Here is a 61941-nt window from a genome sequence, read left to right as displayed (position 1 = left end):
TAGCTCAGCCTCCCTCCTTCCCCTCTTTGTTTCCACTCTTGTTGCTTTCTCTTCTTTGGTCCTACCTGAGTTGGTGCTTTCTTGTATTCATCAGAACTCTTTGGTTGCAGGTGCCAGAAACCAAATTCACAAAGCTCAGGGAACATACCTGGATGTTACAGTTTGGAGCCGAGCCCAGCTGAGCCCACTGCAGACCAGCCAGCCCCCATCCAACAAACAGGAAATAAGTGCTTGTTGTTGCAAACATTACTACAGCAATAGGACTGATTAATCCTCTTCCCTGATCCCAAGAATTTACTAATCAGAATGGTAATAAACCAGTTACCCAACCACTGGGAAAGTAAACATGATTACGATGATGGATTTAAGTAGAATCACAGAATTTTCCTTTCCCACGTCCTCCACTGATGCCCCACTTTTTGGGGCCCCAACTTTTTCTTGGCCAGTGACCCAGTTTTTATACAAGAGACCTGAGGCTGTGCTATGATCGTGTGGAAGTCTGCATGGTTTTTGTGACTTGACTGAAAATGTGTTGTCATTGTCAAACTGTCCAGAGAAGTGGCTACTCCACTGAAGTCCTTGTTCATTGTTCTGCGGTTGAGACTTGGGTCTCTCCAAGCCTTTGATGGGAATGCCATTCCAGAAGGCTTTTCAATAAGAAAATGACCTGATTTACATTGATTGTCACAGCTGCCTGAGACTCATCCCCGAGCACTCATGAGATTTTCACTGCCCCCATCCCCAGTGAGGACCAATTCCAGATGCCATCCCCACTGATTTTCCTGGGTGTCTGTTGCCTACAACTCACTAATTCCTATGTCAAGCAAAGTACTTGGCACAGAGCAGAAATGGATTCTGCCCCCTTAAGCAGGAAGAAAGTTTACTGGAAGGATACGTAGCAGCACAGATTATCAGTGGGAAAGCTTGAGAAATGGGTTCAGAAGGAAGGCAGGAATGCAGGGAGTCTGGGCAGCAAGACCCAGGTCATGGTTCCCAGGAACAAGTGTTGGGATGTGGCCGCACACGGGGGTCAGTGGACTCTGTCACATCACATGAGTGACCCATGCAACCTTGGACTCTCCCTCCAGGTTCCAAGATTGGGGCAGTAGAATCAGACGCCCAGGCGTTGGTCACACGGCTCTGCTCTCCTGTCAGGGCACGGAGAGAGAAACGTCTGCCTCATTGGCCTTCTGCATGGACGTCTGAGGTCTGTGAGCAGCTTCCCTCTGCTGCCTCAGGAGAGAAGTGCTTACTTCTTGTTCAGAGCACTCTGAGTTACAGCTGCCCCCCACCTCTACACCCCCCCATCCATAGTCCTGAGCAGATGATCCTCCTGACGGGTCATCAGAAGACCAGTAGTATAACTTGATGCTGCATTGCAGGGCCGACATCATTCACCTTCCTTCACCTTGTCTTGTAGGCATTTTATCTTACAACTTCATCATCACCAGAAGGTAAGTACAGCACAAGAAGATATTTGGAGAGAGAGACCATGTTCACCTGACTTTTATTAGAGTATGTTGTTCTATTTATCATTATTGTTAATTCCTTACTGCAGCCTAATTTATAAATTGATCTTTATCATAGGTATGTATGTATAGGAGAAAATGTAGTAGAAAAATAGGGTTTGGTCCCCATATGCAGTTTTCTGCATCCACTGGGGGTCTTGGAACACATCTCCTATGGATGAAGGGGGACGATTGTAACAAATTTTGGGCAAATTTTTCTTGTCCAAATTTTGCAATGGGATATTCCATCATTTAAGAAATGAGCACAGCCCAATATATGTGTATGTATTCATAAATGATATGTGTGTATACAGCTGTTTATAAATAAAACATATCAGACCAGCATTTGAAAAGGATGAGATTAAAAAAAAATAGGAATACATATTTTACTTCTTTCCATAAGATATCAGGCTTGCCCTACACCCTTGACATGCATGTACCTGGGCTTGGTGACCTGCGTCTTTTTCCTCCCGGGTTCTCACTCACTGGCTCTGCCCCATCGTTAGCTGTGGCTGAAGGAATGTGCACCCGTTTGCCCAAGCATGGGCCATAGAACATCTCTGCTCTTCCGCAGCAATGAGAACACCCACAGACTCAGGGCAGAGGAGCCACTTAGAGCAACCCCTCAGCCCCTCAGCCCTCAGCCCATTGCCTATGGGCTGTGGGGCTCAGAAAGGACGGTTTTTCCCTGTGAGCCACTGAAAGGTGGGGCCTTACCTGCTACAGCAGCTAGGCACCTGACCTACACAACTGTCCTTTGTTACTGTAAACAACCAAGCTCCCAGGAAGAGTAAACCAGAGTCAGATGCTTCCCATCAAAGTGGTTTCATGCATTTCTTCTTCACGTACAAGCTAAAATAGTATGGCTCTAAGTCATTAAAATGTGATTTGCCATCTTCTGATGTTGAATACCACTGAATATTTTATTTTTATACTTTGGGTTTACATATTTGAAGTGCTGAAGTATAATAGTAATTTATCCCATAGAAATAAAGCAATTACTACAAAACAAATGTTAGGAATGGCAGAGGGCCCAAGACAACTTGAAGACTGTTTTTAGGTTACCAGCTTGTTGGTCAGACACCAGGTATATCTAGGTAAGCGTGTACACGGGGGAGCATGGGAACAGTGTGCTGCGACCGTCCTGGCAGGTCCCCCAGCTGCCAGTTAGGACCACGTGGAAATAGGCCAGTTAATCAGACGACCGTGAAAGAGAGTGATCCTGCTGTTTGGAGCAATCCCAACTGATCAGCTAGAAGCATAGCAAGTCACTAAATTATAGAACCTCTGAAACTCAAGTTTTTATCCATTCCTCACTTATTTCAACTGATTAAACTCATCAATTTAAAAATTTTTATAAACTAAAGACTAAAACTGGATAGGTTGTCAGCTTTTAAAATATATTTAGGGTTCCTATGTACAACTAAGAGTATATTTCATTGGAGAGCAGATTACACTGTAGCACTTAACCCCAAACTCATACAGCTGGTACAAGATTGAGGTAAATCCGCCCCCCACCACCGCCCGGGAATGATAGAATTTTTCCTGACTGTGAATTCAGCATTTAAGAATTTTCTTTTGATAGCCAGAGCGGCAGAGGGGACAAGCATGGAAAGGAGAGCTGTCCCCCAGTGAGAACTCCTCCAGAGCAAGGAGACACGTGTGGTGGAACACATGTGAGCAGGGCAGGAGGGCTCTTTCCCGGGAAGCCTGGCTGCAGCACGTCTCCGATGGGTCCTGGTGACCGTCACTGCTGGCCGGCAGCGGGGTGAGGCAGATGGGGCACTCAGAGGTCTCCGGGTGCAGAGCCTGCGGCACAGGAGAGGACGTGAGCTGTCGTGTGTAGGTAGCAGCTCTGTCATGATGGAAAGCTTCCTAAACTTAAGTGAGAACTGTATATACCAAGAGACATGGACCTTCTAGAAATGAGGTTTCATCCTGTGTTACAATAACACTAATTGTACATATACTGTTAGTCCTGTGGAAAATGGAAAGGGAGAGTAACCTGCCTGTGACAAGCAGTTTTAAAACAAAAATGCTTTATAAAATGCTGAACACTAATGATACAGATTTCCTTTTAGTTGAGCAATAGAGAGTGGTCTTTTTCAAAATCCTTGACCTTACATAGCTGCTAAACTTCTTTATAAATTTTCGTATTTTAATGATTTCTTAAGTAAGTTTTTCCTCTGTTGAATTCTGAGTCTCCCCTTTTCCCGAGGTACTACAGATGCCTTAGGAGGGCAGGCTAGGGCTTGAAAGAAGACCAGGCAGCTAACGCGTGGGGTGGTCTTTTCCCTTTGGTGTTTTCATTATTCACAAAAAGGCGTCATCAAAGCAGTGTCCATTGGAAGGGCCTTGGCCTCCCCCCAGCCTGGATGACAAAGGTTCAGGGTACACGCACAGCCAGGGCAGAAGGGTCTGTACCACAGGGTCCCCGAGTCTCCACTCTAATGTCACCCAGACTCCTGGGGGCTGCTGCTTCCAGTGAGTGACCCACGCCTACCTGGATCTGGATCTTCTCCCAGTCGTCTTCTGTGAGCTCACGGCCACACCTGTCCTCCAGCTGCTGAAGAACACTTCGGTTTGTGGCCAGGCAGTGGTCGATTTCCCAGAAGAGGTCCTCTATGTCTGTGTTGTAGGAGCACAGTATGCGGTGATTGATCTCTGTGAACTGGACAGGACACAGGAGGCAGTGCATTAACATGCCCCCGGGGGGGGGGGAGGGTTCTACCTGTAGGTGCAAGGGAAGCACCTTCTTGAGTCCTGACCACCTTTTTTACTAACTTTCCTCAGGTCTCTACCTTTGAAGAAGACTTTTTGGGGAAACAGACATATGCATATTTACGTAATAGCCATGTCCAGATAGTTGATGCAAAGAGATTCAAAAGGTCCACCTGGTTTAAGTCTTGGTGGTTGTTAACAAGGAATACATTGTAATTAAAAGTTGAGAGCTAATAAAAGGGAAAGGGAAGTGGAGAGGAGAAAGGGATTATCACCCCGCTGTGGCAGCATGGATTCTGATCTGTAGGCAGGGCGCTCACTGCGCGCGGCCACAGTGCCCCTGAGCTCTTGCCCGGCCAGGGAACCAGCACTCTTCCTGCCCCTTGCTTGCCAGCTGGCTTCCCAGTGTGGTTGCAGACTATGAACGACCATCTTAGCGTGACCATAAAAAAAAAAAAGGAAATCTAAGATTATCCCCTCTTTTAAACTAGTTATTCATTCTGCTTTTCTCAGCAAAGCCCTAAAATCATAACTTGAAAACTCCCATTGCCTAAGGACCTTAAAAATCCCTTTATGGGAGGTAATCAATTTATGGACACTTGTATGGCCCCTTGCTATAGAACACATCTTTAGGACTTATTTTAAAATTGTTTCCCTTGCCAGTCTACCATAATGGAGGCATTATGGTAGGCAAACTTTAAAAAGTTTGCTTCAAAAGTACTGTCCTTAAATAGAGTTCTCTAATGCCCTCCCCCCCGCCCCCGCTCAGTTCTTTTTATAAAGTACACTTTTTTTTATAAAGTACTTCATTTTTTTTTTATATAAAAGGATTTAGAGAAACACAGTGATCTCAGGCAAACGATTCAGCTGGTTGTGGGTTGGTGTGCTTTCCCTCCTGATGACACAAGCTGGAATTGCCAGAGTGAGGCAGAGTTACTACAGACTCTCGGCTACAGCGCAGGGGTTTGCAGTGAGAATTCGCTCATATCTGATTAGCAAAGTGGAACATGCCTACATCATGTAGAAGTCACAGTTGCTAACTGCAAAGTAGCTTCATATGGCACCCTTCACTCTCTTTTCGTCCCCCAGACTCTGTTTGGTCTGTGCTCTGATTTGGAAATACTTACTGTGTGATTCTCCCTGGTTTCTCCAAAGATGCTATCGCTTCTTTTCAAAAAGGAAAAGGTCCTACAATTGTTGGTTTATTAGAAATTTAACACATCTAAATCTTTAGTAGGGGTTTTATTAAGACAGTTATTGTTTTGTTAGTGTCTTGGTTACAGTTCTACAGGTTTTAGATGGTTTGCCCATCTTGCCATAAGTCCTGCACGAACAGGAACAAACACGTTAGAAGCAATGCCTAGATAGAAAAGTGATTTTGTGATTACAAAGGGCTTCAAGAGTCCAGAAGTCAGTCTCCTTAGATGGGCTTGGAAGGAAGAATAGTTTCATGGTTTTCAATTAGTTTGTAAAGATCTGGATTATCAGAGAAAAGGCGATCATAGTTGAGGAATTCTTTTGAGAAGACTGGAAACAGCTAGGGCATTGGGTGGGGGCAGAGCGAATGGCTTTTATGAAAGAGTTTTTGGGAAGAACCCTCAGCACTGTTGGTGGGAATGTAGATTGGGACAGCAGTTGTGGAAAACAGTATAGAGATTTCTCAAAAAATTGGAACTACTATATGATCTAATAGTTGAGTACTGGGTATTTGCCCAGAAAACACTAATTTGAAAAGATACATGCATTGTTTATGTTTACTATGGCATTGTTTATAGTAGCCAAGATATGGAAGCAGCCCAAGTGTCCGTCCATAGATAAATGGATAAGGAAGATGTGGTACACACACGCACACACACACACACACAGGAGTATTACACAGCCATAAAAAGGATGAGATTGTGCCATTTGAGACCACACGGATGGACCCGGAGGCTATTATGCTAAGTGAGATAAGTCAGACAGACAGACGGATTTCACATGATTCTACTTACATGAGGAATCTAAAACCAATCAGACACACAAGCACAGAGCAGAAACAGACCCATAAATACAGAGAACAAACTGGTGGCCGCCCGAGGGAAGGAGGGTGGGGAGATGGGCAAAGTGGGTGAAGGGCTGGGGGAGAGACAGGCTTCCAGTTACGGACGGACGAGTCCCGGGGATGAAAGGCGCAGCAGAGGGAATCTGGGCCCTGGTGGGGTAACAGTGTCGCGTGCTGACGGATGGGGGCGCACTTGTGGTGAGCACAGCGTGCTGTATAGACCTGTGAGTCACTCGGTTGCACACCTGAAACTAATGGAACATTGTGTGTCAACTATATTCAAATTAAAAAAAGTTTTGGGATGGACTGTATTACTTTTCTTTATCTTCTCAAAATAGTGTGATACACTTAGAAAAACTCCTTTAAATATCATTGTTTTTAGAACTTTCTAAATGTAAGAGCTAGTTACTCTAGATCATCCCTGTCCAAAAGAAATGTAATATGAGCCACATCTGTAATCCTAAAACCTGTAGAAGCCACATTAAAAAAAATTTTAAAGGTGAAATTAATTTTAATATTTTACTTTACCCAACATATCCAAAATATTATCATTTCAAAATACGTCAACTGAATAAACTATGAATGAGATATTTTGTTCTTTTTTTCCTGTCAAGTCTTTGAGATCCTGTGTGTCTCTAGCCTGTTTCGATTTGGACTGGCCTCACTTCAAGGACTCGACAGGCACCTGCGGCTTGTGGCTGGTGGCTCATGCGAACATTACTGCATAGATGCGGATCGTCGGAGAATGCCCATAGCGCCCGAGGCACGGAGACCTCGCTCAGCCGGGGCCGCACCAGGGGCTCCTTTGCTGAACGTCTGAAGACTGATGTAAAGCTACGGAACCATCCGTTCCGAGGGCTGTCGTGGCTGTCACCTTCTTACTCTCGCTGGTCCTTTCCCAGCACGGAGCTCTCTACAGAAGTCGGCATCGCGTCCAGAAACACCACAGTCCCATTCCTCCCCTGCTAGGTGGGGCCACGTGACATAGCCGTTCCAAACGGAGGTGGGGTCTCCGGCCTGGGCACACAGTCTCTGCCCCCCCAGGGACGGCACAGCAAAAGGCTGCAGGGGACAGTGCCCGCATCCTACAGGGTGGCATGCTGCCCTCGTGGGTGGGACCAAAGCTGCTACTTTGAGTCACTGGAATTGGGGGGTCGTTTGCTCCAGCAGTTAGAAGTGTCCTGACTGAGTGATCACACCTGTCTCATGTTGCTGGGCTTGGTGATGTGAACGAAACCTCTCAGAACTCAGAGACAATTAGATGAGTGATGATGATGTAGGACTTCCCAGCTCTCAAGCGTTCTAGTCTATGGGACAGCTCTCATGTGTGTGTTTTGTTTGTTTGTTTTTATGTGGACCCAGCTGGCAGAATAGAGTATGTAAGTCCCCTCCAGAGCTCCTGCTCCAAGGCCAGACCCCAGAAGGTGCCTTCAGGGATGAAGTGTACCCTTCCGCTTCTTACTCCCCTAAGAAGACGTGGACACACACAGGAAGGGAGGGCAGCTGTGGTGAGTGTGCCCTTGCTGGCCTTTGTCCCCGGCTGCTGCAGGTTGACTGCTGGGTTTCAGGGAAAGGCGATGCTGGGACATGACAGGCGCCCACGTGGCTGGTGGTTGGGGTTTTAATGGTGTGTGTGGGGATCTTCCAGGCACCTGTGTTTTGGGGGTTTGTTTGCAATTGTTTTTTAGCCATACAGATGCCCCCCAACTTAGAGTAGTTTGACTCGCAGTTTTTCGACCTCACGATGGTGCGAAAGCGATACACACTCAGCAGAAACCGTGCTCCAAGTTCTGAATGTGGCTCTCTTCCCGGGCTAGCGATACGCGGTTTCGTGGTCTGATCCACCCCCCGTGATGCCGGGCGGGGGCCGCAGCTCCCAGCCGCCACGCGATCACGAGGGGCCACGGCCGATACACCGACAGCCGTCTGCACCCACACAGCCGGCCCGGCCCTCACTCTCAGGACAGCGTGCCGTGCATTCCAGGAGATATTCGACACTTTACTGTCAAATAGGCTTCGTGTTACAGGACTTTGCCCAACTGTGGGCTAGTGTGAGCGCTCTGAGCACACTTAAAGTGGGCTGGGCTACACTGTGATGTTTGCTAGGTTAGGTGTGTGAAATGCATTTTTGACTTAATGATATTTTTGATTTATGATGGGCTTTATCAGGACCTAGTGCCATCCTAAGTCAAGGAACATTTGTATTTAGAGGCTTGGAGGAAGATGCTCTTCTGTTATGAATCAAATTCTATTTCACGCTGACCCTAATTGTAATTGCCAGGCAGCTGGAGCTTAATTTAAGTTCTTCAACTGACAGTGTATCCTAGGGCTTTGATTTTAATTTTCTTTGTTCTTTGGCTCTTCGACTATTTGATAATCTCTAAACAAATGATTGAGAGAAGAGTTCCCTACTGCGTAAAAGGGAGAGTTCCTTGGAAATCTGTATGATGGCCTTCTGATTCACGTTTCATGATCCATGTGCTCTGTGAGTTTTCTTGACATGAGAGCGATTTCCTGTATATACATGGAATAGAATGTAAGATCTTTTCTTTCTTCAAAATTATGCCTCAGAAAAAAGGGGTCACATTCTATTCCAGACCTTACAAAGGATTTCAGGTTATGAGGCATATTCTGAAATGTTTTCTGGACACAGAAGTGCTGTCTGGAGAACATGCAAGAGTGTGAACGACTGACTTGGGAGCTCATTCTCAACAGTCGTGCTGGGACCAGCGGCCTTGGCATCCCCTGCGAGCTTGTTAGAAATGCTGATTCCCAGCCATGCCTCAGACCTGCTGGGTCAGAACCTGGGGACTCTGATGCTTGCTCAAGTTTGAGAACTGCTATTGCAGAATTCACCTGCTTGATTATAAGAGTCAAAGTTACGTACCACAGCTTTCATCACCCTTCCTGGGGGTGTGACCTCCAAACTCCAGGTGTTAGGTATCACTGTGAGCTTTCAGAGGTCCCTTAGAGAGCGACAGAGTAACTGTGGAGGCTGTGCGCGCGTGCGCACACACATTTATGTTATATTAACGGATACGTTATGCGTGATAATAGATCTATGTTTGCCCGGATGACTGCAGGAACCCCGACTGTTCTGACATGTGGATGAGTTCTTGCAGCTTGCGATAAAGCACCTTAGATGGAAACATAGCTGATATGCTCTGAATAGCTGTGTTTGGTGACTCCCAAGGGGCCCTGGTGAGACCCTAAGTGTCACCGCACCCAGGTGCGTCTCCTCCTGCCTTCACCAGGGCTGTTGGCACATGCCTCGTTGCCTTTATTACTACAGACTTGGTGGCTGGGAGTGCTGGGCCTCAGGCTGTTACACCCTATGGTGTTTTTCAAGGGTTCCCACTCCATCTTAGCATTTTTCAAGGTCTTAGGATGTGCATGACCATGGCAGGCGCTTTGGTGCTTGTGGAAAACATGGGCTTGCCAGTTTTTGCAGATGCAGCCAGTAAATCGGGGGAGGATGGGTCTTAATGCTCAGTGTGCCAATATGAATGCTAATTGGTGTCATACAGCAAAACAAATACATGCTCAGGATATGTTATAATATGTGAGAATTATAAACTAATTCTAGACTCAAATATTTGATTCTGCAAAAGATACCTAGTATAGAAGAAACAAATATTGCTTTAGTCATATTCCACAAGTTTTGATATGTATTTTGCTGTTAATTCAATTCAAAATATTTCCTAGTTTCTGTTACCATGTTTTCTTTACCAACAGGTTATTTAGAACTGTTTCTGAATTTCCAAATGTGTGAGATACTTCTAGTTATTTAAAAATTATTTTAAACTTCTAGCTTAAGTACACTGTGGTCAGAGACCATGCTCTACACATTTTAATTCTTTACAGTGTGATGAGAATATTTACGGGCTGTTTTATAGATGGTCTATTTGTATTTTGAAAGAGCATGTGGCTACAGTTGCTGGTGGGTGTTCCGTGTGTCCTGCTCCCGGTGCCTTGGCTTCACGTCTGTTTGCTCTGATGTCAGTACCTCATCTTTTTCTGTGTCGAGTTTTCTGTGTGCTTGTGTATCTGTGCATATATCACACACATGTTGTTCTTCTTTTCATGCATCAGAGTCTCTTCTGAGTGACCCACAGCTGGGCTTGTTCTCACTGGCACATTCAGTCTGGAGATTGCTCGTTCTGTGTTTTCTAGTTGTCCTGCCGTCGGTTTGTTTTGATCTCTGCTCTTTTCTTCAGTGGAAATTTCTATCTCTAGTTTTCTCTCTACTAATTTGAAGGTTAAAACTCCATTTCAGTTCTTTTAGCGGTTACCTTGGGAATGCATATTGAAATTATTAACGTCAAAAGTCCATCAGAATTTCCTCTTCTCACATAAGCAAGGATCTTGGAGCACCTGACCGGGATAGTCTCCTGGAGGTATGTCACTCTGGTGTGGTCAGGCTCTCTCTTCCTCTCCTTTAATCCTAGAAGACATTAGTAGTCTTGCTTTACAGAGTCAGTGCCGATTCGATTTATTCACATTTTTACCACTTTCTTTGCACTTCACCCCTTCTTGCTTCTTGGAATCTGGGATCATTTTCTTTCTTCATGAAGGGCATCTTTCAGAATTTCCTTTAGTGGAGACATTTTAGTGACACTCTCCCCATTTTTCTCTGAAATTGTCTTTTGCCTTTTTTTTTTTTTTTTTTAAGTAGTCTCAGTGCCCAGTGTGGGCCTTGAACTCATGACCCTGAGATCAGGAGTGGCGCGCTCCTCTGACTGAGCGAGCCACGCACCCCTTGCCTCTGTTCCTGACTGGAATTTTCATTTGGTACATGTAGAATCCCAGGCCAGCTGAGATGTCATGCTCAGTCCTCTGGCTTCTGCTGTTACTTCCAGCGAATCTGCAGCTTCACTAGACATGTCTTTCTTTCTTTCTTTCTCTTTTTCTTTCTTTCTTTCTTTCTTTCTTTCTTTCTTTCTTTCTTTCTTTCTTTCTTTCTTTCTTTCTTTCTTTCTTTCTTTCTTTCTCTCTCTCTCTCTCTCTCTCTCTCTCTCTCTCCCTCCCTCCCTCCCTCCCTCCCTCCCTTCCTTTCCCTTTCCCTTTCCCTTTCCTTTTCCTTTTAAAACATACTGAGGTTCTTTGGGCTTTTTAAGTCTGTGTATCTCCTTCCCATGTGAAAAATTCATAGCCTTTCTGCCTCAGGCTGTCCCCATGCTCCCTTTCCCTCCTAAATTCTGGTTCCCGGATGGAGCCCTTCATGTCCTTTCCTCAGCGTGCCACTCCCACCGGAGGTGATGGTGCAGAAGGAAAGGGAGGCATGAGGAGCTGAGGGCTCAGACTCAGTTTTGTTTAGCATTTTATCTCTCTGCATATGAGTTAAATACACATGTATGAGGTAGGAGATGCAGACTGTAATTTTGGAGATTCCACATATGAACTAAATGCTCTTATATTTGCGCTTAAAATCGGCATTGTACAGCATACAATTTATGCTGATAATTCAAAATTTTTTCTTTGCTTGGAACAACATTAAATAGCAGATAAAAACCACCAGGGCAGACTGAGACGGGGGTGGGGGGCAGGCAGACTGAGAATGGCCAGAGAAGAAAGTTTTGGTTTTGAACAAGGGTCCGAGTGTTCACTGGGCAGTGTTCCCGTGTCCCAGATTTTTCTCAGGCCAACCGTTTGCTGAGTGCCTAGGTAGAGCTCCTACTGCTCTCACCTCTACAGGAGTGCAGGCAGCTGCCGGCCACTGCTGCACCCGCACTCCCTACATGGGAACCTCCCCCGGTGCAGGCGTAGGGCCACTCACCCTGTCTGTGCAGAGTCCCTCCAGTGTGGGGTCGCGCCTCCCCACCCCGGCCCCTGTCATCTCAGCAGCCCCCCTGCCCTAAAACCCCTTGCTCCCTCCTTGGCTCCCTGTCCCCTGCATCTCTTTGTACTTTTGACTCTCACTACTTTTTGAAATTTACATTCTTAACGACACATGTTGTTTGTTGTGTGTCCCGCAGGAAGGCGGGTGCAGCAGATGGGGACCCCCTCCCCAGGAGGTGGCCCTAGGGATTTGGGGGGGGAGGGAGGGAGGTGGACAAGTTTTGCAAAGCGCAGAACCACAGGCATCAGTCACTGGAAGGGGCTTGGAACAGTTTAATTTGTATTTTCGTATCTACTCAGCCTGCCTAACAAACGTAGTATCATTTTCACACTTGTCCACAAATCATACTTTCTTTCTTAGCTGCAATTAAAAGCATTTCATAAATGAGAAAAGTAACAATTCCTTTTATATGTATTGGTGGTTAAGGACTATTAAAATGTAGGTTATTCAATCTAAACTAAATAACTTTACCATTCAGTGTTTGCGCGGTGAATGATTAACGGGATTGGTACAACAGGGTGGGAATGGCTGAGTGAGCCGGGGACCCAGGTGACCTTTAACAAGGGGGCCCCCAGCTTGCAGGAAGGCCGGGTGGGAACCAGGAGGGCTGAGCGGAGGGCTCAGAGACCCAACGGGAGCAGGGTGGGGTGGGGAGGGGGCCTGTCCTCTGATGCCAGCGTTGCCTTCTTGGAGCACTGGCCTCACCACCTCGTTGTGGGTCCCGAAGTCCTCATCCTGGGCCTCAGTCTGGAGGGTGAGATCCCTTGGGGCCTTGCGCCAAGCTTTCTTCTCATTACTTTCCTGTAGGAATTTCCCAGCCGGCCAGTCATTTACAGAGTCCCATGAGTAACTGTCCTGCTTTCTGGTTTTTCCATGCCTTCCCCACACAAGTGGCCCCTGAAGGCTGCGTGTATGCCCAGCGTGCGTGGGCTCCTCTCACGAGCGCGCTCTTCAGCTCTCACTGCCCTGGGCACTTAGCACTGGCTGGATGCTGTTATCTTTTTCCTGTGTGTATTTCTTATCTCCTCGAATGAGTTCCTTAGATTCAGAGAAGCCCCTGATTCTTGCTAAGGCCCTTAGCATTCATTTAAAAATCTTGATTTTAAGTTTACAGTAGATTAGAAATGAGGACACATATATGCCCCAACGTACATATTCTAAAGGAGTGCAGTACAGTTTCCTTTTTGGGATTAAAAAAAAAGAACAGTGCCTATGAGGACCTATGAAGTTATCTCCAACTATCAAGATTCAACAAAGCATTGGCGTTTAGCTTTTAATCATAACATGGACATTAGCTTATTAATACATATACTGAAAATCCTTCAGTATATATTTATAGCAGATTTCTAAAAGTGAACTGGTGTGACCTTATTCTTGTAGCTTCACATATTCAAAAGTTAGCAAGGGTGATATTTATAACGTTAAATCAACATATACTTATCAACCACCTATTGCGGCCAATTCAAAGCCATGTCCTAAGTGTAGCTATTATTAACTATTTCTTAAATCTCAAGTTCTTATGTGTTCAGCCCCTTCTTGCTTTCTTTATTTCCTTATTGTTATTTGGGTCAGATGTCCTTAGTAATTGAAAGGGCAAAAACTGGCAAAAAAAAAAAGACAGTTGAGTTCTAGTTTTTAAACCAATGATTATTAATTCTACAGAAACAAAGTGTGTAAAATATTCAGTTTCAAAAAGAATGAACGTCTTCATATATTTTTCCTTTTAAGTCTCATATTTCAGATATTTGATAAGTAAGAGTTTAGCTTATTGATATGTAAAGCAATTACTGGTCATTTACAAGTAACATACTGGCTAAACATTAAAAAAAAATATACTAACAAAAGTACCCAGGTGAACTTTGTCTGCCCGGGAGGCCTCTCTAAGTGATCCGTCTGGATGTCAGCAAATTGCTTACTAATGTGTTGACTTATGACCACCCTCAAAAGCAAAATGAAAAGCCTGGAATTTACAGCATATCAATGAATCAGTTGATAAGCTTTTACTGGTTTAATATCCCCCCAGTCTTGCTGCTTGGAGCCACTTCAAGTTAGCAACAGAATGTTTGCCATCTCTATGTGATAAAGGAAGTCAAAGGACTAAACAAACTTTAAGACCATTATGCTGTTTGGTGAGATGTCAATGAAAAAAGTAAGAGAAATCTCATGTAGGTGGGTGTGGGAGCAGGCAGCCCCTCAAGTCAACCACGGCATCTGACAAATCACTAACCTTACTTTTTAAACAATGCTCAGGACTTTTAGCTTGGGTGGAGATAGTATAATGCATTTGAAAAGTTTTAATTGCAGCAATAAAAGACCATACCTCAGTTATATGACATATGCTAGCAGAATTTCTAGATAAGGATCAAAGGCATTCAAGAACCAAGCACTGCATTGTGGGCAACACTCGGGCTTTCTGTACACTCTGGTGACAGGTAGGAGCACAGCGGCTTTCCTGACCTCCCCAGGCAGCAGTGGTCGGAGCTCACTGACACGTGTTGCGAGAGTGCCCCAGGACTGCTGTGCCCTCCCTCACAGCCCCAGTGCCCGCTCAGACAAAGGCACTGCTGACTCTGACCCTCTCGGGGACAAAATCCAACACTTGATCTGTTCAGTTCTTTACACAGGACTACAATCTATTTAAAAGAACCCACATCATAACATGATCACTTAGTTCTCGTTTAGTTTGTTAGGAATGTGCCAATGATATTTTAAAGCAAGGCAAATCTGCAAAAAGAAATTCTCCGTGTAAGGAAGCATTACTATTTGTAGAAAGACGACCTCAGTATTTTATTAATTAGTTAACATCAAACAGGTGCGTGGAAACCAAAGTAAGAAGAGACTTCATTAATCCCCTGTAACAGAGGAAGGAAAAGGCAAGGCCAGAGTTCTGTTACAAGAAAGAGGTCAATATATAAAAACAGAAGGACCGGAGCTAATCTAATCGACAGTATTAAAAACATGTCCATCTTGGCGAGATCTTGAAGCTCTAAACAAAACAAGCACCTCCTAATTTATTATGCCTAAAAATGTCACACTATTCTCCCTCTTTGCCTTTCTTTCCTAGTAATTATAGACTTTTTTCCCTGAAGGTAGCATATTGTTACTGCACATTTTGCTTTGTAAACTTGCCAGTTTCTCAAATTCAAACATTAGATGTCTAACAGTTCACTGATCTGCAGTTCCATGCACATGTAGGTGGTGGGGAGGGTGGCGGGTGGACAGGCATATGAAAAGGCACAGGCGTCAGAAGGCAGAACCACGAGGCAAACTTCTGGAGGAAAACCTGGCATTTCTGGAATGTCACTGACTATGTTACAAAGCTAGGCTCCCACCCAGAGGAGCCTTGAGAAAGTCATTGTTCATTCTGGCTTTGGAATTTATTTATTTATTTTTTTAAAGGTGGATTACTAGGGAAGTTACACACACTGCTTCTCCTGAAGTGGGACTTGAGTGCACACGTTCAGTTCTGACACTAGCAAGATGGCTGTAATGAGAACCCAAGACCGAGAGTTGTATTTTTATTTCAAATATCTTAGTATGTGCTTTCTAGATTTTCAAGCTTCTTGTTACTGGTGAGCTTATGTTCTTTTTTTTTTTTAATTGTTTATTTGAGAGAGTGTGTACGAGCAAGTGCAAGCTGGGGGAGGGGCAGAGGGAGAGAGTCTCAAGCAGACTCCCCACTGAGCGCGGAGCCTGATGTGGGGCTCGATCTCATGACCCTGAGATCAAGACCTGAGCCGAAATCAAGAGCTGGACACCCAGCCGACTGATCTACCCAGATGCCCCACCATTATCCTTTTTTATTGTATGTCCATTAACAAATTGGTGTAGCTCTAGGTATTTTTAGTACTTTTGTCCTTTAATCTACATACAGAGTAAAGAGTTTACCACCCCATCATATTATATTATTAGAGGAATCTGAATTTGCCTACATACTTACTTTTACTCGTGTGTTGTATATAGTCATATATTTTCACGTTACTAATTAGCACCCTTTCATCTCAGCTTGAGGAAGACCTTTTTATATTCTTGTAAGGCAGACCTCGGGGTGATGACCTCCCTCAGTTTTGTTTGTCTGGGAACATCTTTATATGTCCTTCATTTCTTTCTTTTTTTAAATTTTTTATTTTATTATGTTAGTCACCATACAGTACATCATTAGTTTTTGATGTAGTGATCACGATCCATTGTTTTCGTGTAACACCCAGTGCTCCATGCAGAACGTGCCCTCCTTAATACCCATCACCAGGCTAACCCATCCCCCCACCCCCTCCCCTCTAGAACCCTCAGTTTGTTTCCCGGAGTCCATCGTCTCTCATGGTTCGTCTCTCCCTCCGATTCCCCCCTTCATTTTTCCCTTCCTTCTCCTAATGTCCTCCACGCTGTTCCTTATGTTCCACAAATAAGTGAAACCATATGATAATTGACTTTCTCTGCTTGACTTATTTCACTTAGCATCATCTCCTCCAGTCCCATCCATGTGGATGTACAAGTTGGGTATTCATCCTTTCTGATGGCTGAGTGATATTCCATTGTATATACGGACCACATCTTCTTTACCCATTCATCTGTTGAAGGGCATCTCAGCTCCTTCCATAGTTTGGCTATTGCGGACATTGCTGCTATGAACATTGGGGTGCATATGGCCCTTCTTTTCACTACATCTGTGTCTTTGGGGTAAATACCCAGGAGTGCAATTGCTGGGTCATAGGGTAGCTCTATTTTTAAATTTTTGAGGCACCTCCACACTGTTTTCCAAAGTGGCTGTACCAACTTGCATTCCCACCAACAGTGTAAGAGGGTTCCCCTTTCTCCACAACCTCTCCAATATTTGTTCTTTCTTGCCTTGTCAATTTTTGCCATTCTAACTGGTGTAAGGTGGTATCTCAATGTGGTTTTGATTTGAATTGCCCTGATGGCTAATGATGATGAACATTTTTTCATGTGTCTGTTAGCCATTTGTATGTCTTCTTCAGAGAAGTGTCTGTTCATATCTTCTGCCCATTTTTTGACTTGATTATTTGTTTTCTTGGGTGTTGAGTTTGAGAAGTTCTTTTTTTTTATTTCTTTTTTTTTAATTTTATTTATTAGAGAGAGAGAGAATGAGAGACAGAGAGCATGAGAGGGAAGAGGGTCAGAGGGAGAAGCAGACTCCCTGCTGAGTAGGGAGTCCGATGTGGGACTCGATCCCGGGACTCCAGGATCATGACCTGAGCCGAAGGCAGTCGCTTAACCAACTGAGCCACCCAGGCACCCGAGTTTGAGAAGTTCTTTATAGATCTTGGATACCAGCCCTTTATCTATGATGTCATTTGCACATATCTTCTCCTATTCTGTGTGTTGCCTCTGTTTTGTTGACTGTTTCCTTTGCTGTGCAGAAGCTTTTTATCTTGATGAAGTTCCAAAAGCTCATTTTTGCTTTTGTTTCACTAGCCTTTGGAGATGTATCTTGAAAGAAGTTGCTGTGGCTGATGTCAAAAGGGTTGCTGCCTGTGTTCTCTGGGATTTTGATGGATACCTGTCTCACATTGAGGTCCTTCATCCATTTTGAGTTTATCTTTGTATATGGTGTTACAGAATGGTCAAGTTTCATTCTTCTGCATGTGGCTGTCCAATTTTCTGAGCACCATTTATTGAAGAGACTGTCTTTTTGCCAGTGCATATTTTTTCCTGCTTTGTTGAAGATTATTTGACCATAGAGTTGAGGGTTCATATCTGGGCTCTCTATTCTGTTCCATTGGCCTATAGGTCTGTTTTTATGCCAGTACCATGCTATCTTGGTGATCACTGCTTTGTAATATAGCTTGAAATCGGGCAACGTGATGCTCCCAGCTTTGTTTTTCTTTTTCAACATTTCCTTGTTGATTCGGGGTCTTTTCTGATTCCATACAAATTTTAGGATTGCTTGTTCCAGCACTTTGAAAAATGTCATTGGGATTTTGGTCGGGATGGCATTGAAGGTATACATTGCTCTGGGTAGCATAGACATTTTAACAATGTTTATTCTTCCAATCCATGAGCATGGAATGTTTTTCCATCTTTTTGTGTCTTCTTCAATTTCTTTGATGAGTGGTCTGTAGTTCCTAGAGTTTAGATCCTTTACCTCTTTGGTTAGGTTTATTCCGAGGTATCTTATGGTTTTGGTGCTATAGTAAATGGAATTGTTTCTCTAATTTCTCTTTCTATAGTTGCATTGTTAGTGTATAAGAAAGCAACTGATTTCTGTGCATTGATTTTGTATCCTGCCACATTACTGAATTGCTGTATGAGTTCTAGTAATTTGGGGGTGGAGTCTTTTGGGTTTTCCACATAAAGTATCATGTCGTCTGTGAAAAGAGAGCGTTTGACTTCTTCTTTGCCAATCTGAATACCTTTTATTTCTTTTTGTTGTCTGATTGCTGTTGCTAGGACTTCTAGTACTATGTTGAACAATAGTGGCGAGAGTGGGCACCCTTGTTGTGTTCCTGATCTTAAAGGAAAAGTCTCAGCTTTTCCCCATTGAGGATGATATTCGCTGTGCGTTTTTCATAGATGGATTTTATGAACTTGAGGAATGTTCCCTCTATCCCTATACTCTGAAGAGTTTTAATAAGGAAAGGATGCTGTATTTTGTCAAATGCTTTTTCTGCATCAATTGAGAGGACCATATGGTTCTTCTCTCTTCTCTTATTAATGTGTTCTATCACATTGATTGATTTGCGAATGTTGAACCACCCTGGCATCCCAGGGATAAATCCCACTCGGTCGTGGTGGATGATCCTTTTAATGTATTGTTGGATCCTACTAGCTAGGATTTTGTTGAGGATTTTGGAATCCATATTCATCAAGGATATCGGTCTGAAATTCTCCTTTTTGATGGGGTCTTTGCCAGGTTTGGGGACTAAGGTAATGCTGGCCTCATAGAATGAGTCTGGAAGCTTTCCTTCTGTTTCTATTTTTTGAAACAGCTTCAGGAGAATAGGTATTATTTCTCCTTTGAATGTTTGGTAGAATTCTCCATGGAATCCAACAGGCCCTGGACTCTTTGTTTTTTGGGAGGTTTTTCATCACTGCTTCAATCTCGTTACTGGTTATTGGCCTATTCAGGTTGTCAGTTTCTTCCTGTTTCAGTCTCAGCGTTTATATGTTTCCAGGAAGGCCTCCATTTCATCCAGATTGCTCAGTTTATTGGCATATAGTTGTTGATAATAATTTCTAATAATTGTTTCTATTTCCTTGGTGTTAGTTGTGATCTCTCCCCTTTCATTCATTATTTTATTCATTTGGGTCCTTTCTCTTTTCTTTTGGATAAGTCAGGCCAGTGGTTTATCAGATCTTATTAATTCTTTGAAAGAACCAGCTTCTAGTTTCGTTGATCTGATCTACTGTGTTTCTGGTTTCTAATTCGTTGATCTCTGCCCTAATCTTAATTATTTCTCTTCTAATGCGTGGCTTAGGCATCATTTGTTGCTTTTTCTCTAGTTCTTTAAGGTGTAGAGTTAGTTGGTGAATTCGGGATTTTTCTATTTTTTGAGTGAGGCTTGAATGGCTATGTATTTCCTCCTTAGGACCGTCTTTGCAGTATCCCATAGGTTTTGGATCAATGTGTTTTCGTTCTCATTGGTTTCCATGAATTGTTTAAGTTCTTCTTTGATTTCCTGGTTGACCCAGACATTCTTGAGCAGAGTAGTCTTTAGCTTCCAAGTGTTTGAATTTCTTCCAAATTTTTTCTTGTGATTGAGTTCCAGTTTTAAAGCATTATGGTCTGAGAATATGCAGGGAATAATCTCTGTCTTTTAGTATTGGTTGAGACCTGATTCGTGACCCAGTGTGTGGTCTATTCTGCAGAAAGTTCCATGTGCATTTGAGAAGAATGAGTATTCTGTTGTTTTAGGGTGGAATGTTCTGTATATATCTATGAGGTCCATCTGGTCCAGTGTGTCTTTCAAAGCTCTTGTTTCTTTGTTGATTTTCTGCTTAGATGATCTGTCTATTGCTGAGAGTGGAGTATTGAGGTCTCCTACAATTACCGTATTATCATCAATATGACTCTTTATTTTGGTTAACAGTTGGCTTATGTAGATGGCTGCTCCCATGTTGGGGGTATAGATATTTATAATTGTTAGATCTTCTTGTTGGATAGACCTTTTAAGAATGATATACTGTCCTTCTGTGTCTCTAACTACAGTCTTTAGTTTAAAATCCAATTTGTCTGATATAAGAATTGCTACCCCAGCTTTCTTTTGAGGTCCGTTGGCATGGAAGTTGCATCTCCATCCCTTCACTTTCAGTCTGGATGTATCTTTAGGTTCAAAATGAGTCTTTTGTAGACAGCATATGGATGGGTCCTGTCTTTTTATCCAGTCTGCGACCCTGTGCTGTTTTATGGGAACATTTAGGCCGTTCATGTTGAGAGTGATTATTGAAAGATATGAATTTATTGTCATCATGTTGCCTGTGAAGACCTTGTTTTTATAGATTGTCCCTGTAAATTTCTTTTCTATATCACTTCTTGGGGTCTTTCTCCTTTTGTAGAATCCTCCTTAATATTTCTTGCAGGGCCGGCTTAGTGGTCACATATTCTTTCAGTTTTTACCAGTCTTGGAAGCTCTGCATCTCTCCATCCATCCTAAATGACAGCCTTGCCAGATAAAGTATTCTTGGCTGCATGTTCTTCTTGTTTAGTACCCTGAATATGTCTTGCTGGACCTTTCTGGCTTGCCAGGTCTCTGTGGATAGGTCTGATGTTATTCTGATATTCTTCCCTCTGTACGTAAGGAATCTCTTCCCCCTAACTGCCCTTAAGATGGTTTCCTTGGTTCTAAGATTTGCGAGTTTTACTATTACATGCCGGGGTGTTGGCCTGTTTTCCTTGATCTTGGGAGGGGTCCTCTCTGCCTCTAGGACATGAATGTTTGTTTCATTCCCCAGATTAGGGAAGTTCTCAGCTACGATTTGCTCAAATATATCTTCTTGTATTTTCTCTCTCTCCACCCCCTCCAGTATTCCAATAATTCTGACATTGGAACGCTTCATGTTGTCACTTATTTCTCTGGTTCTATTTTCATGGATTCTGAGTTGTTTTTCCCTGGCCTCCTCTTTTCCCTTTTTATCTATTAAATGGTCTTCCAGGTCACTAATTCATTCTTCTGCCTCACTTACCCTAGCTGTTAGATTATCTAGATTAGATTGGATCTCACTGATAGCATTTGTAAATTCTGCCAATTCAGCTTTCATTTCTGCCCTTAAAGACTCAATGTTGCCATTAATTGATTTCTCCATTCTAGCTATTGTCTTCATAATTGCTAGCCTGAATTCCATCTCCGACATCTTGGTTATATCTTAATCCATTTGTAAATCTGTGGCATAAATCATAATCTCTGAGACTTTCCTATTTTGGGGGTTCCTCCTCCTAGTCATTCTGTTGAAGGGTGTTTGAGGGAATGTATAGAGTCCAAATTATTGACCACAACCCAAGCAAGATGCACTTGTTTTCTAGGGACCTTAGGGTTGCTGGCCTCTTGTTTTCCCAGCCTGTCTTCTGGGGGAGGGGCCTGCCACGCTGTTACTCAGGCAACCCTGTTTAGGCAGAGTTGCCCTGCCCCCTGTGGTGGGGGATGGGCTCAGTGAAAACCGGTTTTTTGGGGCTTTTGTTCTCTGGCAGCTTTCCCTGGCGGCTTTCCGAGTCTCTTCCGAGAGTCAGAGCAGAAGAGACCGTTTCCAACCCTCTGCCTCAGAGCAGAGAGATTGCAGTCTGTTCTTCAGTGGGCTCTCCAGGTCACACTCTCTCCGTTTCTGTCTGTGCTGCTATAAACTGCAGTGTCCTGGGTTGTGCACCCCTCCGCAGCGCTCCCTCCCAGTCCTCGCCTCCAGGTTGGGGCTCGTCTCTGCCCTTTGTGTTTCTAGAACTGCCAGCTGCCCCCAGTTCGCACGTGCAGCCCCGCCACTTGGGATTTCAGTCCCCGGGGGCTTCCTAAAGTCCTTATCCCGCCGCTACTGGTCTGCCAGTCTGTGCCCTGTCCCCAGCGCCGGAGGCTATTGCTCACCGGCGGTGTAGGATCCGGACAGCCAGTGTTCCTCCCCCTTCTCTTTATCTTCTGATATCTGCCCGCGGAATCACGGCTCCCCACTTTGTACCTCGAAACCAACCGCCTGCGATATTCTGTTTGCAGAGATCCAGATATGTCTTCTTACATCTCAGGCTGATTTCGTGGGTGTTCAGAGTGGTCTGGTAGATATCCGGCTCAATTCCAGGACCAGTTGGAATAGGGTCCCCTCCTCCTCTGCCATCTTTTCCCCCCTCTCTCCTTCATTTCTGAAGCACACCTTTGCCAGAGAGAGTGTTGTTGGTTGAAGTTTTTCCTTTCAGCACTCTGAAAATTTTGTGCCACTCTCTCCTGGCCTGCAAGGTCTCTGCTTAGAAATCTGCTGACAGCCTTATGGGTGTTTCCCTGTGAGTTTGGAATTTTTTTTCTCTTGCTGCTTTTAAGATTCTTTGGTTTTTGAGTTTTATTGTGATATATTTTGGGGAAGATCTCTCTCTCTATTTTTTAAAGATTTTATTGATTTATTTGAGAGAGAGAGCACACAAGTATGGGGGAGGGGCAGAGGGAGAAGCAGACTCCCCGCTGAGCAGGGAGCCCGACCCAAGGCTCAATCCCAGGACCCCAGGATCATGACCTGAGCAGAAGGCAGATGCTTAACTAACAGAGCCACTCAGGTGTCCCAGGGAAGATCTCTTTAAATTGAGTTTGTTTGGTGATTCTGAGCTTCATGAACTTGACTATCCAAATCTCTCACCGATTTGGGAAGTCCTCAGCCATTATTTCTTTTGACAAGTGTTCTGCCCCTTCCTCTCTCCTCTGAGACTCTCATAATTCACAGATTGTTTCCTTGGATGGTATCACAAAGGTCACATATGCTTTCTTCACTCTTTTTCATTCTTTTTTCTTTGTTTTCCTCTGATTGGATAATTTCAAAATTCCTTTCTTCTAATTCACAGACTCTTCCTTCTGCTTGATCCATTCTGATGGTGGTACTATCTCTGTTCTTCAGCTCCAGAACTTATTTGGTTTTTTGTTGTTATTTCTCTCTATTGAGCTTGTCATTTTGTTCATGTATTATTTTCCTGATTCCATCAAATGCTCCTCTTGTATTTTTTTGCACCTCACTGAGCTTCCTTCCAACACCTGTTTCAAATTCTTTACCAGGTAAGCTCTAGCTCTCCATGTCTTTGGTTGGTTACTGGAAGGTTGCTGAGATCCTTTGGTGGTGTCATGTCTCCCTGATTTTCATGTTTCTTCCAGTCCTGCATTGCTGTCATCAAACCCAAGTAGCAGTTGCCTCCTATGTCTTTACTGACTGGCGTCAGGAGAGAAGTACTTTCTGTCAGCCCTGTATGGGTTCTGAGGCTTTCTCAGACCTTCTGTGGATACACATAAGATGCTCCACATCTTGCTCCCTCTTGTGGAAGAATTCTTATGAGTGTATGCCTTCTCTGGATTCTGCATCACGCCAGGCCAGGGGCTAATGGCCTCCCTTTGGCTTTCCCAAGGGTGATGCTAAAGCTCAAGTGTGTGGCCTCTCCCTGGCCCACAGATTCGGGCTGGTTTTCCACATGTGCTTACTAGCTGTCTGCCAGAGATTGCTCTCACCATCAGCAGTGTACACAGGGAGCCAGCCACAGGGTGTGGGTGAGGCACGTGCAGCACTGGGGGCCATGTGGGGGGATCTGCAGGTGAGGCACCCCCAGTGGGGCTTCTTGATGGAGGCCGCAACAGTCAGTAGGATCCTTGTCTTTTTCATGCCCTCAGGGAGTCCCGTCTACTGCTCTTTCAGCCTCTTCCCACCCCCAGTCACGCAGCTCATGACTCAGTACCCTGGATGGAAGGATGAGTCCCTTTGGCAATGTCCCACACAGCCGAAGAAGCTGGGTGCTCACTCACATGCTCTCACATTCCCCTGCAGGAGAAATCATGGGCAAGAAGATCTCTCTTGGCCCTGAGCTGTGTGTCCTTGGGGGAGCGGTGACATGGGTAAGGCGTAACTCCTCCTCTGACCCTCTCCATAGCATTCCCTTGAGTGTTGTGGAACTTTTCCTTTGGAAACCTGGACTTTACAAAGGCTCTCTTATATAGTGGGTAATTGTCTGAGGCAATGCTCTCCAGGGGCTCACAGACTGTGGCCAAGAGGGGCTAGAGCAGGTTCATGGGACACTTCAGGGTCCACAGGAACTGAAGTGTGTATCCCTTGTTACTGGACACGTGGGTGGGTGAGACTCCTGGGTCTCTTGGTCTGTGAGGCTGGATCCCACAGTTCCTACAGAGGCACTCTTACTTGTGGTTGGATGCCAGACTGTTGTTGCTGGTGGTGGGGGGGGGGGCGTGGATATGAGTGAGGAATATTTTATTGGCCATGTTGCTGATGTCACCCCCAGAAAATATTTTTTTCCTGATCAGTATTTATACATTCCTTGTTAAATTTATTTTTAGGTGTTAACTATTATGAAAGGGATCCTTTTCCATTGCAATTTGTATGTGATTCTTGTTGCTCTATAGGAAACAATTATGGCATATTTATCTTGAATTTGGACATCTAATAGTTCTAATAATTTTTCAAATGATTTTATTATTTTAAATCCATGTGTATAGATAATATATGTACTGTGTATCATATAATACATCCAAACACACACACACACACACATTGTATTTTGTTTTCTTGTATTATTCCATTGGCAAGGATTGGCCAAAGTGTGATGATAGTGGGTAACCTATTTTGCGTCTTTAGGGTGTCACTATCTAAAAAATATGTTTTTAGGGGCGCCTGGGTGGCTCAGTTGGTTAAGCGACTGCCTTTGGCTCAGGTCATGATCCTGGAGTCCCGGGATCGAGTCCCACATCGGGCTCCCTGCTCAGCAGGGAGTCTGCTTCTCCCTCTGACCCTCTTCCCTCTCGTGCTCTCTATCTCTCATTCTCTCTCTCTCTCTCTCAAATAAATAAATAAAATCTTTTAAAAAAAATATGTTTTTAGTTTCTGATGTATGGTCTTTACTGTGATAAGGAAATATCACTTAGCTTTAGATTGCTGTCATTATTAGGAATGGCTATTTAGTATATTTTCAGTAAGGATTGAGATGATTTCATATAATTTTTCTCAGTCATTTTTATATATTTCTTTCCATGTTTCCTATTTTGATAGGAGGTAATTTTAATTATAATTTCAGATTTAAGAGCATGAATTTGCATATAAGTCTTTTATTTTAAAATGATTTCCACATATATGGTTATACCTCCCATTCTGTGTGTCTGCATTCTGTTTTATCTGTTTTAACCCTGGTGAGACTTTACCTTGTACTTGTTATTTTTTAAACACTGATGAGATATTCACTTCTAGTTTCTTTTTCCCCAAATACCAGCTATTGGCTTGACTTACTGTTTTTACTTTTATCCTAATAAATTACTTCTTTCATCTTTATACTTTCTACTTCCTACATTTAAAAATTCTTTAGTGTTTAAATAGTTTTCTGATTTGAGTGGTTAGTTCATTATTTTTCATCTCTCTTGTTTTATAATAAATATGCTTAACACTAATTGCCCTCTAAGTATAGCGTTAGCTGGATACCACAGAATGCTAGTGTGGTCACTGTCATGAGCATCAGGACAGTGTGTAATTTAGACTCTGATTTTCCAGATGCACTTTAATACTCATTTATTTTATTGTGATTTTCTATTTTTTATGGCTTTTGCCTTTTTTTAAAAAAAGATTTTACTTATTTATTTGAGAGAGAGAGTACGAGCAGGGGGGAGGGTCAGAGGGTGATGAAGAAGCAGACTACCCAATAAGCAGGGAGCCTGGACTCAGAGCTCGATTCCAGGACCCTGAGATCCTGACTTGAGCCAAAGGCAGATGTTTAACTGACTGAGTCACCCAGGTGCCCTGTGATTTTCTATTTTATTTCTTTTTTTTGCATTTGCCTCATTTATTTTTGAGCATGCCTTTATATAGGGCATTTTTATTTCATTTGATTTAAATGTATCTCTTATAAGCAGATAGTAGTGGATTTTTTTCAGTGTAATTCAAGTTTGTTATTTAATAGGGAAATTCATCTCAATCATGTTTGCTATATTTACTGGTATATCTTAACCCTATCATTCTACCTTTTCTACTTATTATTCTTTCTTGTTGCCTTTTCTTAGAAATCTTTTACTACCCCCATGTATATATCTACCTTGGTCTTTACAGTGGCTGTGTAATAATCACCGTGTGGATGTTCCTTGGTGGCGGACTCTTTGGCTGTTTATGGTTCTTTCTCTTTTATAATTATTGCTATAGGGAACATAGTCATGGATACATCTCAGCAAACATGTATATCTGTAGGGTGACTTCTAGATGAGGCCTCAAAGAACTGTCAGCCAGAAGGATGGACATTCTTCATCCTACCAATGGCTTATAAGAATGTCCATTTCCCCCTGTTCTCATCAATACTAGATAATTATTATCATATTTTCCAATTCTTGTGAATCTAAGAGGTGAAACATGTTCTTATTTTTGTTTAGTTTTTTTTTTTTAATTAGGAGTCAGTTTGAACATCTTTTTATATAGTAACCATACATCTGTAGTCCTTCTTCTGTAAACTGGTTGTCACATACTAAGGAAATTTGCTCCTGGTCCTTTGAATTACAAATATGTTTGCTTGATTTGTCATTGGTCTTAATTTTTTCTCCCTATACATAGGTGTGCTTATTAGCAGTCAGTTCCTTCATGGTGTGTGTGTGTGTGTGTGTGGTTTTAAAATCCTACTAGAAAGGTCTTTCCCACTCCCAGATCATAAATTTATAATGCTTTCTTCTAAAAGCATTATGTTCCATTTTCCTGTTTAATTGTTTCATACAGAGTATATTTTGGTATAAGTTGTGAAACCTATTTCTGTTTATACCCTCTTTCTTCTCCCATTCTCCCTTTCCTTCTGATTCCCAGTCCACTGCCTTGGATTTAGAAACTGTGCACCCTACTCCAACACTGCTAGAGTTTATCCTTACATTTTAGTTGTTAACATTTTGCTACAGTGTATTCTCTCTTTTGTATGTAGGTACATATGTCTGAGTGTGTGACCTCTTTAAGGGTTGGCTGCAAACATCACCACACACTACCTCTACCTAAATCCTTCTGCATGTGCCTCCTAAGAACCAGGACACCAAACCTGACAGCGACAATACTGTAAACACCCTGCAGAGATTTAACATTGACATACTGCCATCATAAGAACGATCCATATTCCCACCCTCAAATATCCCAGTTATCACACGTTTTTGTTTTAGTTTTGACCCAGGAGCCAACCGAAGACTTGTCATTACATCTTAATTTTATAGTTCTCAGACTTCTTTATTCTGGAACATTCCTCAGCCATTTCTTTTGTCTTTATGACATTGATATTTTATAGTCCAAGCCAGCTGTCTTACAGGCTATTCCTCATTTTGGATTTACCTGATCACATGCTTTCTTGATTGGGTTCAGGTTGAGCATTTTTGGCATGGAAGTGCAAAGGTGATGTTTTGTTCTGGTGCACTCCGTGCGCATTAGGAGCACATGGTGTCATGAGTCCAGTTATCGGTAATTTCATTTGTTGGGCTGAGAGGTCTGTCGGACCTTTCCAATGTAAAGACTTCTCATACTCTTTGTAAATTATACGTAATGTGTGGGTCGACACTTTGAGACTGTGTGAATATCGTATTCCTCAACAATCTTTCACCCAGTAGTTTATAGTAATTTAATTTATTGATATAAGTTCTCTACAAACTATCACTTGTGTATATATCCACATGGTCTGGATGCATCTACACAGTCCTGGGTAATGTGAAATTCAATAGACTTGTTCAGTAATTTTCAGATTTCATTAAAACACATTGGCATTTAAAATTATAAATTAAGATTGTAGATTAACATGTCCTAGACCATGCCAATAGGTCAGCAGGAGAGTTTGAAAAAGGTAGGAAAAATTCATTCAATTGCAAGAGCCATTCACTAAATGACTAAGAAGTGGTCTCTGTAAGAAAGGACAGCCTCTGGGCTCTGACCACATAGACATTCAGACACACAGCTGTCCCCTTCTTTACAGTCTCACCTTTCACAGTTTTGGTTACCCGTTGCCAACCATGGTCCTGGAGCAGAAGACCCTCCCCTGACACATCGTCAGAAGGTCAGGCTACACTGACGCTGTGTCACACGCCTGCGTCACTCACCTCCCTTCATCTCGTCCTGGGGGCATTTCGTCATCTCAGGTCATTACAAGAAGAGTGAGTGCAGGACAGTAAGATATATTGAGAGAGAGAGTCCAGAGTCACATAACTTTTTTTATAGTATATTGTTATAATTGTTCTATTTTATTATTTGTTGTTCATTTCTTACTGTGCCTAATTTATAAATTGAATTTTATCATAGGTATGTATGTATAGGAAAAAACGTAGTCTATACAGGGTTTGGTACCATCTGCGGTTTCAGGCATCAACTGGGGGTGTTGGAACACATCCCCCAGGGCAAAGGGAAGACAGCTGTGTAAGGCATGTACCCGTATAGGCAATCAGGAACAATGACAAGAGTATGTACCTACTACTAATACACTATCTGACAGTAAATGATGTCATTATTTATTTATTTATTTAGGGCAAGAGCCCCAGTGGGGGCAGAGGGGCAGAGGGAGAGAAGAATCTTAAGCAGGCTCCACACTCAGCGTGGAGCCCAACATGGGGTTTGATCTTATAACCCTGAGATCATGACCTGAGCTGAAGTCAAGAGTCAGATGCTTAACCAACTGAGCCATCCAGGTGCCCCGTCTTCATTTATTTAAAATGAGGTTTGGTGGGCACCTGGGGGGCTCAGATGGTTAAGCTTCTGCCTTCAGCTCAGGTCGTGGTCCCAGGGTCCTGGGATGGAGACCCGCATTGGGCTCCCTGCTTAGCAGGAAGCCTGCTTCTCCCTCTGCCTCTCTCTCTCTCTCTCCCTCTCTGTCTCTTATGAATAAATAAATAAAATCTTTAAAAAAATTAAAAAATAAAATGAGGTTTGGCAATCCTAAAATTTGTATGGAACCACAAAAGACCCTGAATAGCCAAAGCAGTTTTGAATAAGAAGAGCAAAGCTGGAGGCATCACAATTCCGGACTTCCAGCTCTATTACAGAGCTGTAGTGATCAAACCAGTATGGTACTGGCACAGAAACAGACACAGAGATCAACAGAACAGAACAGAAAACCCAGAAATAAACCTACAATTATATGGTCAATTAATCTTCAATGAAGAAGGAAAAAATATCCAATGGGAAAAAGACAGTCTCTTCAACAAATGGTGTTGGGAAAACTGGAGAGCAACATGCAGAAGTATGAAACTGGTCCACTTTCTTACACCACACATATAAAAATAAAATAAAAATGGATTAAGGACCTAAATGTGAGACCTGGAACCATAAAAATCCTTGAAGAGAACACAAGCAGTAATTTTCTGATGTTGGCCATAGCAACTTTTTCTAGATATGTTTCCTGAAGAAACAAAAGCAAAGATAAACTACTGGGACTACATCAAAATAAAAAGCTTCTGCACAGTGAAGGAAACTATCAGCACTACAGTGACCCTGTGACCTAGTAATTGCACTACTGGGTATTTACCCTCCAAATACAAAAACACTAATTCAAAGGGATACATGCACCCCTATGTTTATTGCAGCATTATTTATAATAGCCAAGATATGGAAGCAGCCCAAGTGTCATCGACTGATGAATGGCGAAAGAAGGTGTGGTGTATACATACAGTGAAATATTACGCAGCCATCAAAAAGAAGGAAATCTTGCCATTTGCAATAACACGGATGGAGCTAGAGGGTATTATGCTAAGTGAAAAGCAGTCAGAGAAAGACAAATACCACATGATCTCACTCATATGTGGAATTTAAGAAACAAAACAAATGAACAAAGGGGATAAAAGAGAGTGATGCAAACCAAGAAACAGACTCTTAACTCTAGAGAACCGACGGTTATCAGAGGGGAGGTGGGTGGGGGCATGGGTGAAACCGGTGATGGGGATGAAGGAGGGCACTGGTTGTGATGAGCACCGGGTGGTGTATGAAGTGCTGAGTCACTAAATTCTAATCTGATACTCTTACACTGTAGGTTAACTAACTGGATTAAAAAAAATAAAATGAGGTTTAGGTTTATAGATTTCAGTGTTTATGGCCAAATGGGTAAGTGAGTAGAGTGAGGAATGAAGAAATTGCAGAGAACATTTAGAAAACGAGCAGAGAGAGCTGAGGATTATGGAGGTAATTAAAACAATAGATAGCTGAAGCAATTATAAAATGCCTATTTGTGCAACAAATTGAGTATAACACTAAATCAATACTTTTGGGGAAGAATGATCTGAATTACAGTGTGTATCTTTGCCAAGTGTGTGTTTGCACGTTTCTGTGTTTGTGTTTGTGTTTTTCTATAGATATATAATCAGTCGAGTCTCACAACTCTGCTTTATGTGAAAGCAGAGCGTAGCCTATATTTTCAAAAATTATAAGATAATGTATGCAAATGAAAAAATATACACATAAGGTAAAATGACTGTCATCTGTAATTAAAATTTGGTAAGAGGAAAAAAACCAGTAATTTCTGATTTGAAAGCCAAGACAGTATTCCATTAGAGTCACTAAGAGTAATAACGTATTACAATGACCATCAGGCCGCAGAATGAGGCGGGCACGAGGAGAACGTACGAGAAGGCTGAAAACTCACCGCGGACGCAGTCGCTCACTGACTTAAACGTGAGTGGCCCCTAAAGAGACTGCCAGCCTCTGATGGAGAAGGAAGGCGCTGCTGAGGAACACTGATAAACTGCCCAAAAGACAGGTTTCCCATGGGGAGTGGCATTGAAGACTCCAAGTTAGGCTGAATCCATTATCTTGGTCTATAGACAAGGACTTTTTAAAACCAGACACAGAGGTCAGAGGAGTGGCGATGGAGACAGGAGGTCAGCACACCGCTCTCTAAGTAGTTAGAGCAAAGGCTCACTGTCCAAGAGAGATGAGGGTGGCACACATTCTTTTTATCCAGTAAGTTCTCAAGACTTGTAGCTGATTTGCTGTTTCTTCTGTCAAATGGATGGTGCTGAACACTGCAAAGCTTTTCTCATGTCCACCCCACAAGCAGAAATGGGAAGGGGAGCTTTCACTGGGACTCTGTCCCCTTTCCTTAAGTATCCTTTGCTCCCCAATTCATGCCATACGGTGCATGAATGACTCAGAAAATACAGTTTTTCTTATTCACATGTAGAATGGCAGATTCTCTCTCCATAGCCTCTGCTCTCCCCCCGCCTGCCTCTACTTCAGCGACCAGCAGGTGCTGCTGCAGGTGCTGCCCATCTCCTGGAGCCACCCCGCACCTGTGTCAGCTGGGGCGGACCCCTCCCGGTGCAGGGCAGGGCAGCGCTCATGGCTTCTCCACCCAGCGCTCAGGCTGCCCTTGCCGTACAGGCTCATCTCTCCACCAGTGGTTCAGTCTTCTTGTCTTCAAGATATACAGGATTTTAGGGTTATTTATTCATATATTGCATTGAACGTTGTTCTACTCTTGAGGGCAGATAAGTGTATTTTCTTAATTAAATCTGAGATTTAATGACATCACAACCAGCCAATATCCTGATTTTTTCTTGCACACACTGATGACTACATTGCTTGGACCAACTAATTGAGTGATCAGGAAGGGCCCTGGGAAACTCTGGCTTCATCCTGTTTGAGAGTCGAGCCTAAATGCGCTTAGTTTCAGGATCCCCTATGCAGTCCTGGGCACTCTCAAGGAGCCCCTCACCCAGGGCACAAACAAGGATGGTGAGGTTACAAGATGCACAGGGAGACGGCACCTCGGCCTGAGAAGGTCAGCTTGGGAGTCTGATTAAAACCACAAAGCATATGGTGAACAGCAGCCTCTTCCCCCAGAGCAAAGGACTGAGGTCTCTTAGGCTTCACATGCTGAAGGACAGAAAAGTTAGGGGGGAAAAGGGATCTTTATACAATAAAGGGTCATCTTCTATCCTTATTCCAAACGGGAGTGTGCAGGTTCACAAAACAAGTAAGTGTAGGGAAGATCTAAATAAATGGGTAAGGGATACTTCCATAAATAATGATTACAGGGAAGTGCGACTGTGAGTTTTATCTTCGTGATTTAAAGCTAACAGGACGTCAGAACACCATACTCTCACACAGTGCCGTCCAAAACAATATGGACTACGATGAGATCTGAAGCAGTTACCATAAAGGTGCACTCGGACAACATACTGACGTAATGGTTGTGCACCTCACAGGCCTACTGCACACTGTTCTTAGAGCAGCGCTGCAGGGTCAAGGTCATTACTGTCCTATCACAGACAAGGAGCCGGAGGCTTTGCCTGGAGCCACCAGCTAATGCGGGCAGGACTGAGGCTGGAGCCTGGCTCAGCTGGCTCCTTCACTCCACCGCACCCATCCTTTTCGTATGGGGTACAATGATGGAAAACTGGTAAGCCAAAAAGGAAACATAAAAGCTAGAAAATGGTTGAAAGAGAGGGTAGAAACCGAGGTTATTTATTTCTGAAACTCACATTTTGGTGACCCCGTGAGGCCCCAAAGAGACACTCAGGTAAAACTGTAGCACAGTGGGAGCTTTATTTTTAAATGAAAATTTTTTTAACATGCAGTTCAGGGGATGTGAAAAACTTAAGCTTTATCCATTCCTTTATCTGAAGAGATTATTTAAGCAAGTGTCACGAAATGGCTAAACCAAAGTTGTTTTGAATTTAACCTTCTTCCAATTTTATGAATTTTATGATTTAACTAGAAAAGAAAATCTAGAAGTATTTTACCGCCTGGGTTGGAAAGCCAGTTTATGTTGAATGGGGTTTTTAGCAGCATCCCAAACATTTGTAAAAAGCCTACGAATGAGGCGGGGGTCTTTGGGCTTCACTGACTTTGCAGGCCTCCCTGAGCCCAGTAAATCACTGGTGGGCGCATACTATTAGAGAATCAAGGATCTTGACCTACCTTTTCTTCAAAGAATTTTCGCCTCAACTTGGCATCTGTGGGAGGAACCTTTCTCCTCAGGTCTTGGTACCACTTTCTGACCACGTGTGCCCTCCAGCAGGCTTGGACCCTAGAACACAGATGTTTGAAATGACTCACTCAGAATGGCCTTAACAGGTATTTCAAGACAGGGTAAGACCCTGGGGAGGCAGTGGCCAAGGAGGGAGGCAAAATCCCTCCTTCCTTTAAAATGAGTCATCAGCTGGCGCTGCCGCAGAGTGTCTGCGGGCGAGGGGGACACTTCCTACCTGGTTGCACACTTTATTTTGAATAGCCGGGCTCCGTCGTGAATCACTCTGGTTTGATACTGGTTCTTTCTGCAGAGAGGGCAGGTTTTTTTATTTGTGAACTTCTCAAAAGCCTGGAGGCATGCCTGAAGAAAAACATTTCACTTAAAATTTTATAAGCAATTACTTATAAATAACATTTTTACTTCTAATGTAATTATAGTATTCTTTTCTCTCATCATTATGAGACAGTCCAATTTAGATTATAAAGGGAAGAAGTTTCATCAGATGTTAACACCTTCCTCATGAAACTTGTTCCAAAAATGAAATTTTACAAGAACGTACAGGCAGATACATCAAAAACTTGTGAAAACCACTTGTGTCAAGGTAGATGATCCCAGTGTAGAAGGCTACCATGCAGTCAAATCATAGGAAGCCAGCTGTCACTCACTTTGATGAACATTACTAACAGCACTGTGTTATACAAACAGTTGTGGTTCTTTTGTCACATAAAATTCGTGATCTTCAAAACAGGATGAATTGTACCGTAGCCTCAAGTCAGATTTCTAACTAAGTGGTGATTATGGATAAAATAAGTGGTTCTTCTTAGGAGACTTTAAATGAGTAAGAGCTATGAGGCTGATGTGCTGCACACTTTGGGTGGGGGGGGGAGAAGTAGTCACTCACTCTGTGAAACACATGTGAACATGAAAGCAGCACCTGTGCACGAGAAGACAAAAAAATGTTTGAAGTTTAAATTAGTTGTTAAAAGAACAGCAGCATAAATGCATTAATTAAAAGAAAAATTCTGAATGCTTAAAAGGCTGTGTTGTTTCTTTGAAAAGTTAAAAAAGCAGATTAATAACCTTGATATTTCTAATGTTTAAGTTGAGCACAGCACATGTATATAATTCAACAAGAAAAACTAAGCTAACAACAATCTGAAACATCAAACACATGATGTTTGCTAGTAAGCCATTAAAATTAGCGTATATTTACAACTTGTGAAATAGCTTTGTTTCCTGGGTAGAAGAGAAAGGATGCAAGCTGGAGTGGTGAGGGGAGGGCCCAGCCCACACGGGGGTTGTAGGGGAAGGAGGGGCAGAGGGTAGGGCTTTGTTCAACTGAGCTGCACTCCTGAATTGCTTAGCATCACACTTATTAACTGTGACATGCGTAAATTGAAACAGAGTTTCAGAAATAAATCCTGGAGACATAGGAATCACCTTTTCCTTCTTAAATGTGGGGAAAGTATGCTCACAAGAAAATGTCACCTCTCTGTGACCCAGAGTCCCCAACACACAGTGATACTCTGGGCTGTAGGAGAAGGAGGAAGGTGGGTGGTTCTTCCGGAAGGAGAGCCCGGGGATGATAGCAGGACACCAGCAGGAGTGAGCTACAAGCCTGGAGGGAGCCTGGCGAGGGGGCCGCGCTTCTCTTCTCTCAAGTGTGTGGGACCAAGACTCCCCGGGACGACTGGTCTCAGACACTTGGGCCACCTGATCTTGGTAACATTTTCCCATTTTTAATGTGACCCCCCCCCACTCTACTCTTTCCTCTTAAATAGGACAAATGGAAGAAGTATTGCAATAAACAGAACTCACAAAGTTATAAAACCTTCACTTGAAACTTACTGCCAATAAGCCTAAACTGGAAAACCTCAGTAATATGGGTCCTTTTAAATTATCACCATTTAGTCTAATAGCAGCCTTTTGTGTGCTCAAGTCCCCACTCTTTTTATTTCTTCAGATTTTTATTTAAATTCTAGTTAGTGAACATGCAGTGCAATGTTGGTTTCAGGAGTAGAATTCAGTGATTCATCACTTACGTACAACACCCAGTGCTCATCACAAGAGCCCTCCTTAATACCCAACCCCCAGGTAGCCCATCCCCCACCCTCCTCCATCCAGCAACCCTCAGTGTGTTCTCTGTCTTGAAGAGTCTCTTAATGGTTTGTTTCCCATTGTCTGTTCTAGTTCTGTAAAAAATGCTGGTGGTATTTTGATAGGGATTGCATTAAATGTGTAGATTGCTTTGGGTAGCATAGACATTTTATTTGTTCTTCCAATCCATGAGTATGCAATGCTTTCCCATTTCTTTGTGTCTTCCTCAGTTTCTTTCATAAGTGTGCTATGGTTTTCAGAGTACAGATCATTTACCTTTTTGGTTAGGTTTATTCCTAGGTATCTTATGGTTTTTGGTGTAATTGTAAATGGGATCAGTTCCTTGATTTCTTTTTCTGTTGCTTCGATATTGGTGTATAGAAATGCAATGATTTCTGTATGTTGATTTCATATCCTGTGACTTTGCTGAATTCATGTATTAGTTCTAGCATTTTTTTTGGTGAAGTCTTTTGGATTTTCTATATAGAGTATCATGTTGTATCCAAATCCTTGATGATTTGATGCCTTTTATTTCTTTTCGTTGTCTGATTGCTGAGGCTAAGACTTCCAGTACTGTGTTAAATAGCAGTGATGAGAGTGAACATCCTTGTCTTATTCCTGATTATAGAGGAAAAGCTCTCAGTTTTCCCCACTGAGGATGATTTAGCTGTGGGTCTTTTGTTTATGACCTTTATGATGTTGAGGTATGTTCTATCTATCCCTATTTTGTTGAGGGTTTTTTTTTTTTTTTATCAAGAATTGATGCTGTATTTTGTCAAATGCTCTCTCTGCATCTATTGAGAGTATCATAGGGTTCTTATCCTTTATTAATGTGGTGATCATGTTGAATGATTTGCCTATATAGAACCAGCCCTGCAGCCCAGGAATAAATCCCACTTGATTGTGGTGAATAATCCTTTTAATGTGCTATTGGATCTGATTTGCTAGTATCTTAAGAGTAGAGGATTTTTGCATCCATGTTCATCAGGGATATTGGACTGTAATTCTCCTTTTTTGGTAGGGTCTTTGATTTTAGAATCAAGGTAATGCTGGCCTCATAGAATGAGTTTGGAAGTTTTCCTTCCATTTCTATTTTTTGGAACAATTTGAGAAGAACAGGTATTAATTCTTCTTTAAATGTTTGGTAGAATTCCCCTGGGAAGCCATCTGGCCCTGGATTTTTGTTTGTTGGGAGATTTTTGATTATTGATTCAATTCTTTGCTGGTTATGAGTCTGATTAAATTTTTTCTTTTTTTTTTTTTTTTAAAGATTTTGTTTATCTATTTGACAGAGAGAGACACAGTGAGAGAGGGAACACAAGCAGGGGGAGTGGTAGAGGGAGAAGCAGGCTTCCCGCGGAGCAGGAAGCCTGATGCGGGGCTCGATCCCAGGACCCTGGGATCATGACCCAAGCCAAACGCAGATGCTTAACGACTGAGGCACCCAGGCACCCCGAGTCTGTTTAAATTTTCTATTTCTTCCTGTTTCGGTTTTGGTAGTTTGTAGGTGTCTAGGGATTTGTTCGTTTCTTTCAGATTGCCCAGTGTTTTTGGCATATAATTTTTCATAATATTCTCTTAGGATTATTTGTATTTCTGTGGTGTTGGTTGTGATCTCTCCTCTTTCATTTATGATTTTGTTTATTTGGGGCCTTTCTCTTTCTTTTTGATAAATCTGGCTGGGGGGCAATATTTAGTTTTATTAATTCTTTCAAAAACCAGCTCTTAGTTTCATTGGTCTGCTGTTTGTTTCTAAAATCATTTATTTCTGCTCTGATCTTTATTATTTCTCTTCTTCTGCTGGTTATAGGCTTTATTTGCTGTTCCTTTTCTAGCTCCTTTAGGTGTAGGGTTAGGTTGTGTATTTGAGATTTTTCTTCTTCTTTTTTTTTAATTTAAATTTTACTTAGTTTACAGTGCTATATTCAGGGATTTATCACTTACATACAACACCCAGTGCTCATCACAAAAAGTGCCCTCCTTAATACCCTTCATCCATCTATCCCATCCCCCCACCCACCTCCCTCCATCAACCTTCAGTTTGTTCTCTATTGTTAAGAATCTTTTATGGTTTATTTCCCTCTTTCCCTTACTCCCCTTCCCATATGTTCATCTGTTTTCTTTCTTAAAGTCCACATATAAGTGAGATCATATGGTATTTGTCTTTCTCTGACTAGCATAATACAGTCTAGCTCTATCCACGTCATTGTGAATGGCAAGATTTCATTCTTTTTGATAACTGAGTAATACTCTGTGTATGTGTGTGTGTGTGTGTGTGTGTGTGTGTGTGTGTACATTTTCTTTATCCATTCATCAGTTGATGGGCATTTGGGCTCTCTCCATAGTTTGGCTATTGTTGATAATGCTGCTATAAACATTGGGGTGCTTGTACCCCTTCAAATCTGTGTTTTTGTATCCTTTGGATAAATACCTAGTAGAGCAATTGTTGGGTCATAGGGTAGTTCTATTTTTAACTCTTTTGAGGAACCTCCATACTGTTTTCCAGAGTGGCTGCACCAGTTTGCATTCCCACCAACAGTGCAAGAGGGTTCCCCTTTCTCCATATCCTCTCTAACACCTGTTGTTTCTTATGTTAATTTTAGCCATTCTCACAGGTGTGAGGTGGTATCTCATTGTGGTTTTGATTTGTTTCCCTGATGTTGAGTGATGTGGAGCACTTTTTCATGTGTCTGTTGGCCATTTGTATGTCTTCTTTGGAGAAATGTCTGTTCATGTCTTCTGCCCATTTCTTGACTGGATTATTTGGTTTTTGGGTGTTAAGTTTGCTAAGTTCTTCATAGATTTTGGATACTAACCTTTTATCCCATATATTGTTTGCAAATATCTTCTCCCATTCTGTAGGCTTTTAGTTTTGTTGATTTTTCCTTCACTGTGTAGAAAGAAGCTTTTTATCTTGATGAAGTGCCAATAATTCTTGCTTCTTGAGGTAGACCTGTATTGCAGTATACCTCCCTCTTAGGACTGCCTTTGCTACATCCCAAAGGTTTTGGACTGTAGTGTTTTCATTTTCATTTGCTTCTATGTACTTTTTAAATTTCTTTAATTTCCTGGTTAACTCATTCATTCTTCAGTGGGATATTCTTTAGCTTCCATGTATTTGTGGTCTTTCCAAATTTTTTCTTGTGGTTGACTTCAAGTTTCATAGTGTTCTGGTCTGAAAATATGCATGGTATGATCTCGATCTTTTTGTACTTGTTGAAGGCTGATTTGTGACCCAGTATGTGATCTATTCTGGAGAATGTTCCATGTGCACTTGAAAAGAATGTGTATTCTGCTGCTTTATGATGAAATGTTTTGAATATATCTTTTAAGTCCATCTGATCTAGTGTGTCATTCAAAGCCATTGTTTCCTTGTGGTTTGTCTGCTTAGATGATCTGTCCATTGCTGTAAGTGGGGTGTTAAAGTTGCCTACTCTTATGTTATTATCAATGAGTTTGTGTTTATTATTATTATTATTATTTACAAGAGAGTGTGTACGAGCGGGGCAGAGAAGGGCAGAGGGAGAGGGAGAGAGAGAATCCTAAGCAGGCTCAGTGTGGAGCCTGACGTGGGGCTCAATCTCATGATCCTGAGATCATGACCTGAACCGAAATCAAGAGTTGGATGCCTAACCAACTGAGCCACGCAGGTGCCCCTCTTTAAGTTTATTATTAACTGATTTATATATTTGGGTGCTCCTAAGTTGGGGGCATAAATATTTACCATTGTTAGATCTTGATGGGTAGACCCCTTAATTATGATATAATGCTCTTCTTCATTTCTTGTTATGGTCTTCATTTTATTTAATTTTATTTTTAAGATTTTATGTATTTATTTGAGAGAGAGAGAATGAGAGCCAGAGAGCACGAGAGGGAAGAGTGTCAGAGGGAGAAGCAGACTCCCTGCTGAGCAGGGAGCCCGATGTGGGACTCGATCCCAGGACTCCAGGATCATGACCTGAGCCGAAGGCAGTTGCTTAACCAACTGAGCCACCCAGGCGCCCATGGTCTTCATTTTAAAACTTAGTTTGTTTGGGGTGGCTTAGTCAGTGAAACATCTGCCTTTGGCTCAGTTCATGATCTCAGGGTCCTGGGATCGAGCCCCAAGTCAGGCTCCCTGCTCAGCGAGGAGTCTGCTTTTCCCTCTCCCCCTGGCCCCCCACCCCCCTGCTTGTGCACACACACTCTCTCTGTCTCAAATAAGTAAATAAGTGAATGAATGAATAAATAAAGAAGTTACTTTGTCTGATATAAGTATGGCTACTCTGGTTTTCTTTTGATATCCATTAGCATGATAGATGATTCTCTTTCCCCTCACTTTTAATCTGCAGGTCTAAAATGAGTCTCTTATAGGCAGCATATAGATGGATCTTGTTTTTTTTTTATCTGTTCTGATACCCTGTAGCTTTTGATTGGAGTATTTAGTCCATTTACATTCAGAGTGATTATTGAAAGATAGGAATTTATTGCCATTGTGTTACCTGTAGAGTTGGTGTTTCTGGTGACATCCTCTGGTCTTTTCTCCCCCCAAAGAGTCCCACTTAATATTTCTTGCAGGACTGGTCAATGGTCACAAATTCCTTTAGTTTTTGTTTGGGAAACTCTTTGTCTCTCCTTCCATTTTGAATGAGAGCCTTGCTGGGCAGAGTATCTTGGCTGCATATTTTTCCCATTCAGCATGTTGAATATTTTTTTCCACTCCTTTCTGGCCTGCCAAGTTTCTGTGGACAGATGTGCTGCGAACCTAATCTGTCTTCCCTTACAGGTTGAGGACTTTTCCCCCCTTGCTGCCTTCAGGATTGTTTCCTTGTCTGTGTATTTTGTGATTTAGATTATGATATGCCTTGGTGATGGCCAGCTTTTGTTGAATTTGATGGGAGTTCTCTGTGCTTCTTGGATTTTGATGTCTGTGTCCTTCCCCAGATTAGGGAAGTTTTCATCTGTAATTTGCTCACATAACCCTTCTGCCCCTTTATCTCTCTCTTCATTGTTCTGGGTCTCCTATGATATGAGTGTTTTTGCATTTTAAGAAGTCTCTAAGTTCCTTAAGTCTATCTTGGTGATCCATTTTCTTTTCAGCTTATTTTCCATAATTTTATCTTCTATATCACTGATTTGTTCCTCTACTTCATCCATCCTCATTTTATGACATCCATTTGGGTTTGCCTCTCAGTTATAGCATTTTACATTTCATCCTGACTAGATTTTAGTTCTTATATCTCTGCAGTAAGGGATTCCCTAGAGTCTTCTATGCTTTTTTCAAGCCCAACTAGTATCCTTATAATTGTTGCTTTAAATTATAGTTAGACATCTTACTTATATCTGTATTGATTAAATCCCTGGCCGTATTATCAACAATAGCCAAACTATGGGAAGAGCCCAAAATATCCACTGACTGATGAATGGATAAAGAAGATGTGGTATATATACACGAAGGAATATTACTCAGCCATCAAAAAGAATGAAGTCTTGCCATTCGCCATGACGTGGATGGAGTTAGAATGTATTACACAAAGTGAAAAAAGTCAGAGAAAGACAAATACCATATGATTTCACTCATATGTGGAATTTAAGAAAGAATACAGGTGAACATATGGGAGGGGGAAGGAAAAAAAGAGAGAGGGAAACAAACCGTAAGAGATGTTTAAAGATAGAGCACAAACTGAGGGTTGATGGAGGGATGTGGGTGGGGGATGGGCTAAATGGGGGATGGGCATTAAGGAGGGCTCTTGTCATATTGAGCACTGGGTGTTATATGTAAGTGATGAATCACTAAATTCTACTCCTGAAACCAATATTTCACTGTATGTTAACTACTAGAATTTAAATAAAAATTTGAGGAAAAAAATCACTGGCCATCAGTTCTACTTCCTGTTCTTTCTTTTGGGGTGAATTCCTCCATCTTATCATTTTGTGCAGAAAAAAAGAAAAACACAACTGGATCCTATGTGTGTTTTGGTCTACTTGTTAAAAGAAGCTAGACCTAAAAAAAAAATCTATATATAAAATATATACATAAAAATTTAAAAAGATAATAAAAAAGAATTGAAAAATAAGAGAAAAAAATAAAAAAAATAAAAAGGAAGCTAAATTCTATTTTCCTTAGAGCTTAATTAAGCTTTGCAGTACTCTATGATCAGTAGACTTGCTACCTGCAAGATGTTTGTGCTGGCCTTCTGGGGGAGGGGCTTGTTGCGCTATTCTCAGATGGAAGGCTCTAGTGGGAATGCACCTGCAGGGTGCGGGGGGGGGGGGGCGGGGCTTCCTGTAAGCAGCGCTAGTCTCCACTAGGTGGCGCTGTTTTGCTCCCTGGGTAGGATGAATATGGCGGCGCCCTGCTCTCTAGCCTTGGAGCTTAAAGTTACTGGCTCCCCCTCAGTCTTCACTGAGCCCTCACAGAAGGGCAATCAGTCACCCCTCTTGTGTTCCCAGATTCCCTCAGATCCCTGCCTTCACCCTGACTGTGTCTGAGCTTTTTTATCCCAGGCGGGACTGGGTTTTACAACTCCACAAATTCTAGGGATTCCTGTGGCTTTGGACCCACACTGTTCCTCCGGGGGCGGGGGGTCTCCCTTGCTTTTGCCATTTGCCTGGACCATGCGAGGAAAGTGGTTGCAGGACCACAGAGCAGTTCAGAGCTTATGGCGAAGTGGAGCAGAGAGCCGGCGCCCAGGCTCACTGCCTGCAACCAGAGTCCCAGCTCCTATGCCTGGAAAGAGTGAAGCATGTTGATGCCACCCGTTCTTCTTGCACCCTGGTCTGATCCTCAGACCACCCTACATCCACTCCTGGGTCCGCCCTGCTTAGCACCTGAGCACATTTAAGCCAGGCATGACCCCGGCGGTGGCAGACTCCTAAAACTTGAGATTTTGCACTCTCTGTGTATAATACCTTGCGGTAGTCCCATAAACATGGCTCCTTCCCCGCTGCAGTACCCACAGTTGTCTCTCTCCCAGATCAACTCTCTGCACTTCTACCTTCCAAAAGGTGGTTGCTTTTCTACTTACAGACTTTTGGTTTTGTTCTCGCAGTCCTCAGATTAATTTCTTGGGTGTTCAGAATGGTTTGATAGTTATCTAGCTGTGTTCAAGGTACAAGGTGATCTTGGGGACCCCCTCCTCTTCCTCCATCTTAACCCCTCAGGCATTATAGAATAATCTTTGAGTGTTTTATCAACAGATATTTGATGATCTGTACTGAATAACACTGTCCTTCCATGTATTTAAAATATACTTTTAAATGTCCATAAATGTTTGTTATTTAAGGCAAACATTCTCTGAGATAAAAACAAATGATTAAGTGGTGGTAAATACATTAAAAATGTCCTAGAAGTTGGGATTAGACTCCAGCTGACCTTGAGAACACTTCCTGAGTCACCCTGCTGCGGATCAACTGACTTATTTCCTCATCTGTTAAATGGGTATAATGCCTCCATCAGCGATGCACAAGAATTACTGAAGTCCTCTGAAATAATTAAATGATGGGGAAATGCCAACTATTGTGTTTAACGAAGGAAAAACCTAAACACGAGGACAATAACTAACTAAAAATGCAAAATAAACACAAGCGTCTATATCTACTAACCAAACAAAAATAAGAATTTAGTGAGAAATTTATAAAAAACAGAATGGAAGAAATGGTGGGCGTGATGCGTCCTGATTCCCCTGCTGCCCCACTTAAGATATTCAGTGTAAGTTTTCATTCTTCATACAACAGGCTAAATATTTATAGCATAATTAAAAAAGAGGTTGCTGGGCCAGAAAGACTCCTTGTGGTTCTATTAACTCTTGCTACACTAAAATACTAAATTATCCTGGATGATAATTTTGCGGTTTAAGGGCTAAAATTTTTCCAAAATACCCAGCTTTCATATGCGTAAGATTAGGTCTTGATAGAGAACTGGAATACAATAAGTGTGTTTAAAATAACTTGTGAATTCAAATTAGTGAAGAACAAACGTTTTATGACTGTGAACTAACTTGTTAATGATGAAACTCATTAAAACAAATTAAGTTTGAGAGTTAAGTGCCAGGTAGCGAGTAAAGCCCGAGGTTCCCAGGCTATGAATTTTAGGCCTGCTTTGACTCTATTTGCTGTATTTTTCCAGCAAACGTCTGAGTGCCTGCTCTGTAGGAAGCACAATGCTGCACACATGGGAAACTGTTGTACAGTGGCCACTAGCATAAAACAAAACAAAATTCTAGCAGTGGAAGCGTCCCTAACTGTCAGAAGATTACAGTAGATTAGGCAGACATACTATGTACAGAAAAACCTATGACCCAGATTGACTGCATATCATCAACCTTATGTGGTAAAGTTTCGTGAATAAAGATTATTAAAAGATTTTTCTTAAAAGATTCTTACATAAATTCTTTGGATATTCAAGCCTAGTTTTTCTTTTCTTTTATGATTTCAATTCATAAAACACTTAAAATTTCCATTTGCTTTCATTCTTCCTGCACTGGGCTCCTTCTAGCAGCATCTCCAGTTGCTCCTCAGCTATTTCCAGCCAGTGGAATGGGAGCATTCCTTTTGTATGAACTTTGTACTTGAGAATATCATTCAGTAAATAAACAAAACTGTTTAATAAGGGTGTTTAGCTCTTTCTCACACACACACTTTAATTAATGGAAAAGAAACTATAAAGGTATTTGAGGTCACGTAGGCGGAAGAAACTAGAAAAATGAAGCCTGGGATCTTAGGCTCCAGCTCAGTCTAGTCCCCAAGCCAGCTTATCTGATCTTCAGGCTACACACCTGGGGGCGAAGTTCAAATTCTTCTTTGCATATTGGGCATGGCTGCACAGAGTCCCCTTGCCGGATGGATCTTTGTTTTACATTTTCCCATTCATCTGAGGATAGTGGCGGTGGGGGAGGTTCAAACAGGCCCAGCTTCTGTGCTACAGTTAAAACAATACGAAATAGAAGTTGCAATATATTTAGGGTATAGTACTCATATATAGTTTAATGACATTATTTTGTAAACAAATCTGAAAGCAAAACATACCACATACTTCCACCATATGTGGAATACTGCTCTTCCATGGTGCATAGACGTCAACAGTAATAATACCTTCCATTTGTGTTTACGCTTTTATTTATGAAGAATTGCCTTCCCCTATTTCATGTTCACAATATTCTCTATAGTAGGCAGGACTGCTATCCAATTTTTAGGAAGAAAAGTTGAAGAATACTAGGTTTTCACATGTATTGGCCAAATGTCCTCACTTTTCACCAAATTTATCTTTCAGTCTTCAGTGTTGTCTTCTTCCAGTTTAGCTCTTTCTCTTTCTTTCTTTTTTTTTTTTGCCACCAGTGACCTTCACAGAATGCGTATCAATCAGGTTCTTCCCTTGCTAAAAATTCTTAGGGTGTATAATTATTGTCAGGACCAATTCCTTACCTCAGCAATATTTGAGAGCTCACCGTGTGTCCCCTCGGGATCAAACATGGAGCTCGCGTCCCAGTGGGAGCTGCTGCAGCTGGGGCACAGTGCTGGCAGGGGCAATGAGCACCAGCGTCCACCCCCAAACCACCTCCAAATGAGGGAATGGGTGAAGTGTCACCCTGTGGGCTTCCTTTGGATAGAAAGTGAAGTGTTATGTCTACAAAACAAGAACAGGAAGCTGTATCAGGAACGTTCAAAAAAGAGCTCTTCAAAATCAAAATCTTATAGTCAACTCAAAGACTGGAAGAGGAAGTTACAGTAATCCCGTAGAAAGTAGGAAGATGAGATAAAGTAGAAGACGGAAGATATGAAAACTAAAGGACCAGTCTAGGAGGCCTGACATCTGACATCTTTTCTTTTCCATAAAGAGAACAGAAAATCAAGAATAAAGATCTTAAAATAGCCTAAAACACTTCCCAGGAGAGGATGTGAGTTTCTAGTTTGAGAGGCCCCAGGAGGGCCCAGAACGAAGGATTCACACCACATCCCGCCATGAAACGTCACAGGTGTAGGCACGAAAAGCAGATCTCAAAGTTTGGTGAGAGAGACAGAAAGACAAGTCTCCAAAAGGGTCGGGAGTCAGAATTACATCGGACTTAGCTCCAGCAACACAGACATGAGAAGGCAAACCTTTCAGAATTCTGAGAAGGACTCCCATATTGAAAATCTTTATTAGCAAACAACGGACTGTGAGAGAATAAAGATTTCTTTGTGTCTGTAAGCTTGTCCACTGATCTCTTAGGCACTCTTTCCCAGGAAGCTGCTGGAGGAGCAGCTTCACCCCAATGAGGGTAAAAACTAAGAAGGAGAAGCTGTGCCATCAGAGGATCCAATGCAAGAGAATGAAGGGAATCAGCCCACAGGTGATGCCGAGAAGACATCCCAGGCTGACGGCTCTGCACCAGCCCCACAGAACAACTGGTACATATGGGAGCAGAGTAATGGAAGGTTTCAGAAGGAATGTCTCCACAGAGATAAAATCAGAAGATCACCACTGTATTTTAGTGGATGGAAAGAATATACTTCTGAGATTTTGGGGAATGAATTTTGGGTCTTTTCCTGCCAGTTATTAAGACATATTACAAAACTATTTTGGATTAAAACAGTAAAATCCTGACATAGTAACAGATCATACCCCAAATCATACATCCTGACTCTTCCTCCCTCTCTTGTATGAGCATGGAAAACTTGGCAAAGGCAAAAGATAGGTAGATAGTTGTTTGAGGGAAGAATCTAATGTAAATTTTTATATCAACTGATTTTGCCAGTGCTATATGCAAAATAAACTGTGATGAGGTCTAAATGTGAAAGGCAAAAATGTAAAGGTAAATAAAGAAAATGTGGGAAAATCTTTGTGATCTCAGAATGGGTAAGGATTTCTTGAATCACCCAAAGCATAAACAATAAAGAGAAAAACTGATGGATTTAATAGTAATCAGAATGAACATTTTATTCAATATAAAATAACACATAAAATTCAAAGACGGTGCCAGACTGAGAGATCTTCTCAGCGGCTACATCAATTAATATGTAGAGAACATAAAAAACTCCAGAAAATCAGCGAGACCCAAGTACAATATGATGTATAGATAATAATGAAGAGCATATGGTTCAACACGTATTGGTAACTAAAACCTGTAATAGTAAAAAATTTCTTTTTTATAAAGAGCTACTGGAAGAATAACTCATTTACTCTCCTTTTTAACCTTACTTATTTTCCAAATTGGGAAGTCCTTCCTGATGTCTAATTTAAACCTTTCCTGCTAAACTTACTATGATGATCATCTAGTTGATCATCTCCATAAATTATATATGTCCAAGATATTCACTACCTGACTGTATAACATCATTCCAAGCCTCTGCCCATTCTTGAGCTGTGCCATTTCCTAGAATGCAAGTGTCACTGTCTGTAGTAATGAAGTAATGAGTTGTCCCTTGGCCTTGCTCCCCCTACACCATGGAGCTGAGTCCGCAGGCTTCCCGGCGCCTCCTCCATCCATCACACTTGCGCAAGGGCACAACGCCCCCAGACAAACCTAGTTTCCATGCCCAGCATCGTTTAAAAATCTTTTCTATTTCTAAATTTACAGTTTAAAATAATGTGAGACTTGCAAAAGGTTGTAAAGCCAGTATAAAGAATCCTCATGTGCCTTTTACCCAGTTTCCCCAAATGTTAATATTTTCATAACCCTAGTTCAATGATCAAAACGAGGAAATTAACGTTGATCTAACACTGCCAATTAATCTGTATTCCTTACTGGGTTTCGTTCTTGTGTCACTGAAGTCCTTTTTTTGGACCCAGATTACACATAACACTCAGTTGTCATGTCCCCTTCATGTCTTATTATCTGGGGCAGCTTCTCTCTCTTCATTTGCTTTTCTTGACACTTTTGAAGAGTACTGGCCAGGAAGTGTGTAGACTGTCCATCAATTTGGGTGGGTCTGATGTTTCCTCGTGATTAAATTCAGATATGCATTGTGTCAAGAATACCCTGGAGGGGATGCTGCGCCTTTCTCAGCGCCTGGGATCGGGGCCATGTCGGCGTGCGCCCCTTTGGTGACGGCACTTGGGTCACGTGGTCAGGGTGCCGCTGGCACGGTGTCACCAGCAGGGGGCGGCTGGGCTTCCTGCTTCCCGGTGTGGTGTGTGGGCGCCGTGGGGCCGTGCGCACACCCCGCCTCAGCATCGTCCGATGCATGTCCTTACTGTGCTGTTGGCCGGGGGGTGGTTTTTCTCTTTCTGGCCCCTGTCTATCTATTTATTAGCTGTCATTCTACTGTAAGAAAGAGCTCTTTCTTTTCCGTTACTGACTGACTGGTTGACTTCCACCATGTGGATTAGTGGATAGTGACGGTATTCTACTATTTTTATTTATTCTATGTAGTACTGTCTTTGTTTTCTTGCTCGTATTGCCCTCATCATCATTTTTAAACTTTAGTACATACGTTCTTTCTGTAAGATTATAAGTTAGAATCATTTCTGTTCCAGAAAAAATTATACTATTAATCTCAACTAGATTCCTTAGCTCTAATGAGCCAAAATATGAATGACAAGATTAACTTACCTAAAGTTAATGGTGGTGGTCTTGGATCAAGAACATATTCTTTTTCTGGATCTTCCACTCTAGGGCCTTGTATAGTTTTTTTAAGTCCAGTATCTATTACTGCTTTTGTATTTCTTTTTAGAGATTTGGATCTGTTCTCTCTCTTTTGTACCTTTGTCTTAGAATGTTCTGCTATTGAAAGATTTCGAAGTTGAAGATCATGTAAAATGTGATCTTGTAAAGCAACTGCAGTGACTGCTAAGTTATCTTGTTTAGATGAATGACCCTAAAAAGTAGGAAAAAAACCTTATCTATGGAACATTATGTTATATATCATTTGGAAGAAAACTTAGGCTTTAATACTCAATCCAGGTGGCATACTAGACCAAATCTAATAGTGAAGAATGCTTGACTCACGTTACATAAGTGCGGGAAAGCCCAGTCTCGTCATTTATGTTGGTGATAGGACTATCTTTTCATTTAATTACTAAGGTCTTAAATATAATATGAATTAATTCATTAGGACCTATAAAAGCTGTGCATGCCTGAACACATTCTGTTTCACTACAATTAATTAGACTCTAGGCAAAATCTTGCTTCTGTAATATGAAAGGGAATCTTGCATTTAAGTATGTGCTTTTTTGGAGAAAACTTAACACGGAACAAAACTGCTGGGCACCTATGACATGCTTGTAGTTGGTACTATGGCAGATAGTTCCTCATTGGATCGAGACTTGCAACTATATTTGTATACTTTCAAACAGCTGGATTAAATTATAGTCATGAGTAAAACAGTGTTTTATTTTTAAAAAAATCTTAAATTTAAATTCAATTAATTAGCACATAATGTGTCATTAGTTTCAGAGGTGGAGGTCAGTGATCCATCGGTCTTATAGAATACTCAGTGCTCATTACATCATGTGCCCTCCTTAATGTCCATCACCCAGTTACCCCACCCCGCCTCCCCACCAGCAACCCTGTTTATTTATTATGATTAAGAGTCTCTTACGGTTTGTCTCCCTCTCTGATTTCGTCTTGTTTTATTTTTCCCTCCCTTCCCCTCTGATCCTGTTTTGTTTCTTAAATTCCACATATGAGTGAAATCATATGATAACTGACTTTCTCTGATTGACTTATTCTGCTTAGCATAATCCCCTCCAGTTCCATCCACGTCATTGCAGATGGCAAGATTTCATTTAAAACTGTGTTTGTTTTAAAACAAGATTCTGTACCTTGTTTTTTGACATGCTGAGTCAGGCAAACTTGCTACTTGGGTATATCAAGTTATATCATCATATCACATTCCTTTAATTCTTCCACTGTAAAAACATAATCAACAGAAAGTCAAAGTTAGAGTGTATGTAAACATCTCTTATAAAGTCTAGAGGGAAGTTATGTTTGAGAGTCTGATTGATATGGGAATGCCTACCAGAGCACAGCACTAAGCTACGCACTGTGATTCTGGCGGGATTCAAGCCAGTCATGACTGATGGGGCCCTGCCCTCGAATCTCCAGTTAGCTGGAGGGAGCATATGAATTTGAATGAGAACAGTCCATCGCTCAATATAATATTATACATAAGTATGACAAAATTTGAGACTGAAAAGATCAGAGAATAGTAAGTGAAATCTTTTTTTTTTTTTTTTAAGATTTTATTTATTTGAGAGAGAGAGCGTGCACAGAGGGAGAGGGAGAAGCAGACAACTTGCTGAGCAAGGAGCCCAATGCAGGACTCCATCCCAGGACCCTGTGATCATGACCTGAGTCGAAGGCAGACGCTGAACCAACTGAGCCACCCGGGCAGACCAGTAAGTGAAATACCTCTTAAAGAGAGAACATTTAAACTGGGATTTGCAGGACAGAGAAGAGGGAAGTGAACAAACCACACTACAGGTACCAGAGGACAAAGGCACTCAGGAACTCGGCATACGGTTATTATTTAGGAGGGAAAGGGAGCGACGTCTATACTGGGATGCATGGGGAGCACTGGCTGCCTGCAGTATGTCCAGAACATAGAGGGACAGAATGTCAGGGGCAAGCCTGCCTTCCAGTCTTGCTCTACCTGTGTGCTGGCGACCTGCTGACTATCTGACTTCCAGCTGCCTCACCTTGAAACAGGTGTAGTCACGCTCCTTGCAGGGTTATGTTTATGAGGTCACCTTTCTAAAGTATCCGAATGGGCCCTTTCATGCAGAAGATACTCTGTAAATGGTTATTTTGCTTCAATTCCATCTGAAACTGGTGGAAGAATTTGAATTGGTCCTTTCAGTTTTTAGGCAAGGGTACAGTTTCTGAAGACAGGGTCCAAAATACACAGAATGGGGAGAAACAGTAAGTTATTAATCTAGGAAATGGGGCCTAATTTTAAGACTAGAAAGGAATTAATCCAAAATGCGTATCTAAGGATCAACACCTGCATTCAATTAGCGCAGAGGGTAGAAGTGGGGATGTGGAAACCTGGAGCTGTGAGGTCTCCAGGGCTCAGGGACTGCGAAGCCGCTTTAAGAAACTAGAGAGTAGTGCTGGCTTCCGCTTCTGGCCTCAAGGTGCACGACAGAAGCTTCTGTCCAGTGTTTCATCAGGACACTGGAGACTGCAGAAATGGTACAAGGTATTTAAAATGCTGTAGATCCCTTCCAGAATCTTCTACTTTCAAAACGCCTAGCCCCTGGCAGAATAGAGTTTACATCACACTGAGAACTCGGTAATAGTCGCAGCTATCTACACTTGAGGGTCTCTACTGTGAGCTTTTGAAAGCTTTGCCCCTTCTACGTCCCGTAGTGTCATTACAGTTCAGGTTTGGGACCCATCAGATACTTAGTCCAAATCCAGAGATTAGTGATTCCTTCAAGATTACAGCACTGGTCTGCAGCAGTGGCGGGGTCGGAACCTTAATCCTGTCGCGTCTGAAGAGCCACCATTAACGGGAATGTTCTTTCTTGGTCAACGGCATCACTAACTGGTAACAGCACTGACGCCCCCGGCGCCCAAGCCCTCAGTTGCCGCCCCGTCGCAGTGGCCGTGCGCTAACGAGGGGCACGCACTGGGCAGCGGCGCCCGCTGCCGGCTACCGCGCTGAGCCGCGGGTTCCCTGTCTGCACGAGCCTGCCCCGAGCGGGCGGCGCTCCCGGGTTCCGACGCTCCCTGGGAGCCCCCTACCTTCGGGCGCGGCTCCCGTCCAGGGACGGGCGCCGTCCCCGCGTCCAGACACCGTCCCCGCTTCGGGGGCCCTTCCGAGAGCGGTCACGACGAAGCCCGCGGTGCTGGGGACCGAGGACCTGGGCTGCCCGGCAGGGTCCCCGCGGCCCCTCCCGCCCCGCTCGCTCGGGCGGCACCTGTGCCAGGCACCGACCCCCGCCCCCGGCCTCGGCGCCGCTCGCCGTTGCCCAGCAACCGGGCACGCATGCTCAACGGCCCCGCTCCGCCCCGCGCAAGGCGCCGAGTTCGGGGCCACGGCGCGCGCGTGCTCTGCGGCGCGGCCCCGCGCACGGCCATACCGCGCATGCTCGGCGGCTCTGCCCTGCGCACTCGACGGACCTGTCCGTGGCCGGCTCGGCGCTGCCACAGCGCGCACGCTCGCCGGCCCGGCCCCGCCCCGCGCACGTGCGCACCGCGCAGGCTCGCGGTGCGTGCGTCCGCGCCCGCGACGGACTCCCCTGAGCTGCGGGCGCTTGGGGTTTCAGCACGTTCGACAGGCTCTCAGCCACGTTCGCTCAGATGTCTCTCCCGTGCGCCCAGTTACCTCTGTGTCCGTTCTGGATACGTGTGCACCTGTCAGCTCACCGATGCTCAGTTCATTCCTACTTCGTCTCCCTCTGCTTTCGGGGGAGACCTGTGTAGCCGTGCCCTCCAGCGCCCGCCTTGCGGGGCGCCTCCTCCCGCGCAGGTGCCCTGCCTGCGCCCGCTGTCATTTCTGGTTGCTTCCCTGCATTCTCTGTGTTCTCTTACTTCTTTGGGTGCCGGGCCATTTTGGATTAGACGCCCAGACGCAAATTTTACATTATTGGGTGCTGGCTTTTTCATGTTCCTTGGAGTGACTTTGAGCTTTGTGTGTGAAGCTCAGAGTGAGCCACGTGGGAGCAGTGGGTCGACTCAAGCGCCACGGGGTCCCCACGACCTGAGCAAACTGTTGGGCCCTTTCCAGGGGACCTCGCGTGGGCTCCGACAGGTGCTCTGTGCCCCACACGCTGCGGCCAGCGGACCAACCTGGCTGGAGACCCCGGGCCCTTCCTCCCAGGCCTCGCCCCTGATGCCCTGTGGGGCCTCCTGCAGGTCTTACTTCTGTGCCTGCAGATCCACTGTTGGCCCTGTTCCGGTTGCGGCCTGGAAACTCCTGGCTCACTCGGTTTCCCTTTGCTTAAGGATAAGAGTCACGTGCCCCAGAACCATTGTTTCAAAGATTTTGTCTGATCTTTTAGTTGTTTGAGATAAGAGCTTAAATCTGGTTCCTAAAATTCCGTCATGGCCCGAAGCAGAAATCAGTAAAGTTCCTTTTTTTTTTTATGACGGTGACTCAGTTGTGTTATTTAAACTTTGGACTTTTATTGAAATGAAGTTCGGCTGAAAGTATAAAGAAAACATACAAAATGCAAATAGTCCTCTCTTTTTTTCTTTTTTTACTTCTCTGAAAGCAGGTCTAAAGAAGTTACCAACTAAGTTGATTAGAAACTGGTCATTTATCATTAAAAGACCTGAAGGTTAAAATGTTTGACATGACTTTGGAATAAATAGTATTCTCCTGTGAAACAAGATAATTTGAAGCTCCACTTCAAATAATTATTTTCTTAGTAGAATTAAATTTTCTAAGCGACCACTCCTGTTTGGAAGTTTTTAAAAAAACACTAAGAACAAGCTAATTTTTTAAATAAGCCGAATTAAATTCATAATTAAGTTAATTTTAAATTATTTAAACTTTTCTAACAAATATTGTAATCTTGATTTATGTTTCAGTGGTGATGGGTCTAGAACACAAGTAGGGGTCTCTCTGTGATCCAGAGAGTTTTTCATTCCGTGACTGAGTGTTAGGACTATGCGGAGGACAGGGTGGGAAAGCTTTGGGTTTAGGTAGGTGGACCTGAGTTCAGATCTAGACTGACCTTTTAGGGGTCTGAATTTGGCAAGTTACTTCATTTTCTGAAACTGGGTCCCTTCTACATAAGGGGGACATTTGCTACTTCTCCGGTCAGCATCTGCCAGCACTTCAGCAGCAGCCCTGGGGATTCGTCAGTCCCAGGATGGAACATATGACCAGCCTGAGCTAGTCAGAGAATCAGTGTCCTGGCCACAGTGACGTAGCTGGCATGGGCATATGACCTAGCTGGGCCAGTCACGTGGACTCAGTATTTTTGTGGGAGCAACTGGAAAATTCTTTTAATTCTTCCTACTGACGTAGAAACAAGAGAAGACATGAAACTGCAGCTGGGACAGCTGTTGTGTCACCTGAACGTGAGAGCGGGTGCTGGGGCGCCATCCCGTGAACCAAGTGGATCACACAGGAAAACCCCACAGACCGAGATGGGGTCCAAGCCCCGGCAACATAGCTGGTGCTGCAAAGCCAGCCCTCCTCAGTGATTTTACTTACCCGAGTGAGTAGGTTTCCTGTATGCTTCAGCCAGTTTGGGTCTGGTTTTCCGTTACTTGTAGCAGGAATAATTTGGATGATAAGCGGGTGTACTGTTAACCACCTTAATCCTGTGGTTAGATTAGAAACCGTCTTAAGTGTATGAAGTACTTAGTATAGTGCCTGCTAATCTCCATGTCCATTTTAAGGTATCTTTCTTGAACTCCGTAAAGTTCTAAGAAAAATCCCCATTAAAAATTTCTCCCCTCCATCTGAGTGTTTAAAAAAAGCACAACAGTTTTACTACCGACATGTTTTCTACCCAAAAGAAATTGGTCTTTCTTGTTAGCTACACAGAATATTTCTCTGCAGGCTTTTGCTTGGAAATTTAACCTTGTAATTATGACTTTGTAATTCTTGACAAAATCATAGCTGACATGGTTGGTGTTTAAAGAAGATGCCCATTGGCGTAGTCTCCACTAGACGCCTACATGGATGAGAATGGTTCTGTTGGTTCAACATCCTCCTCTCTCCTATTTAATATCTCAGTGCTCTCACATTTCTTCTTTGCAATCCACAAAATACTCTTAATCCTATCCAGTGCATATTCTATTCCTGCCTCTTAACCCAGTCCTTGACACTGAAAATAAATGTAAGGAGCAGCAGTCTGTGGCACAGAGTCCATCTTCTTCCTTAATATAGCTTTCAAGTTTAATTGTCACTGAAAACACATTTCCTTCAATTTATTTCTTAGTCTTTGGTATTGTCTTTAATTTTCTACCAACACTTCTAGATTTATTACTGATTTCTATTCATAAACTTGCTTCCACCCTAGTGCTTCCTTTTTTTTCCCCCCTCAAATAACTCAAGTCCTTTTCTGTATTTTGTGGTACATGAGGTCCAGCAGTTTTGGGGGAATCTGCTGTCTTTCCTCATCCCACAGCAGCGGTCACTGTAGAGACTCAGGTATACTGGTAAGAGTTCCTAAAATGTTTTCTTTCCTAGATTTTATGCTAGATTTTGTTTCATTTTAATAAAGAAAGAAAAAGAACTTAGGATGAGTTATTTTAACTCCTGTGGCAAAATGCATACCTATGTTTTTTTTTTTTAATCTGTAACAAGAGGTATGATGATACATTATACCTGTTCACATTACAATAGTGGTAAAGTAACACTGATGAAAATATCTTGTGCACTGGAGAAATGAGGAATTATCTTATTTCAGTTCTTTGTCTATAAAGTCATGGGTATAACAAAAGAGCTCTGTTAAAAACTTGTTTTCTGAATAGAAAATGGAGCAAATTCATTCTTTATTGTTGAATCCAGTGTAGCTAGAAACAATTTATCACTTTGGTAAAGAACAGTGTCCTGTTATGATCTAAAACCTGACATGATAAAGATATTCATGCTAAAAATGCTGTGATCACCATGTACCAGACATTTAAAAAATCTTGTCAAAAGCAATTAGTACATATTCATTGTATCAAAGGAGTTTGATTGGGTAATGTGAACCCATTTCAGACATTTGTGATTTTCCTGACCTAACTGAAAGTTTTAGGAGGTGTGTAAAAGCATTACAAATGCCAGGTTACTAGTACAGTGTCTACAATAACCCGGGACATCAGTGCTGCTGGTTGCCAACCACTGCAGCTAAAGCACAGTTTCTCTAAACTTGAATTCGTTTATGCACTGATATGTTTCATAGAGAGGGAGCTGTTTCCTGATTAAATCAAGGTAAATTTTTTTAATTGATAGTTTTTATTTAAAAACATTCACTGACAAATTAAGCAGATAGTACAGAGAATTCCCAATCCATAAGGTCAGCATTTCCCTAATACCACAACCAGATAAAGGTATAAGATTACAAACCAATATCCTCATGAACATAGATCCAAATTCCTTAACAAAATATTGCAAATAGAATTCAACAATGTATAAAAAGAATTATGTACATGACCAAGTGGGACTTATCCTAGATATACAAGACTTATTTAACATTCAGAAATCAACTGGGCTCCTGGGTGGCTCAGATGGTTAAGCGTCTGCCTTTGGCTCAGGTCATGATCCCAGGGTCCTGGGATCGAGTCCCGCATCGGGCTCCTTGCTCAGCAGGGAGTCTGCTTCTCCCTCTCCCTTTGCCTCTCCCCCTGCTTGTTCTCTCTCTGTCTCTCTTGCAAATGAATAAATAAAATCTTTAAAAAAAAGGAATCAATTAATGTAACCCATAACATCAACAGGCAAAAGAAGAAAGTTCACATGACCATATCAATAGATGCAGAAAAAGTATTTGAGAAAATTCAATACTCATTCTCAATAAAAACTCTCAGCACATAAGAAATAGAGGGGGAACTCCTTTAACTTAGAAAGAATACTACAAAACACTACAGTTTACTTCATGCTTAATGGTGAAACTCTAGATGCTTTACCCCTCTGGCAAGGCAAGAATGTCCGTTTTCACCACCTATTCTACCTCATATCAAAAGTCTTAGCTAATGCAATATGACAAGAAAAGGAAATAAAAGTATGTAATAAAAAGATTGAGAAGGAAGAAATAAAGCTATCTTTGTTGACAGATAACACGATTATGTAGAAAATCCCAAAGAATTGGCAAAAAAAACCCCCACAAAAATGCTTAGAACTAATAAACAATTATAGCAAGGTTCCAGGATACAAAAGCCAACCACTTTCCTACAGATCAGCAATGAACAAGTGGGATTTGAAATTAAAAGCAGAATACCATTTATATAAGCACCAAAAAATAAAATACTTAGGTATAACTCTAATGAAATATGTACAAGATCTGTATGAGGAAAACCACAAAGCTGATGGGAGAAATCAAAGAGGATCTAAGTAAATGAAGAGCTATTCCATGTCCCTGAAGAGAAAGACTCACACTCACTGTGTGTAAGATGTTGGTTCTTCCCAGCTTTATCTATGGGTTCAGGACAACCAGCAAGTTATTTTATGGAGATTATCAAACTGATTCTATAGTTTATTTGTCCTTTGTTTCTTTAAAAAAAAAACTTCTCTTTTCCTGCCTTCTGTGATTTTAACTGAGCAGTTATATGATTTAATTTTCTTTCTTAGTATATCAGTTATACTTTTTAAATTTTTATTTTTAAAAAATATTCTATTTTTAAGCAATCTTTACACCCAACATGCTTGAACTCAACAACCCAAGTTCAAGAGTTGCATCCTCTACCAACTGAGCCAGCCAGGTACCCCAATTATACTTCTTTTAAAAATTATTTTAGTGATTGTTTGAGAGTTTACTATATACATTTACAACTAACCTGGATCCAATTTCAAATAACACAGTACTACTTCATGGGTAGTGTGGGGAACTTATAAAAATATTCCTGGGGAGGGGTGGGGGGATGGGTTGGCCTGGTGATGGGTATTAAAGAGGGCATGTACTGAATGGAGCACTGGGTGTTATACACAAACAATGAATCATGGAACACTGCATCAAAAACTAATGATGTAATGTATGGTGATTAACATAACATAATAAAAAATATTCCTAATCTCTGCCTCCCATCCCTTATAATATTGCTGTCATTCATTTCTCTTATCCATAAGCTTTAATCACTCAATATATTGCTTCTTTTTATTATATATCGAACAAGAATTTCATTCACTTAGCATAATGTTTCAAGGTCCATCCTTGTTGTGTGTATTGGTACCTCAGTCTTTTTATAGCTGAATAATCTTCTGTTGTATGCATATCCCATGGTTTGTTTGTGCATTCATCTGCTGATAGACATTTGGGTGGTTTCCCACTTTTTGACTAGTGTCGGTAGCACTACTGTGTACATGTATTTGTGTATATACCCGGGAGTGAAATTGCTGGGTCATATGGTAATTCTATGTGAACTGCCAAACTGTTTTTTTACAGTGTTCGCACCATTTTGTGTTCCCTCCAGCAATGTACGAGCATTCCAGTTTCTTTACATCCTCTCCAATATTGGTGTTTTCCAGTTTTTTTTTTTTTTCATTATAGCCATCCTACTAGAGTGGTTTTGATTTGCATTTCCCTGATGATTAATGATGTTGAGCATCTTTCAATGTGCTTTTTGACCATTTGTATATCTTCTTTGGAGAGATGTTTATTCAGGTCCTTTGTCCATTTTTTAATTGGCTTATTGGTCTTTTTGTTGCTGAGTTTTAGGAGTTCTTTGTATATTCTGGATATAAAACCTTTATCATATATGTGATTTTGCAAATATTTTCTCTCATTCTGTGGGATGTCTTTTCACTCTCTTGATAGTCTTCTTTGATCCACAAAAGTTTTTAATTTCAGTGGTGTCCAATTTATCTGTTTTCCTTTGTTGCCTATGTTCTTGGTGTCATATCTGGGAAATCATTGCCAAATCCAATGTCATGAAGATTTTCCCCTATGTTTTCTTCTACAAGTCTTATAGTTTTAGCTCTTACAATTAGGTCTTTGATCCATTTGAAGTTAATTTTTGTATATGGTGTAAGGCAAGGATCCAACTTAATTCATTTGTGGATATCTATTTTCCCCAGCACCATTTTTTGGAGACTATTCCTTCCCCATTAAATGATCTTGGCACTTGTGTCAAAAATCAGTTAAACATAGATGTGAAAGTTTAGTCTGGGCTCTCAATTCTATCCATTGATCTGTGTGTCTATCCTTGTGCTGGTACTATACTGTTTTGATACTGTAGGTTGTAATAAGTTTTGAAATTGGGAAGTGTGAGATCTCCAACTTTGCTCTTCTTTTTCAAGGTTGTTTTAGCTATTCTGGATTCCTTGAAATTCCATATGCATTTTAGAATGTATCTTTCCATTTCTGCAAAAGTGTTATTGGGATTTTGATAGGGGATTCATCACACTGAGTCTGTGTATCACTTGAGGTAGTACTTAATAGTACTAAATCTTCCAGTAGTGTTAAACCTTGATAGTATTATCATCTAAATAGTACTAAACCTTCCAGTCCTTGAACACAAGATATCTTTATTTAGGTCTTTTAAAATTTCCTTCAGCAACACTTTGTAGTTTTCAGTATACAAATCTTGCACCTCCTTGGTTAAATTTATTACAAAATATTTTGTTCTTTTTGATGTTATTATAATTGGGTTTATTTTCTTTTTAAAAATTTATTATTATGTTCAGTTAGCCAATATATAGTACATCATTTGTTTTTGATGTAGTGTTCAATGATTCATTAGTTGCGTATAACATCCAGTGCTCATCACCACACGTGCCCTCCTTAATACCCATCACCTGGTTACCCCATTCCCCAATCCCCCTCCCTTCTGTAACCCTCAGTTTGATTCCTGGAGTCTAGAGTCTCTCATGGTTTGTTTCCCTCTCTGATTTCTTCCCATTCAGATTTCCCTCCCTTTTCCTATGGTGCTCTGTACTATTCCTTATGTTCCACATAAGCATTATGGTCTGGGAGTATGCAGGGAATAATCTCAATCTTTTGGTGTTGGTTGAGACCTGATTTGTGATCCAGTATGTGGTCTCTTCTGCAGAAAGTTCCATGTGCATTTGAGAAGAATGAGTATTCTGTTGTTTTAGGGTGGAATGTTCTGTATATATCTGTGAGGTCCATCTGGTCCAGTGTGTCATTCAAAGCCCTTGTCTCTTTGCTGATCTTCTGCTTAGAAGATCTGTTCATTTCTGAGAGTGGAGTGTTGACGTCTCCTACTATTAATGTACTATTATTAATATGTTTCTTTATTTTGGCTATAATTGGTTTATATAATTGGCTGTTTCCATGTTGAAGGCATGTTTACTTTGTCCTCTAGTGCCTACTGTTTGTTTGGTGTGTGTACATTTCTAAACTTTTCTCTGTTTTTTTCACTTTCATAAATTGTCAGGAAATTATTGAATAAATAGGTTTAGATCTTTATTTGTATACTTTCAAGTTTTGGGTTTTCTAAAAGAATACCCTTACCTTTTTGTCAAATGATAGAACCTTGTTATAACATTTCTACCAATATACAACTGCAAAGAAGACAGTACACATACACACACACGTGTGCACACACTTAAAATCTCACCTCCCAGAAGTAATTATCATGAACATTTGGTGAACATCACAGCCCTGAGATCAAGAGTCACATGCTCTACCTATGCAGCTAGCCGTGTGCCCCAGACCAGGTAATGATTTTAGAAGAGAGAATGGCAAGGACGGTGGCAAGAAGTGGCTTCAAGAGACAAAGGTTTGCAGGCTGAGGGTTGGGAGAGGCTCCTGGGAACATGGGGAAGAGTCTCCTGAATCATATGTGACAAAAGATGATGCTTTTGTTGAAGTCAAAGTTGAAGTGAACAAATGTGATGATGTAGTTTTTTGATCTGGCATTATTTATTCAGTTTAACTATAATCATACTTTATGATGCATCCATGTGGCTCCTGGTCATATATCTGTCGTGGCTTGTAATAATATTCACAATTCTCTATGCTCTTCATGTCACAGAAACGAAGAGAGACCAGTCAGATGGGGACACAGGTAATTATCCAGAGCTTGTTGTGCCAGGGGAGTGGGCACCCCCACTTGTACTCAGTGACACTCAGCGGCAGGCAGGGAAGTGGGGAAGCTTCACAGGGAGAAGTGGAAGGTTCTAGAGGGCCCTGATGGAGGTCGTTGGCACAGGGAAGCTGGAGTGGGCTAGAGAGAAATGCGACATCATGCATGGCTGTTTTGGGGCACATTTGGCTTTCTCTAGCTTGTCCTGAGTTGGAAGGAGGGGCTGCAGTCCCTGGCCAGGTCCTGACCATTTGGGGCCAGTTGCTGCAGAGACTGTGGTTTGGCTTCATGGGCCGGTTGCTACAGGTTGTGGTCAGTGTTCTTTGTCATGTATGGTCTGGCAACAGTCCGTTGGTGTATTCAGTGTCACTCTTCTGTCCTTCCAGTAATGCTGTATCTCAGCCCCTCTCCCACCCAGAGTCAGTGGTTTCAAACAATAGGATTCACTTGACTTACAAGGAAGCCTGCAGTTTGGCACTTTGGGCTGGGCTTAGCGTGGAGGTTATTTTGGTCTCAACTGGGATCACTTAACTGTATGAACAGGCAATTTACTGAAGAAGAAACCAGAAAGAGCTATCATTCCAATGGAGTTGGCAGGCTGTTGGCTAATCTCAGTTGGCCGGGGTGACTGGAGCAACTCAGCCGCACTCCACAAGCTTTCCATCCTCCGGCTGGCTAGCCCAGGCGTGTTCTTCCTGGTGATGGTGAAGCACAAGGGGCCAAGCCCCAGTGCGCAAGCCTGCTCCAAGCCTTTGCTTGTGTGTCTGCGAGTGTGCTACCAGGCAAAGCAAGTCACATGGTGGGGCCCGGAATCAGAATGGGCGTTCCTGAAGAGTCACCTGGCACCATGTGTGGCGTGGGGAGAAGTGAGGACCGGGAGCCGGTTTTGTGATCTCTCTGTCTGGTGTCTTTGTAGTTTTGCACCCCCGACCGTGCTTGGCTGCATGACTTGCTTTGTCCAGGCAAGTGAGATTGTTGGATATAAGAAAACAACTTCTCTGATGGTTGTTCATTAGTTTTCAAATATGCAGTGTATCATTACTACTTTTAAAATGAGATCTTAATCCATGAGTCTAGAATTTGTTAATACATCGATCAAATGTTTAAAATGAGGCCGTTAAGCTACTTTTCTGCTGCTCACGTATCTCCATATTTTTTCACAGACAAAGGTAATTTGGAAGTAAATGTTTTTGTGAACGTTTGAGTCCTCTATGTGTCACTCGTATCTGTTTTCACCATTGCTGAAACCCTCTGGGAGTTTCCACAGTGAAGTGTCCATTCATTTCTTTTTGATTGCACTCTGTTTCTTAGTTATGAGCCTTTGGGTAGCAACAGTCTTGCAGACTGGTTATACTTTTTATTCACATTAAGTCCTATTATAATAACTGTCACTATCCCTTTATTACCCTTAAATGGATGCTAAGGAAAGTGTTTGGAGTATATTTAAGTAGAGCAGGTGTGTGATTTTATAAGATATCATCACGCTTTGTGTGCACAGCAATGCATACAGTTGAGGCCTGAAAGGGTCCAGCTGCCTCAGCTGTGAGTGTCCTATTGTGAGCGCCTTGAGATGCGTTCTTACTTTTTTTTTTTAAGATTTTATTTATTTATTTGAGAGAGAGAATGAGAGAGAGAGAGAGCACATGAGAGGGGGGAGGGTCAGAGGGAGAAGCAGACTCCCCGCTGAGCAGGGAGCCCGACGTGGGACTCGATCCCGGGACTCCAGGATCATGACCTGAGCCAAAGGCAGTCGCTTAACCAACTGAGCCAGCCAGGAGGCCAGCATTCTTACTCTTAAAATACTTGTTCATGGAGGGAATAAACACTGTACTGGGACAAGTGTCGTGTTAAGAACTGTTACCAAGCTTAAACTTCTTTAACAGAAAAAGGTGGAGTTTTATGCTAGTATAAATACAAAAAGGAACCGTTAAATAAAAGAATAATACATAAAATATTAGTTCTCTCTTTCTCTGAAATTGCTCTATTTTATTATAATCCTCGCAGTGGTTTGGTTTGGGTGTATTTTCATGTTTATTTTAATTAGCGTCCACTTCTGTGTTATTCTCAACATAACCGATTTAGGAAAGCTTTAAATTCATGTT

General features: G+C 42.3%; 1 protein-coding gene across 2 annotated transcripts; it reads right to left on the bottom strand.

The window, feature by feature from the left end:
- Positions 1–3065: 3065 nt before the first annotated feature.
- On the bottom strand, positions 3066–49023 carry RNF32 (ring finger protein 32). Of its 2 annotated transcripts, XM_028094671.1 has the most exons (9): positions 49009–49023; positions 47798–48062; positions 44042–44184; positions 34090–34122; positions 33424–33548; positions 33137–33245; positions 4012–4179; positions 3274–3317; positions 3066–3222 (listed from the first exon to the last, which is right to left on the bottom strand). In XM_028094671.1, the coding sequence occupies exons 1-9, from the start codon at positions 49021–49023 to the stop codon at positions 3066–3068; spliced, it is 1059 nt and encodes a 352-aa protein (XP_027950472.1). The 2 variants fall into 2 exon arrangements, with proteins under 2 accessions (XP_027950472.1, XP_027950471.1); XM_028094670.1 differs by having other exon boundaries at positions 3066–3317.
- Between the last annotated feature and the right edge of the window lie 12918 nt (positions 49024–61941).

The sequence above is a fragment of the Eumetopias jubatus genome, unplaced genomic scaffold, assembly GCF_037043125.1.
Source record: "Eumetopias jubatus isolate StellerSeaLion01/CBP00866 unplaced genomic scaffold, mEumJub1_p1.0 scaffold_14, whole genome shotgun sequence".
Classification (NCBI taxonomy): domain Eukaryota; kingdom Metazoa; phylum Chordata; class Mammalia; order Carnivora; family Otariidae; genus Eumetopias; species Eumetopias jubatus.
This window is presented reverse-complemented; position numbering and strand designations above follow the sequence as displayed.

Coding starts and splice junctions, on each gene's coding strand:
- RNF32 (XM_028094670.1), bottom strand. Junction 34,123..44,041: donor AATTTGAACTTCGCCCCCAG/GTGTGTAGCCTG, acceptor TCTCGTGCACAG/GTGCTGCTTTCATGTTCACA. Junction 33,246..33,423: donor AAAATAAAGTGTGCAACCAG/GTAGGAAGTGTC, acceptor TCTGTGTTCTAG/GGTCCAAGCCTGCTGGAGGG.